At 45.2% G+C, this 71,499-nt stretch overlaps 2 protein-coding genes across 2 annotated transcripts in view; both read left to right on the top strand.

The window, feature by feature from the left end:
• The window catches only part of RSAD2 (radical S-adenosyl methionine domain containing 2), a 10,554-nt gene extending 881 nt beyond the window's left edge, over positions 1 to 9,673 (top strand). The window contains exons 2-6 of the mRNA XM_083431786.1: positions 1,198 to 1,359; positions 4,267 to 4,496; positions 5,789 to 5,938; positions 7,013 to 7,045; positions 7,801 to 9,673. Of these exons, the coding sequence (XP_083287912.1) occupies positions 1,198 to 1,359; positions 4,267 to 4,496; positions 5,789 to 5,938; positions 7,013 to 7,045; positions 7,801 to 7,965 (740 nt within the window). The 3' untranslated portion in view covers positions 7,966 to 9,673. The remainder of the gene's footprint in view (positions 1 to 1,197; positions 1,360 to 4,266; positions 4,497 to 5,788; positions 5,939 to 7,012; positions 7,046 to 7,800) is intronic.
• Positions 9,674 to 14,299: 4,626 nt separating this feature from the next.
• Positions 14,300 to 69,878, top strand: RNF144A (ring finger protein 144A). Its single transcript, XM_083431805.1, has 8 exons — positions 14,300 to 14,702; positions 52,708 to 52,853; positions 62,051 to 62,155; positions 62,356 to 62,416; positions 63,170 to 63,377; positions 64,762 to 64,909; positions 66,740 to 66,829; positions 68,234 to 69,878. Exons 2-8 carry the CDS (start codon positions 52,719 to 52,721, stop codon positions 68,363 to 68,365), a joined length of 879 nt encoding a protein of 292 aa, XP_083287931.1. The 5' UTR covers positions 14,300 to 14,702; positions 52,708 to 52,718; the 3' UTR covers positions 68,366 to 69,878.
• Positions 69,879 to 71,499: the final 1,621 nt, after the last annotated feature.

Genomic DNA, 71,499 nt, shown 5'->3' with positions numbered 1-71,499 from the left:
TTTGAATAACAATGCCCATCAACTTTGGGCAGGGTGGGTGGGTGAGCCGACATCTCAAATATTTTATGGGGGACTGGAAGGGGCCTCAGCCCCTAGGAGTTGGCTCCTGTACTAGCTAGATATCTGGTGCTTTTCCTCCAGGAGGGAGTCCTGCTGTTTGTTGTTTAGGCAGACAGTAGTTCAACCGTGCAAAGGGGCGGCGGTGATGGGACCTCTTGATGTTTGTCTCCCTCACAAGTTCAAGTGGATTTATCCCGGTGTGAATATGCATAAGATTGCAGCCTAGATTAATTGCACATGGCTTTTTGTTTGCAATAATTAAGACAATACGATTGTATTCCAAGACTCCAAAGTCTTCTTTTGTATATAATTTTATTAAGCTATCTGTTTTACAATTTAAAATACTCATTTTACATCCTCAAGATATCACTGACTTCCATTGTTCTCTTTCCATGGTTCATTTTACATATCATAAAGTAAAGGAAAAGGGACCCCTGACCACTAGGTCCAGTTGCGAATGACTCTAGGGTTGCATCGCTCATCTCGCTTTATTGGCCGAGGGAGACGGTGTACAGCTTCCAGGTCATGTGGCCAGCATGACTAAGCCGCAAACCAGAGCAGTGCACAGAAATGCTGTTTACCTTCCCACCGGAGCGGTACCTATTTATCTACTTGCACTTTGAGGTGCTTTTGAACTGCTAGGTTGGCAGGAGCAGGGACTGAGCAACAGGAACTCACCCCATCACGGGGATTTGAACCACTGACCTTCTGATCGGCAAGTCCTAGGCTCTGTGGTTTAACCCGCAGCGCCACCCACATCCTTGGCATATCATAAATCCCTTCCTATTTTACACAAAAATACTGTACCATTGAGTACAGTCTTCCATTATTGCATCCATCAAAACCATTTTATACTGATGAATTTGTCTTAATGCTGCTGGCATGTTCAGCTGTACACAATTATTTTCCATATATTCAGTAAACTTTAAACATATGTTCTTCTTGTTCTCTTATTCTATATGTTAAGTCTGTGAGTTGTGCATAAGCACGACTCTGGCCTCTTCTTGACCTGCAGGGGCCCGGCACTTCCTGTCAGCCCTCGTGACAATACACACAAACACATACACGCTGCATGTGCAATTGTCAGAATATGCTTTCGACTTACTCTCCCCCCCCCCACCTACTTCTGCATCCTAGGCATGGAGAAAATAAACTTTTCAGGAGGGGAGCCGTTTCTGCACGAGAGAGGAGAATTTGTTGGGAAGCTGGTCCAGTTCTGTAAGGAAGACCTTCAGCTGCCGAGCGTTAGCATCGTGAGCAACGGAAGTATGATCAAGGAAAGATGGTTCAGATGCTATGGTAAGAGAGAGCGCAGGAGAATCATAGAGTTGGAAGGGGCTGTGAGGGTCATCTAGACCAACCCTCCCTGCTGGGCAGGAAGCTTCCTCCTAATGTAGGGCTCAAACCCACGACCCTGAGATCAAGAGTCTTGTGCTGTACCTACTGAGCTAGCTGGGCATAGGTACTTTACTTTACAAGTGAAAGAAATAATCTCCCATTTACCACAGAAGGATAAACACTAATACAGTAGTACCTCGGGTTACAGATGCTTCAGGTTACAGACGCTTCAGGGTACAGACGCTTCAGGGTACAGACTCCGCTAACCCAGAAATAGTACCTTGGGTTAAGTACTTTGCTTCAGGAGGAGAACAGAAATTGTGCTCCAGCGGCGCAACAGCAGCAGGAGGCCCTCATTAGCTAAAGTGGTGCTTCAGGTTAAGAATGGACCTCTGGAACGAATTAAGTTCCTAACCCGAGGTACCACTGTACTAATAGGGACCCTGTTCTCTGAATGTAAATGGAGCCAACGGAGACAGTCTATCCATGCACAACAGGACAATGACTATATCCCTACAACAGCTTTGGGACGCGGGTGGCACTGTGGGTTAAACCACAGAGCCTATGACTTGCTGATCAGAAGGTTGGTGGTTCGAATCCCTACGACGGGGTGAGCTCCCGTTGCTTGGTCCCTGTTCCTGCTAACCTAGCAGTTCAAAAGCATGTCAAAGTGCAAGTAGATAAATAGGTACCGCTCCAGCGGGAAGGTAAACGGCATTTCCGTGCACTGCTCTGGTTTGCCGGGAGAGGCTTAGTCATGCTGGCCACATGACCCGGAAGCTGTACACCGGCTCCCTCGGCCAATAAAGCAAGATGAGCGCCGCAACCCCAGAGTCGTCCACGACTGGACCTAATGGTCAGGGGTCCCTTTACCTTTTACGCTTGTCTGCTTTTGCTCAATAGCATTTGATGCTGAATGCACGACTACTCACATAAATTGAATTTTTAGTGCAGCCTTTTCGTGTGCGTTTTGGTTTTTTGTGTGCATTTTGGTAGTCAATACATTAATTGGTAGTTCCTGGAAAAATGAGCTCGTTTATTCACTTGCTTTGATGCTGTGCTTATCTGTGGACCTTAGGTTGCTGGGCTCTTGGCCCAGAGAGGGAAACTTATCTGTAAGCTCTGGATAGTTGCCACCTATGGCCTCACTAGGCAGGTGAATGGGTGGGAGGGTCTGGCATGCTGCTTTGTGTATAAGGAATGTGTTAAAGTTTGCTTGGGTGCGGACAAGTCACGGTGACCTCCCACATTTGTGGTGTTTGTCCCGTTTCTCCAAAGGCAGTGGAGCTCCAAAGGCTGGGCTGTAAGTTCACTCTTTCCTATAATAAAGCACTAGAATTGACCACACTGGCATTTTTGACATACTCCTTTGGTATCTCTGCACCAAACCACTCCAATGAGCTGGTGGATCAGGACAGCCGTTCCTCAAGAGGCGTGAACAGCTCAAGGCTGCCGCTCCAGACATTCTGAAACCTTGAACAGGAATCTTTCTCTAGGGTAGCAGAGATAAATGATGTTTTGTTTTACGGCCCATTCTTTTTCATCTGTTCGAAAATGTGTTATTAGTCCTTTATCCTGCTTAACCTTCATCTAGTGGCTGGGGGCAAAAAAATAATAATCACATTGTTGATTTGGGGGGGTGTTTTTCTGCTCCGGTGAGATTTCCAGGGTTTTCTCTCACACCAGGGATGCTCTGAAAAGGGTTAGGGATGAGAAAATCTGGATTGAGGGGTGGGGAAGTATGAGGAGGATGTGTGAACTGTGGAGAATTAATGGAGGCACCAAAGCTTGTTGTCTGCATTACCCAGCAGTATGGATGAGCCCTGGGACGCGGGTGGCGCTGTGGGTAAAAGCCTCAGCGCCTAGGGCTTGCCGATCGAAAGGTCGGCGGTTCGAATCCCCGCGGCGGGGTGCGCTCCCGTCGCTCGGTCCCAGCGCCTGCCAGCGCCTGCCAACCTAGCAGTTCGAAAGCACCCCCGGGTGCAAGTAGATAAATAGGGACCGCTTTCTAGCGGGAAGGTAAACGGAGTTTCCGTGTGCGGCTCTGGCTCGCCAGATGCAGCGATGTCATGCTGGCCACGTGACCCGGAAGTGTCTCCGGACAGCGCTGGCCCTCGGCCTCTTAAGTGAGATGGGCGCACAACCCTAGAGTCTGTCAAGACTGGCCCGTACGGGCAGGTGTACCTTTACCTTTACCTTTTATGGATGAGCCCTAATTTATTTCTGCTTGTTTTTGGCCTCAGCTATAAGTTGCTCTGTTTGGGCGATTGGATACCTGTTCAATTAATTAATTAAAAGCATCTAGGTTTATTACTATTTTAGTAAAACTCCCATAAGTTTGCCTCTTCCAGGGCAACCAGCAAGAGGGGCAGTAATGCATTAGAATTGTTGAATGAATTAATTCATGGTTGTCAAAATAATGTTGAGCTCGATTGACGCTTTGGTAAGGAATTTATAGATAAATGGAAGAACAGTTCATTACAATCCAAAAGCACATTGTGTGTTATTTTCTGGTCCAGCCTATGAAAATAACTTGGGATTGAATAGGATACGAATCATTGGCCCATAGTGTGGATCAAGGCTGGCCCAAGACATTTTGCCACCTGAGGCAGACCCCAAAGTAGCCCCAAGAAACAAGGGGTGAGGAAAGATCTACATCATGAACAAGGAGGGAAGAAAGATCAACATCAGGAACTGCTGCCCTGGTGTATCCTGCTGCCTGAGGCAGTCACCTCACCTTGCCTCATGGGTGGGCCGGCCCTGAAGAAAGATCTGCATTGGGATCTTCTGCCCCTGGGGCTCTTTCTACCTGGGGCTCCTGCCTCACCTTGCCTCATGGTGTTCATGGGTGAACGTTGTCTCTTTCAGGGAAATACCTAGACATACTTGCAGTGTCGTGTGACAGCTTCTGCGAGGAGGTCAATGTTTTGATTGGCCGTGGGCAAGGGAGGAAAAGCCATGTTGAGAATCTCCAAAAATTGAAGAAGTGGTGCCAAGATTATGGCGTGGCTTTCAAAATAAACTCCGTGATTAACAGATTCAACATGGAAGAGGATATGAACGAGCACATTAAAGCTCTAAACCCTGTCCGTTGGAAGGTAAGAACCTCTTCTTTTTTCAGCAAAATGCTTTCATTTCGTTATAAGATTTCTTACTTGCCCTTCACCGTGAGGCCCCAGGACACATTAGAACATAACGGCTGTGTTCTACCTCCACTGTTTGAGGCAGCATATTCCTAAATACCAGCTGCTGTGAATCGATTCAGCAGGAGCAAAAAATACATGGTATATACAGACCAAAAGTAGAGTAAGAAGAAAGGATAATGTGCTCAGCGGCAGGTTTATATCTCCCTGTCTCTGAGCACCGCTCTTGAGTTCTCACATGGCTCACAGGAGAAAAACACCAGCTGCGGTCATGTTTGACTAGAAAGTACAATAATGTTCTCGTGAATCCAGGAAGATTCTTCACCAATAAAACTCCATCCCTGACAGAGGATTGCTGCAATGCACTCAGGTTCTGCTTACAAGCTTCCTATGAGCATCTGGCTGACGACTAAGAACAGAGTTCTGGACTAAATGAAAGTTTGGCCCTAGTAAAATAGAACTGGTTGTGTGGCTCCTCCCAGTTCTCAATTGGGCCAGGAGTGTCCATTCATAAAGCAGACTCGTTGCTTCAGAATTTACGCCCGACACAGTGGTGAGGATGAGGCTAGACATACAGCCGCACAGCCCCTTTCATCACATTCCTCCTCTTCACACGCATAACGCCTGAAGAGACTGGTGATTCTGTTGCTGCTCTAGGAGGATAATGGACCTACTGGCTGGTGTGGGTGGCAAAATGCTGTGGGTGTGTTTTCTCATAGGTGACAGTAAGTGAGCCTCCAGTCACTATCGTATAGTTTAAAGGTAAAGGGACCCTGACCATTAGGTCCAGTCGTGACCGACTCTGGGGTTGCGGCGCTCATCTTGCTTTATTGGCCAAGGGAGCCAGCGTACAGCTTCCGGGTCATGTGGCCAGCATGACTAAGCCACTTCTGGCGAACCAGAGCAGCGCACGGAAATGCCGTTTACCTTCCCGCTGGAGCGATACCTATTTATCTACTTGCACTTTGACGTGCTTTCGAACTGCTAGGTTGGCAGGAGCAGGGACTGAGCAACGGGAGCTCACCCCATCACGGGGATTTGAACCGCCAACCTTCTGATCAGCAAGCCCTAGGCTCTGCGGTTTAACCCACAGCACCACCCGTGTCCCTTATCGTATAGCTTACCCGTGGTCTATTACTGTGTAAAAAGAGACTGCCGAGAGTCTCTCCATCAGATCATTGTTTTGCCACGGTGTTTGTGTGACCGACAAACATCCTCTCTTAATCATACGCTTGGCTATCTCACAGGTATTTCAGTGCCTGCTCATCGAAGGAGAAAATACAGGGGAAGAGGCTCTGAGAGAAGCGGAGAGATTTGTCATCAGCGACGAAGATTTTGAACGATTCCTGCATCGCCATAAAGATGTCTCGTGCTTGGTGCCCGAATCTAATCAAAAGGTAAAGTTCTTCTAATGCGGACTATTCATCAACTCTGAGAAAAGACCTTTTTATCTTGAAAACTAGAAATGCTAATGGTTTGGTTTTGTATTTTGAAAGGAGCTTGCTAGCAGAAAAACGCAGGCACAAAGTTTATTGCTTTTTCCCCTGCTGGAAACGTCGGCTAGAATTCTTATAAGCTTGCAGTGCTGTATGATTAGCACTCCAGATGGGTAGGGCTTGGACGGATAGGTCTATCAGTGGAAAATATTAAGCCTTCATAATATCCTGGCATTGCAGCAGTGTAAAAGCAGCTTCTGATACAGTCTGTTTCATCAGGGAGGGTAAAAGGTAAAGGAACCCTGGACGGTTAAGTCCAGTTGAATTCGACTATGGGGTGCGGTGCTCATCTTGGCTTTCAGGGAGCTGGCATTTGTCCACAGATAGCTTTTCCAGGTCATGTGGCCAGCATGACTAAACCGCTTCTGGCGCACGGAGCCCTGTGACGAGTGCCAGAGCACATGGAAACACAATTTAACTTCCTGCTGCAGCGGTACCTATTTATCTACTTGCGCTGGTGTGCTTTCGAACTGCTGGGTTGGCAGAGAGGGTAGCTTTGTTGGTTTACTCACTTCTTAAACATTAGCTCATTTTTTTCAAAATAGTTAAGAGGACAAAATTGCGGTAGTAATAGAGCTGTTGTTGATAAATGCTGTCATGTATTATTTTATAACTGTGAGGTATAAGAGAAGAAACTGGGATTAGGTATAGAATTCAGCATTCTGAAAATCTTAGGGGGTTCCCCCCTCATTTAATGTTTGAAGATAAACCATCCCCTTTATGTTTTCTCTGTGTTGAATTTTAGATTGAAAGCACTTTAAGACAGAGAGCGATCCCCTTATACCCAATGAAGTTGTTTTTGTCTTAAAGCATAGATCAGTTCTATGCAATTTATATACAGGTTTAAGTTATTAGAAAAACAGCAATCCTATAGCTTAGGTAAAATCTGTCATTATTACTGCTCACCAATCTTCAAACCTACAGATATGTTTTATTATTATTATTATTTTCTCCATCCCCCTTTTTATTTAACAGATGAGAGATTCATACTTAATTCTGGATGAATATGTAAGTTGTTTTCTTTTGTTGTCTTATTTACCCCCCACCACCACCACAACTTGAAATGTTCATTCCATCTATGGGGCAAAATATCAGCCTTTGCCCTACACTTACTTGGCTGGACAAGTCTCACTTAAATCAGTGGGGATTGTTCTTTCACAGCCCCATCTTTACCTGTCCCACATTTGATTTCACATATGAAATCTGCGGTGTGGTCTGGGGGAAACTGCCTCACAGGCCAAATTAGGAGACCCACCTTGCCACTGTTCAAGATTAACCACATTTTCGGGTTTGAACTAGGGTTACCAGATGTCCCCGGATTTGCAAATCTGTCCCCGGACAAATTCCATTCCTAGAATGTCCCCAGATTTGCAAATCTGTCCCTGGGAAACGTGGCAGCGGCAGTCTCAGCAGCCTAGAGCCAGCCTAGTAGCACAATTGGCTCTGGCTGGCTTCAGGAACTGCCCGCTGCCGTGGTGCCCGCCATTTTTCCTCACCGGAAGTCCCCATATGATGTGTCTTGTGCACATATGATATGTCTTGTGCAATCTCCTGCCCCCTTCCCCCTTTGTTTTGACTGATGCATTTATTTAAAATGTTCCTCTGTGGATCTTCACTGCGTACTTCTTTACATACATTTGGAGTAAGGCACCAGGGGTGTCCCAGCAACTTTAATCTCAAGTGACTGGGATGTGGGTATTTGTTTTGTGGGATCTGCTATATATGTTCTTAATTCTCCTCTCTGTCCGCCCCCCTCCACCCAGATGCGTTTTCTAAACTGTGCAAATGGCCGGAAAGAGCCTTCCCGATCTATCCTGGATGTAGGTGTAGAAGACGCCATAAAATTCAGTGGATTTGATGAAAATATGTTTTTCAAGCGAGGAGGAAAATACGTCTGGAGCAAAGCAGATATGGCACTAGAATGGTGACCAAACCTGTCTGTTTACCACACGTGCACTGAAACCATGAACAGTATCCATTTCTTCCACCCTCGAGAGAGAACGATATGTATTTTAGCTTCTTTGGGTGTGCGGTAGGATTCTCATGACTGTGGACTGCTGCAAGCAAAATAGGTGTACATTTCTCCACAAGTGGGAATCAGCTTTCAGTCACTGTATATTTAAATAATGGCTTGCACCAGCAACAAAAGCAGCACGGTTTATACATCGGCTTGGATAAAACATCTCCCCAAAGACTCAAACACAGAAGAAGATTTGAACTGCCACACCAAGTCTTTGGGTTTGTAAAGGATGACTACATATTAACCAGCAATACCTAACGTCAGTGAGGCTTAAATGTATAAAGAGGAAGGCCCACGGTGTCAAGGACACAAGCGCTCAGATACTTATTTACCTGCACGGAGGCAGCTGTCATCAACACTTTCAGATAAATGCTGTTAAGTCGAAGATATAGCCGGGCATCAAGCAGACACAGACATTACTGGAGCATTACTAAATTACCAAGAGTGAAAAGATTGTCTTTGGCGAAGACTTTAGCAATACATAGGAAACTAAATGTGCTACCGCCAAAAAATGGGGGAACTCTCAAACAGACTAATGGCCCAGCAGTGGCTAATGGAACACAGCAGAACAAATAAAATGGCACAAGCTTTTAAAATATATATATATAGCTGTGATCGCCATTTATTCCATACACCAGCAATGATCTGTTAACTCTGGCTGGACACACGTAGCATTATTATTTTGTAAAAGGAAACTATAATTCATAGAATTGTAGAGTTGGAAAGGAGCCTGAGGACTGTCTCGTTCAACCCCCTGCAAATGCAGGAATAGGCAGCTGTCCCATGCAGGGATCGAACCTGCCACGTTGGTGTTATCACCGCAGTACTGAGCTATCTGGTAACTTCCAGATTATGTGCTGTGTCACACCTGAAGCTTCAGCTATTGAGAATGCAGCAGCTAGAATACTGATGGGGGCAGAGAGGGCTGGCAGTGTGTGACCACTCTGCTAGATCACCTGCACTGGCTGCCTAGGTTCAAGTGTCTTGTATTAATATACAAAGCCTTTGAACTACTTGTGCCCAGGATACCTTAAAGGCTGCCTGAGTCCTTATATCCCAGCTCCATCAATGAGATCATGTGGATAAGCAGGATTTGTCCCCCGTGTTTCAGAGGTCCAACTGGCCTCGGCTAGAAGTCAGGTGTTTAGCGATGCTAAATGTGTGGGATTTTTTTTGGGGGGGGGGCTATTGGGTTGTTGTTTTTATTTTTATTATGTATTTTGTGGTTTTATATCTTGATTTTATTCTGTGTACCGCCCTGAGACCCCCGGGTATAGGGCGGTATATAGATTCAATAAATAACAAGAATAAATGCTATGGAAAAGACGTGCCTATTTGGTTTAAGTTTTATTAAGATTAGGCAGGCATCTTGAAGATTGTTTTGTATTGTTTCGTTCTGTATATATTGCTGTACACCAACTTGATGTTTCTGATGTGACAGATAAATACTTTTGTAAACTAATATAGGCGAACGGTCATAAAACTGGAAAACCCGTTGCTTGTTTCTAGTGATTATGTATTTTTTGTGTTTTTATATTGTGATTTTATGTTGAAACCACCCTGAGAACTGTGGGTATAGGGAAGTATAAAAATGTAATAAATAAAAAACAAACAAACAGTAGTGTTTTGTTTTTTTAATAAGATGGGGGATTACATGCGCTTGTGTGTTTGTGTGAGGGATGGAAGTAAAAGCATAAATAAAAATGGCTGTTAGAAGAGAATGTGGCGCAACATATTATTTTCTCCCTCTCACCCCAACGCCCCTAAACCAAGGAAGGAGAGTCCACCACAGAACAGATGCCAAGTACCTCCACACTCATGCTTAGAAACATGGGGTGCAGGAAGGTTCCTTATACCGAGACAAACCATTGGTCCACTTAGTTCAGTATTCCTTACATTGGATAGCAGTGGCTCTCCAGGGTTCCAGGTAGGGACATCTCCCATCCCTACCTGGAGATGTTGGGCGGACTGAACCTGGGACCTTCTGCATGCAAAGCTGATGTTGTACCATTGAGCTACAGCCATTCTCTCCTCCCCGCCAATGCCCCATGTCTCTCTACTTCCATAACCCTTGGCGAACTAGCTTGGAAACAGGACTTTGCCAAAATGATGAAGCAGATGGTAGCCCCAATTCATCTGGGTGGGAAAACTGGATGCCTATAAGACCAGGGACTCGAGGGACACTGGGAGGCTGATGCTCCCCTGCACTATTTCTACCTAAGAACTAGGGCTGGGAGATATCTGGTTTTCAACATCGCAATATGTATCACCAGTTAAACATTGCAATATTGAGGAGATTTCACCCCTCCCATATCCAAGAATCTCCTGAGGAGTCTGCTGATTCTGCAGAGAGGAGGAGGCGTGTTCTGCTCTCTACTTTTTCTGCTCCAGCACCACATCAAAGAGTGGTCAGTGAGTCGGTCAGTGAGTGAGTCGGTCAGTGAGTCAGTGTGTCAGAGAGAGAGACTGAGTGTTAGAGATCGTGTGTATAGATAAGCTTGCTGCTAAGAGCAGCTGCAGACACTCAGTGCGGTTTAGCATTCATTTATGCTTAGGCTCATTTAGCTTTGTATATAGTTGTATAATAGTTGTAGATAGAATAAAGAAGATATTCTACAGAGCTGCTCTCCGAGTTGTTTATATACTCTGCTGAACTCTGCTGTACTCTGCTGTGCGACGACTGTCTACTTGTGGAAGTGAATCCGGTGCTCACAACTCTAAGCTGTGAGTCCACAGCACTTTGACCTGTTCCTGTGCTGAAGGTGGTCTCTGGAAGTGCTACCCAGCTCGCCTAGCCCAGTCGGGGCTGAAGTGGATGAGTCCAGTTAGTGGCACTGGTTCAAGGGCGATGCTGACAAATATACCCAAAATAACACAATGTCCAAAATAAGAATGGAGCTGATTTTCAACATTGTTGTCTATCGCCAGCCAAACATCACAATATACTGATACACAATGTCTGAAACAAGGATGGAGCTATGGAACGGCATCTGCTGGCTTCACAGTTTTCCCCACATTGTTATTTTTGCATAGCACACACACACACACACACACACACACCATGAATGTAATATATTGCCAGGTCAAAAATTATGAAAGCAACATCATGGTATGGACTTCAAACCAGTTTTGGATGATATATCGCCCAGCCCTAAAACATATCCTGATTCACGATAAATGGCCAGGTCAAAAACAATGAAACGGATATCACAATATGGACTTCAAATTGATTATTTTGAACGATATATTGATAGAGCGCCCAGTCCTATCCAGGACAAACATCATGACATGGGGGAGACCAGCTTGGCCCTCATCCATTAATCAGTGAAGGAGCCGCTGTAGGGAGCTTGCTCCCCTCCTCTCCCACCACCAGAAAGAACATTGGACTCTCCTTCCTGGAGATTCCTGCATTGCAGGGGGCTGGACTAGATGACCCTCAGAGGTCCCTTCCCAGTCTACAAGTCTATGATTCTATGGATAGCAACTGCCAGAGACCGTGAGATTGCAGGCCCCAAGCACGGAGCATGCTCTGACCATCAACAGGGCTGCTGGCCTGCATGTGAGTTTTGAGCTTGTTTTTGCTGCTGTCAACAACTTGTAGGCTGCCGTGCGAATAAGTGCATTTCAAAGACAGGCCTAAAATCCTCAAAATTAATGAAGAAATAATAAATTTTCTGAATGACAATGAACCTGGGCAGGTACTGTAATGCACTGTTATGCTACAACCCCTTCCATTTGAGAGGGATTTTATTTTGTCCCTTTAACCACACAGCCTAGTAATATTTCGAAAGATGAATTTTAAGCTGGTTTCGATGACCCGTGTTACATTGGCAAGACACCAATTTAGACCAAAGCCACAGGCTCTATATAAAGATGTATCATTTGCTGCCGGGACAAAATAAATATGTAAAAAAAGAACTTCTTGAATGGTAATTCTCTGAATCACTATTTTTATTGCCATAACCATAATCATATACAACAAAGTGTGTCCAGAAATTCTCCCATCCTTATTATTTCTTTTATGTAAGCCTTTGACATTAGTTTTTCCCCTCCTTCAAAATATGTAAGAAGAAATTATGGGGCTTGATTCCACAGCAGTTTAGCCAAATCTGCCCTCTCTTCAGATGGAATCTTGCCTAAATAAAGTTTGCAAGTCTACACCCAAACCACATATATTTCATTATGGATTGCATCGAGCCTTAAAACCTCAAAGCCACCAGCACACATGTTGCAAGAAGCGTGATGGCGTCTGTTCCAGCTTTACTAGCAGTGCTACTCTGCCATTACAACCGCTGCCTGCTGTTCATCCAGAATACAGTGGTACCTCGGGTTAAGAACTTAATTCATTCCGGAGGTCTGTTCTTAACCTGAAACTGTTCTTAACCTGAAGCACCACTTTAGCTTATCGGGCCTCCTGCTGCCGGAGCACGATTTCTGTTCTCATCCTGAAGCAAAGTTCTTAACCTGAGGTACTATTTCTGGGTTAGCGGAGTCTGTAGCCTGAAGCATCTGTAACCCAAGGTACCACAGCTGAATGTATTACAGCCTGTAGAACCGAAATCTCCTAGTTCAGTTAGCCAGCAATATAGTTTTCCTGGGCAATTCTGCACGGAGATTATTCCTGATGCCCCAGAGAACGATCTAGTTAGCGTGTTGATCTTGCTCATAATTAGTAAAAAAATTTTTTTTTAAAAAAATGCTATACGCTTTGAAATTGCCAGGCTTCCGTTTGCAACTGGCATTAATTGTTATGAACAGATAACCCATTCAGATCATCACCAGACAGTTAAAAAATGCTGCCCACTTGATTGTGCTTGATGGGAGTGTGAGGGGAGAGTTAGTACCTCTGGTGGGGGAGACATGTTGTGGTCCTCCTGGAGTAGTTTGCTCACTTTGGGTCCCTCCTCCCCCCCCCCCTTGCACTCAGCTCTCACCTGTGGCTCCTATAAGCTGTCAGAATGTGACAGCAGCCATACCCGGGGAATGGCTTCAACTGGCTGGCTAAACCAAGCAAGGGCAGCCGATAGGTATCAAAACCGAAGGCAGGCTCTGGAGGATTGAGCAGACAGAACAATAGTGGGTCCAACAGCCGAGAAGGCAGTTTCTGCACATGCTGTAGAGCTGGCATCCCCAATCTGCAGCCCTCCAGATGTTTTGGTCTACAACTCCCATGATTCCTAGCTAACAGATCGGGGTGATGGGAATTGTAGTACAAAACATCTGGAGGGCCAAAGGTTGGGGGTGCCTGCTGTAGAGGGAAGTGAGGAGCACATATGGGTCATCAACTTGGGAAGGTAGCCCATCTAGAAGAAACGACCGTAAACCTAAACTGCCTTGTGGGATATCTTCAGGAGAAGAAAAGTCTACACAAATCCCTAAGGCGGTTGGATGGCACCTTGTACACCTCCTTCCGGCAACTCCAGCAGCCAAACTGGTGCCAAACGTATTGCTCTGCTTTCCTTTGGACCACATCAGCGAGGCTTGTTATCCGGGCAGCCCAGGTGCTCCATACACACTGCCCAGGGGAAACAAAGAATGTGCCTATTAACTTTCTCCATCTCGGGTTTCCAGATGTTGTACTACAAACCCCAACCATCCCTCAGTGGCGTAGCGTGGGGGGTGCAGGGGGGGCCGGCCGCACCGGGCGCAACATCTGGGGGGTAGGGTTAGGGGACGCAAATCCACGGCATAGGGGGCGCAAATCCACGGGTTAGTGGGCGCAAATTACTTGCCTTGCCCCGGGTGCTGACAACCCACGCTACGCCACTGGTTGGACTACAAACCCCAACCATCCCTAGCCAGCAGGGACCAGCACTCAGAGATGAGGGGAGTTGTAGTCCAACCCCACCTGTGTACTTACAGCAGGCTAGTTTCTACTCACACTCATCCTACCTATATTGGCCAGGGAGGACACAATCTCTCCTCGCTTTCTGTCACGGGTCGACGGCAGGCATTCGCACTGCCGCACAACCCACCCAGAGGCGCTTTTTCGCAACGGGTGAAGAAACCGCGCTTCTGGAGCGCCATCCGGAGGCCTATCCCGACCACGGGGCGCTGTGAGGGGCTGCTACCCCCCAGCCTCCGGGGGCTGCTACCCCCTCTTCTCCGGGGGCGCTTCTCCTTCCCAAGCCGGAGAAAGGAGACCCCCACCACGCCAAGCCTCCGCCCCGTCTGAGCGAGGCGCGAACTGGGGAGTCCGGCAGGGGGCGCGTCCTCCCCGCGCGCGCGCCGCGCCCCGACTTGAGCGGCGCGCTTCAAAGCCCAGCCGCCGCGGCTGCAAAGCCGCCGGAGCTTAATGGCGTCCTTGCGCTCAGATTAGCTGCTCCCTTTTCCTTCCTTCCTCCCTCCTCCTCCCCTTCCTTCGGGGAGGCGGGCAGCGGGCAGGAGGAGAAGAAGAAAAGGAGCGGCGGGAGAGGGAGAGGCAGAAGCGCCCAGGCGCGCGGGCAAGACTTCGCCGGGAAGGCAGCCGCACACAATGCGCCAAGAGGCAACACCCGGGCAAGGCAGCGCGGGAGACTGAGGCGCGGCGGTCCAGGCGAGCGGCAGGAGGAGAAGCAGCAGCAGCAGCAGCAGAGCAGGAGGGAAGAGGCAGCGGCGGCCCCAGTCCCCCCCTTCTTCCCTCGCGGCGGCGGCGGCGGCAGGAGGGTAAGGCGGCGCGGCGCGCTCGGCTTTGTGTCTGCTTGCATCCGACGGGGATGGCGCGCTCGCTAGGCCGCTCGCTCGGGGATTGGCGAGGCGGCTCCTTCTCCGAGGCGTCCGCACCGACACGCGCCTTTGTGTTTCCTTCCCGGTGACGAAGATGCGGGCATAGGAGCCCCTTCTTAGGGCCGAGGTCTCCCTTCGCCCCCCTCCCCCAAATAAAATATTGGAGGGGGCTCCCCCCCCCACAGTTTATGGACATTGCCGTTCAAATGGCTTGTGCGCACCGCCACGTCTTGTGATGGATTACGCGGGGCGGAGCTTACCTGGTCCCCCATCCCCAATATTTGGTTCAAGTTGGTACCCCTGTGCAGGGTTAGATTTTAGCCCCCGCTCCCCCAAGAGGTTGAGGTGGCGCCTTGGAGAAGTTCACTTTGCCCCCCAGGGCAGCTGGGAATGTGGATTCCAGCTTCTCGCCTCTCCCTCTGGCTGGGTCGGTGGGTGTGCCTCTTGGGTGGTGGGCATCCTTGGCTATTCTACTCGTTTTTCTCCACCAGGCAAATGAGCGTAGGAAGTTGGATCAGGCACCTCTTAACGCTTCTTGATTTATAAAGCGCTGTATAGGTAGCATTTCCCTGAAACAAAAAAAAAAAAAAATCCACGCAAGTCGTTGATCGCCAAGAGGCGCAAATTGCTTTTGTGTTGGTTATTTATCTCTCTTGGAATTGGTTTTCACGTCGGTTATTTATTTCCCTTAGCTGGCCTGCACACTGGCCAATAAATGACGGTATATGGGGGAAGACCTGCTTGATTGGCACCCGTGGCAGGTACAGATGGCTGTGGAAGTACTTTATTAGATAGCTGTGTGGCATCTTGTGGCACAATGGGTCATTGCATCTGGCTGTTGACCCTGAAGCCTGGTGGTCCGAGCCCACCAAGGCACAGCTGTGGGCAGGATTCCAGGGGGTTGGACTAGATGACCCTTGGGGTCCCTTCCGACTCTATGATTCTTTGTACACACGCAATTTAATATAATCATAGGCTTCTCTCCTGCTGTCCTCCTGCCGCATTTGGCATCCATCCTGACATGACCCTCCATTACAAAACCCTCTGCGCCCATGGGACACTTTTTGTTTTTTTGCTTAGTTTCCCCCACCCTGCCCTAGCCAAGGTAGAAGCAGGTTTGTAGAGACAGTACAAAAAGGCAGGGGAATGCAACCAGCACCCACAGCCTCCACTGACATTAATACTCAGGCAGCCTTGGAATCCCTTCAGATGGAGAAGCAGCAGCAGGGAGAGCAATCTCCCAACCTAATCCTTTCCACTGGCAGATTTTCTGCAGGGGGAAAAAGGGCGAGATCTGACAACCTTTGGCCGCACTTGAAGGTCTGAGTATGTGGGGAGGGCTGCCAGAACAGAGGGGAAAGCGTTGGGAGAGTATTTAAGAAGCTTTCAGAGGATTTAGGCCTGGGATGGTGCTATGTGTGTATGGATGGATGGATGTGATTATAACGCCCAGATTCCCCTTTGCTGGTTCTCTGATTTGTTGAGACATATTATATCCCCCGAAGGGACACGGGTGGCGCTGTGGGTTAAACCACAGAGCCTAGGACTTGCCAATCAGAAGGTCAGCGGTTCGAATCCCCGCGACGGGGTGAGCTCCCGTTGCCCGGTCCCTGCTCCTGCCAACCTAGCAGTTTGAAAGCACGTCAAAGTGCAAGTAGATAAATAGGCACTGCTCCGGTGGGAAGGTAAACGGTGTTTGCATGTGCTGCTCTGGTTTGCCAGAAGCGGCTTAGTCATGCTGGCCACATGACCCAGAAGCTGTACGCCGGCTCCCTCGGCCAATAAAGCGAGATGAGCGCAGCAACCCCAGAGTCAGTCATGACTGGACCTAATGGTCAGGGGTCCCTTTACCTTTACCTATTATGTCCTCCTGGAAGGTCAAGGCTGTAAGGCTGCGATGGGGAACCTGTGGGTCCCCTAGATGGTTTTTTTTAGGACTCCTAATTCCCATCATTTGAGAGCATTGGCCATTCTGCCTGGGGCTGATGGGAGTTGGATTCCAACAGCATCTGGAAGGCGGTATGTTCCCCATCCCTGCTGTTGGGTAATTGACTTCCTTTATTCTTATACCTGTGGACATTTTCAGATGAGCTGTCTCTTCAGAATACATTGTTGGGGAGCAGCTGCACCTGTAGTCATTTCATCCACCTCACGCTTATTGGTTCTGCCTTGAGTTGCAAGAGTGCTATCCAGCCATGTCCATCCCCTGTTGGAAAGCCATTTGATCCAGTGGAGTCTTCCATTAGAGCAGGGTTTCCCACACTTGGCTCTCCACCTGCTTTTGGACTACACTTCCCATTATCCCTGACTAGTGGTCCTGCTAGCTAGGGATGATGGGAGTGGTAGTCCAAAAGCAGCTGGAGACACCCAAGTTTGGGAAGCACTGGTTTGCACACACTGGTGAGGTGCTTCCACCCCTTTCCTGAACCCATTGGGCTCACCACTTCTTGTTATGGAGATCTTCTGTGTGAAATCCCTGCAATCACTCCGGCTAGAAAAGCACTGGCATTGCTGCTGGCTATTGCCGCCTCAAGTCATTGTGGTTGTCTGTGCAACCCTATAACCAGGGAGGCCTTGGGCGAGGCCACTTGAGAGATGGGTGGGGAAGAGAAAGTGGCCGGCTCGCATGTGTGAACCAGTCCCTTGTGATCATAAGGAACCAGATGGTAGAGCTTGCCTGGACCAATTAATGGACTACATAAGGGGGCAAGCTGGTTTATGGAGTACCTGGTTCACAATCTGGGAATGCTTTGTACCTCCTGTTCATATGTTTAGCAAGAGTCCTGATATAATAACAACAACAACAACAACAACAACAACAACAACAACAACAACTTTGCAACACATTCTTTGGGCACTTCACAAGTGGGTTTTTCAAAATGCAAGTGTGGAAGTGTTGAGGCTTAGAGTGCAAGCACCTTTCTCCCATTCCCTCCGTCCGCTGGAGGAGCCAGAGTTGCGTGAATGTCAAGTCCCTCTCTCTCTTATGTTGCTACTGGCAGATGCCTTGCTCTTGGAAGTTCAGATCTGCTAAAATGGCTTAAAGATTGTGTGTGCCTAAAATTAGCCTCAGGAGAAGTAGCAGAATTGTGCAAATAGCAAGTGTTGTTGTTGTTTAGTCGTTTAGTCGTGTCCGACTCTTTGTGATCCCATGGACCAGAGCACGCCAGGCACTCCTGTTTTCCACTGCCTCCCGCAGTTTGGTCAAACTCATGCTGGTAGCTTTGAGAACACTATCCAACCATCTCGTCCTCTGTCGTCTCCTTCTCCTTGTGCCCTCCATCTTTCCCAACATCAGGGTCTTTTCCAGGGAGTCTTCTCTTCTCATGAGGTGGCCAAAGTATTGGAGCCTCAGCTTCAGGATCTGTCCTTTCAGTGAGCACTCAGGGCTGATTTCCTTAAGAATGGATAGGTTTGATCTTCTTGCAGTCCATGGGACTCTCAAGAGTCTCCTCCAGCACCATAATTCAAAAGCATCAATTCTTCGGCGATTAGCCTTCTTTATGGTCCAGCCCTCACTTCCATACATCACTACTGGGAAAACCATAGCTTTAACTATATGGACCTTTGTTGGCAAGGTGATGTCTCTGCTTTTCAAGGTGCTGTCTAGGTTTGTCATTGCTTTTCTCCCAAGAAGCAGGCGTCTTTTAATTTCATGACTGCTGTCACGATCTGCAGTGATCATGGAGGCCAAAAAAGTAAAATCTCTCTGCCTCCATTTCTTTCCCTTCTATTTGCCAGGAGGTGATGGGACCAGTGACCATGATCTTCGTTTTTTTGATGTTGAGCTTCAAACCATATTTTGCGCTCTCCTCTTTCACCCTCATTAAGAGGTACTTTAATTCCTCCTCACTTTCTGCCATCAGTGTTGTGTCATCTGCATATCTGAGGTTGTTGATATTTCTTCCGGCAATCTTAATCTTAAAAATACCAAGTGTAGGAGGAACTATATGTTGCACTTCGAGACCGCAGAACTGCACAGAGGCCCCCTTACATGTTCTCTAAAGGAGCTCCGGTCATCTCATCCATAGGCTGGCCTGGCGAATATTCCACTCCCTCCAACTCTGCTGCCTGGAGAGGCTCATGTGCTATTCTTGGTATGTTTTTTAAAGCGAGCCTTGCTGAAGCCGCTGGCAGGAAACCCACACAAATTGACTCAGGATACTCATCATTTGCTGCAGGGAAACATAAAGGAGATAGATGGGGGCAGGGAGGGAGAATAGTACCCTCAAGAATGCTGTCAACGCAGCGTCGCTGGGCATTTATCCATAACCTTGCTTCACGTAAAGAGGCTAAGAGGGAGATCGAAGTGTAAGAAATAGAACACGGAGAAAGAAAGGCAATAAGTATTGTTTGGCCGAGTTGTCGTTCAGAATTGCTGTATGCAAGCTTTCAGGTGACGCAGGTTTCATCCCTCTGTAAATCAAAATTTAGGAATATATGTGTATGTGTTGCATCGTGTCTGGGCTGTACTTATTTACTTATAAACTTATTTATAAGCTGTCTTTATGGGCATAGTCCTTACAAGGCGGCTTACCTATCATAAAAACACAATACCATTTAAAGCCAAACTAGACCGTTTTAAATGCTAGCAGCACAAAATTACCCGAAACATAGACCAGTTAAAAATAAATGGAACAGCAGCATGAATTCCAGAAGCTAAAAAAGCTATGCATTCCAAAAGAGCTATTTAATTTTAGCTCCTAAAATTAAGGCCTAAATTTAAGAACTGGTTGGGGTTTTTTAAGCCTGTAGATTTTAATTTGCAAAGTTGAAGCCACCTGCAGTTGGGGATGAAATCTGGAATTTTAATTTTTGAGTAACTGCAACGGATGAATTAACTGGGTGGCTTATCATAAGGGATTCCATCCTTTGCTAACTAAACACTGACAGCATGAGAACTTCTCAGCTGTTGCTGTTTCGCCTGCATTTTTCATAATTCAATGGAGTTCTCTGCGTCCTTTCCATCTTGGCTTATATTTTGGGGCAGATTTCATTAATGTCATGAGTCATCCCAGGCTATTTCGAATCTAGTTACATCATAGGAATCTTATTTTATTCCAGCAGGTCTTCCGGTCTAATTATATGAGCCTCCCTCGCTGACCTTTGACCTCTTCACATCCTTCAGAATTCTTGTTCTCTTCTGCTCCCCGGCCATTTCTTCTCTGTAGCAGCACGCCAAGCCTTTATGGGGAGTTATGAGGATCCTATGGTTTCTGTTCAAGAGATCTCTCCATCCTCTTACCTTTTTTGCTTGTCAGTTTAAACATGAATATCTACTGAGGGTTTCCTTATTATCTATAAGAGGGGAAATCATCATCATCATCATCATCATCATCATCTGGCTGGGTTTCCCCAGAAACAGTAAGGGGGGGGGGGAGTTGAGTGAGATGGAAGGAACATTGCTGTAAATATTTACAGCACCATGGAGTTAAATCTGCAAGAGATGGAGCCCTTACAAAGGCTTGCTCTTGGCCTGTTGTGCAAAATTATCTGCAGTTTCTCAGCACAACGGTGGAATAGCTATACCTTTCAGCACAGGGGTCGAAACAGCTCTTTTATAGAGAGGAAAAATAATGAGAGAGAGAGAGAGAGAGAGAGCGCGCGCGCATCCTGTAGTGTAAGCTGATTGAAAATAAAGGCTAACAACTTTCTCTTCTTCTTTTGCCCTGGCAAGTTCCTTTGCCTATTTACAGCTGCCTGACAGGCAGAAATATAGCAGATGAAGCTTTTCCTGCCATGAACATGAATGGATGGCTAAAGCTGCACCTGCTACATTTCTGCATGCCAGGTAGGTGTTAAAGACCCAGGAGTCCTGCCAGGAAACATTTGGCAACCTTAGCTGGGGTGGGGGTGGGAATAGTACTAGTTGTGCTGCTTACTCGCTAATTGCTTATGCTGGTGTGATCTCAATGTCTTCTTTTCTTTCTTTTAATGGGGCACCAGTGTTTGGTTAATTGTACCCTTAGGTCAGGGGTCAGCAAACGTTTTCAGCAGGGGGCCGGTCCAATGTCCCTCAGACCTTGTGGGGGGCTGGACTATATTTGGGGGGGGGGGAATGAATTCCTATGCCCCACAAATAACCCAGAGATGCATTTTAAATAAAAGCACACATTCTACTCATGTAAAATCACGCTGATTCCTGGATCGTCCGTAGGCCAGATTTAGAAGGCGATTGGGCCGGATCTGGCCCCCGGGCCTTAGTTTGCATACCCATGCCTTAGGTATAGTGTCCATTTCATCAGCAGCCCTCAACTTCACACTGTACTTCTGAATCACAAAGGAGAAACTGGCTATTTTGAGGGGGGTGGGAATAGTGTTAGAAACTCAGATATATAAGCTAGGCGCCAAATGGCTCCTTAAACCAGGGTTGCAGTCGCCAAAACAGAATGTCCATTTGCCATTTTGGGGCAAGACAGCTCTAAAGTCTTATTTTTCAAATGATGTACTGACTCTGATTATCAGTTAAACATGTGGCTAGTGCAGAAGACAACCTTGAGCTTGGTTACGAACTTTGAGAAGAAAAGTCACTTGATCCACATAGATATTGGCCTATTCCTGCCTCTTTTTCTTCATGGTGACACGGACCATTCATAACACAAGAATATTCTGCACAACTGTGAGCAGGGCAGTGGGGTAGGGTAAGGGGAGACAAGCTACAACAATTAGCTATAACGTTGTTCCCTGCACAGAAAAAGCCAAGTTTGGTTCCTGAAATTCGTTCCGATTCTGAAGGTAAAATATAACTGATAGAATTCTGCAGGATGTGAAATTAGTGTGTGGAAACAGTCAAGATCCAATGATCCCCAGGCATGCACCTCCAGATGGTGTAGATGTCAGGCGCCATCTTGGCACCCAGGAATCTTCACTTGGTCGCAAGTGGCCAATAAAGGTAAAGGTAAATTCTCGTGTGGTTCAGGAATCGATTAAAGAAAGCAAAGAATCCATGTGACATTTTAACAAATAGCAAGTTTACTGTGTCATTAGCTTTCATGGACTGAAGTCTACTTCATCAGATAGGTGAACGGGTTATCTTAAGAGGCGCATTTATACATGGGTGGAAGAAACAGTGGGGGTCAGATGGCAGCGGAATGTATAGTGAAAGGCAATTTAATTATGTGGAGTAAGTTAAGGGAGGGATTCACAACAACAGTAGCTAGTGAAAACTAAATAATCTTAGATTTTCTAGGTTGCTTGGCACTAAATTTGTAAGCTTTTGAACTCAGGATATCTGGGCCTCAGGGATCTATCCATTCTTAAAAATGCCTGGAAGTTAAATGTTTTGAGAATGCTTGGCCACATGTTTCTGTCCAGGGTAACTCCAACAGCAGAGGTGTCAGCGGATGATATCGGTCGTGTGGCTATCCCTCCAAATATTTAGGGAAATGTTTTAGGGGACCGTCATCTGACACATTTCCCCAGTTGGTGCAGATGATGACTTCTTGCTGTTGGTGTCTGTTGGTGTTGCAGAATGTGTGGAACTTTCAGTGCAATTCATTTCCCCCCCGCATAGCTCTGAGGCATAGTTTGTGGAAATGTTTCGGCAGTGCGTTTAAAGGGCTGTTTGTTCAGAGTTCCACTCAGCACCAATGGCCTGTGCCCCCACCCTCAATTTAAGGAAGGTGGAAAGTTGTTTCAGCCTAACTGAGTTGTCCTTTGATGCCGTCACTCGCCGACACGCCTCAGGTTATTTTACGAGCAGATTGCCATCCTGTGTAATATAGAACATCCATCCATCTTTGTTTTGGCTGCTCGTACTTCTGGACTGCCCGCTAAATGCAGAGGCCAGCTTCTCCAGCATAGTTTGGTTCAGGAAAAAGACTGACCTACGCCTCTGAGAACACCTGAGTAGTGTTTCAGAAATGCTGCTTTATTGCATGAGCTGAAGTAAACTGCTTTTTATGGAAGGTATGTGGCATTTTTGCTTTGCAGTACTTTGGGGGGAAATGTTCAAGTGCCACCAATTAAATAGGACTATTCTTGGATTTTCCAAAATTAACTGGTTTGAAAATTCTATCTGTTTACTAGAACTTACAGTACAGTATCATTCCTAGATTTTTATAGGGAGGTAAAAGGAAGCTGCAGTCAGAGTTCTTTTTATCTATTTAGGTCTTTCGGCGCATTATGTTCCAGACATTTAAAAAACAATTGCAACCATAAATGGCTCAGTTGCTCCCTCGAAAGCCTCTAGATAATGTCTCATTCAGGAGCTGCCCATGTAATCCGCTCTTACTGTCTTCTCCAGAAGGATGTGAAAGAGGAAGAAATAAAGCAGCATATTAGCAGGATATCTCCAAACTCCAGTACACTAAAGCAGAACACTAGGTCTTTTTGGGTCCAGACTTTTGAGAAATAGGAACTCCAGCCCAGGTAGACATTTAGCTAATATTTTGAAAGGGTAGCTTTTGGAGGTATGAGCTTTCAACAGAAAACGGCACTCAAAATAATATCCTTTAAATTCTGCTCCAATTTCTAGATAGCTTTCCGCCGCTCCTGTGGGAATTCTTTGAACCTGAGGTGCAAAACTCTCATCTGAGGCGTGTTTCACGCATGAGTCACAAGCATCCCTTGATCTTTCTGTCAGCTCTCATTTGATTGACTGTTAAATGTCTCAGCTACTAAAAAGCCCTCTGTTTGTGATGGCAACTCTTTGCTGCCTGTGGTGATGGTCCATTATGAAGTTTGACAGTCATGAAGAAGGGCATGCATGTATGTATGGATCAGCCTGGAGATAGGTGTGACTCCAGCTAGATATCCAACTTTTAGAAAATACTTCCGTCTCAGCTACTTAGCTCCTGGCTGTCACATATGTCTATGGGTTAGACCCAATCTAGTTCTCTCTGCGCAGTGACTCTGTGTCAGGAGCAACTCAAACCGTGGCTTGGAGTATCTTCCCACAGCCATGGTTGTACTGCTCTAGCACATTTTTGTTTGCTCGAAGGTTTGCACTCCTGGCTTAAGTGTCTCCCTCATCCCACTAAAAAACACCCCCCCAGTTGACCACTGTCTCATTCCATGACCCAACTACTGACCTCTGGTTCCCATCTCCTGATTTCCCTCTGACAGCTGGTTGTGGCTTAGCTCTGATACAGAGCTGGGTACAGTGTGGTGGTTCTTAACACACACACACAGAACTATTTCCAGAGCCATACTTGACCTTGGATAAGCTGGCAGCACAAATGAACATTGAATTGGGTACCACATAGCAAGGGGCTCTTGGGCAAGCTGTGTACAGCAGCTTGCAAGTGATGTGCAGGTGTCCTGGCACGTGCTTTTCCTACCAATAAAGGCTTTCCAGTGTGGAGAGCCAGTGTGGTGTAGTGGTTAAGAGTGGTGGACTCGTAATATGGGGAACCGGGTTCGCGCCTCTGCTCCTCCACATGCAGCTGCTGGGTGACCTTGGGCCAGTCACACTTCTTTGAAGTCTCTCAGCCCCACTCACCTCACAGAGTGTTTGTTGTGGGGGAGGAAGGGAAAGGAGAATGTTAGCTGCTTTGCGACTCCTTCGGGTAGTGATAAAGCGGGATATCAAATCCAAACTCCTCTTCTTCCCTGGGCTGGACAGGCAAGAAGTTATTTGTAGCCCATTTGAGGTGCCAGCCTCCCAGCGAAGCCATGGAACTCCGCACCCAAGAAGCACTTGTGAGAGGTACATCCAAGCCAAAGTAGCTGCCTTGGTAGGAGCAGAGGTGAAGTACCACCAAAATCTTCTTCCCGTCTGGAGAGAACTGTGGCTGCTGGGAGCTGCTACTAGACTGCATCTGTGCCCCCCGAGGCACCATGAGATGTGCTGGCAGGGTGATCCTTACCCTGGATCTCTAAACCTTTGTTCATGGGCACCTAATCCTAGCCATAAGGGCCCACTTTGGGTATTCCCAGTGCTGCTGACAACTGAATGTTCTTCAAGCTGAGAGCAAAACAACAATCCCGTTGGGATGGTGTGAACTAGTCACCGTCTCCTCCAGCGATTCGGTAGGGGAGGGAGCAGGAGGCAAAGGAAACAAACACATCAGCCTAGAAAAAGAAAGCATCGTTTATTATTTAGAGGGACTCGATATGTTTGGAGATGCTGAGAATTGCTACAAAAGTGACTTGCACTTTCTGATGCTGCACTTCCTCAGTGCATCCAAACTGGAACTTTTGCATCTTTCCCCACACTAAGATGCTCAAGAAGATACCTTTCTATTCTGTGGGGAGATTGATCACCCTGAATCTTTGTGTTATCTAAAGGTGATTTCTTTAAATGTTTTTTAAAATTAGGATTTATAAAGAAAAATACAAAGATTATTATCAAATAGCTTTTTTTTGGTCCAAACTAAAACAATAATCTAAAGGGGGGGGGGGAGAGAGAGAGGAAAGAGGGTAAAGGAAAAAAGAAAGAAAGAGGAAAAGATAGAGAAAAAGGAATAGAAAAAGATTTCAAAGAGAGAAGTAAAGAAGCTGAAGAACTTTTGATTCTTCGTCTGACTTCTATATATAATTATTTACTTCATCCATTCCAGTATAATTTCAGTTTTTCCCTCGTTCCGTTCTGTTTGAAATCCATAGCCCAATTCAGTCATTTGATTTCTTTCCCCATTTCCATGTGTGCTGGATACATTTGAGGAGGACGGATCGTGCCCAATAGCTCTGTCTTCCAAACTTTTTGTGTTCAGTGCAAACATGGAAAGGGGTTTTTCTGCGTGTATACAGCTGTATGTACATTGGCTTCTCCAAATGGTTGGACACCCAGATTTCATGAAGAACCTTTTTTAGCTTCCAGATGTTCCTAAGTACAACTTGCATCATCCGTGGCCATTGGCCATGCTTGTTGGGGCTGATGGAAGCTGTAGTTCAGCAACATCTGGAGCGCCAAAGGTTGTCCCCTCTGGCAAGGCACACAGATCTGCTTTCAACTTGCACAGAACCATGGAAATCTGATAGATACATATAGTTTGTGAGAGAACGAGTGAAGCACTAATACTTTCTGTCAGTGATATCCTGTTGGAACAGATGAGACTTCCCATCTGAAGAAGTCTGAAGCTCATTATGTGTGGTGCCTCCTGTACTGGAAAAGGAAGAGCATTTCAGAGGGTGGGTAATACCGCAGAAGAGACCCACATCTGAGAAATTGTTAAACAACAGTTTGCCAGTGGTGGTATGGTTAGCAATGCCCCCTCTGAAGATTTTATGGTTCAGCTGGGTATACAACAGAGTGGTCGTGCTTTGTAACTTCTGAGAAACCTCTGTTGTGTTTTTCTTTCTTGTATCTCCCTTTTAATTTTGCGTTAACAAACTTTTATGGCCCCGGATCATCTGCTCAGTCCACTAAGTATTACATACGTAGTATTTTGAAACACAGGGGGAATTTGAAGTAAAGGGCATTTTGACAGGTGTGGTCTCATTTTATCTAGTAGTGCACTTCTTGTGGTTTTCATTATGCTCAAGATGAGATGAATGGGATACTGTTTTAATGTGCCTTGGAACATTATTTCTGAACTGTCACAGCCTTGGATGGACGCAGACCAAAGTTGGTGTGTGTGTGTGTGTGTACAGGAAGCTTTCCAGTACGAATGATTCAGTGCCAAACTGCTCTACACAGGGTTTTAAAAGTGATTTGACTTCAGTGAATTGATAAAATCTCAAGAACGTTTTGAGCACCTACATCATGAACGGGAACTCTGTGGCCCTCCGGATTTTGATGAGCTAGAGCTCATCATCAGCTCTGACCATTGACCATGCTGCTTGAGGCTGATGGGAGCTGGAATACATTAACATAAGAGGACCACAGGTTCCCTGTCCTACGCATGCACACTAATTTTACACATATGCTGGTGGCTTCTGTGAATTGGTGTGGCCAGCCCCACTTAGACAACACATAGTGGATTTCGAAATAAATCTAATCCGAGACAGGTGGAATTCCAGACTGTTAGAGCCACACCCCATAGCTGAACATTTGGTGGGGGGGGGGGTCATTCACAAGCAGGTTGAAGTCAACTCACTTCTGCATATAGTAACTGCCCTGTTATTGGAAGAATCATCACAAAGTTACTTCTCATGGGGTGAATATTTCATTTTAATATGCCTGTTTATGATTCAGAGCAGATATTTGCACCATGGGGGGGAAGCAACGAAAATTAATTTGCCCTGATAGGTAAGTGCCAACCTTTGCCAACAAACAGGGCATACAAACAAAATAACCCCAAATATGGTAAAATTGCCTTATGTTGACCTTTCTGTATCAAAAACAATGGGTGGAACTGGGCGTTGTTTTAAGACCATTGAGAAAAATGAAGAGTCCATCATTCCTCCAGGGGTTGTTGATCCTCTCCTGATTTCATCCTCTAATTTTAGTAAAAGAGCTAAAAGCATGCATGTACGAAAAAATGAATAGCAAATCATGAAATCAGAAATACATACGTTGCTGATAAGGAGAGGAGCTGCTATTTGGCAAACTGTAAAACACCAGGTAAATAAAAAGGTTTTCAACTGGTGCCTGAAACCTAACCTTGACACACCTGAGTCAAGGCCACATCACAGAGAAGGCTGCCCTGTGTATCCCCTCACCCTGAATCTTGGCAGGGTCTGCAAGCAGATTTAGTTGTCTGATGTTGCTGAGATTTGGGTCCCAAGCTGTTTAGGACTTGTATCCGTCACTAGCGCTTTAAATCAGATCTTGAATCTGAAGCCTTGAATCGAGGTTAGAATAATATACATGCAACCGTTGCCTCAGCAGCTCAAGGAAATCGGCATTTGCTACAGCCAGCTAATCTTCTCTGTCCTGCTGTTCCCCGGAATCATTTTTTATTACTAAGGAAAACAACTGGCTTAAATTTGGCACAGTTCCTCCATCCCCACCAACAGTGCACGAGGCATTTCCTCAGATTAATCCTGCTACAACAGAACCTCAGCTTCCCTCTCTGGTTTCTAGCAAACCTTTTATTGATTATAACGAAAGCTGTGCAGCGGAATAGTACGGTGGTATAGGATCTGCTTAGTTTTCAGTAGAGATAGTAGGAGAAATGGCCGAGTCTGCTACCTAGTCTGGAATGTCCTTGGATCTTTGTTGACTGAGGAACAATGAACATGCTGCACTGCTGAACATTGGAGTATTAGGCCTTCCATCTTGTAACGTTCCCTCCCTTCGGTCTGACAATTTCCCAGCATTTAAAGGTGAGACAGGCTTGTTTTTACCAGCCCACAAGACATTTACAACAGAATTATACTTCACTTTTCCTCTGAGGAGGTTAAGGTCAGGTACATAGTTCAGAGCAGCCCCTATGAAGCTGAGAGATGGTGACTTGCCCAGGGTCACCCAGTGAGCATATCCTCGCCCATTTATGTTACCTAATTACCTGTGGCATATTGATGACTTGAAAGGGAGGGGGAACTGTTTTTATTCATCACATACAACCAGAATAGTAGCTCTTAATAAGCCTGAAGAGAGAAGTGGATTTTGATATGGAATACTATTGCAGAAAAGAGGCAAGGAATTTTAAAGCCTCGACACCCCATTATGGGGTCCATTTGTCCAGGAGATGTTGTTTCCTGGCAGAGGGGTTGTTTAGTTGTTGTTTTGCCATTACTGTGATAACAAGTGGCTATCAAGTGAGATTCTGATTTCAGAAGCTGGCAAATCTAAAACCAGCCAGGGCAAGTTTAGGACAGTTGTATCTCGAGGTGGTGATCTGTTTGGGTTAAGATCTGTGTTTTCTCACTTGACATCCAGTCTAATAACAACACATTTTCAAACTGCCCAGTTCTAATCTGCTTTGAACTTTCACAGTACCGTATTTTTCGCCCTATAGGACGCACCAGGCGTGGGGCTGGGGCGGTGGAAGCCCGAGCTTCCCCCGACCCCATCCCCCAGAACGGGTCCCAGAGCGATGCCGAAGCTGCGGGCAGCTTCGCCATCGCTCTGGGAGCTTGCGCGGCTGGGGGAGGGGGAAGCCCTCCGCCAGCCTCCAAACCACGTCGGGAGACAGTGGGATGGCGCGCTGCGCCTCCCCGCTGTCCCCCGAGCTTGTGGGGCTGGAGGTGGGGCTCTCCTGAGGCCTGGAGAGCGAGAGGGGTCGGTGCGCACCGACCCCTCTCACTCTCCAGGCTTCAGCGAAAGCCTGCATTCGCCCCATAGGACGCACTCACATTTCCCCTTCATTTTTGGAGGGGAAAAAGTGCGCCCTATAGGGCGAAAAATACGGTAGCCTCTAAAATAGACTTTTGTTCTTTCTTTCTTTCTTTCTTTCTTTCTTTCTGGCATGTATTGCATCTTCCCGAGGTAGCTGTCAATTGGATAAGGAAACTACCAGTGTTCAAAGCCTTTCTCTCACATTTTTAACTTCTCACCATATTAAGTCATCAGCATGGTTTCTGCCTTCTGTAGATAGGTTTTGGCAAGAGATTCTGCATTTTTTAAAAAAAATAATAATCTTGGGATATAGTTTACTTGCCTGAGTCACCACATCTTTCTTGCCAAAACTAAAACTGCCATCTTGGGGACGGACGGCACGTTCTGCCTCAGCCTCATGTCTTCAACACCCTGCTACCGTTTCTCCTCTGCAAGTTGGGGTGGTGGTGCCAGAAGGTGTTGATACACGTATTGAGGAGGCGGAGAAGTGGGCAGAGGGGGCTTAACCCACCAACCCACCCCCAGCTGCTTCCTTCTGCAGCCCAGATTACAGGCCCATGTTTCTGTGTCAAAGGCAGGTTGTGGCAGGATTAAAGTCTCTTTGCTTGCCTGCCCACGTATCACACCTTCTGAATTCCCCCGCACCCCTACTTTCAGATGAGAATGGGAGCTGAGTGTGGAAGATATGAATGTGCAATTCCCCTTCCCCATGGCAGTTTTAATTTTGGAAGGAAAAATGGAGGAGGGGCCCCCATGGAAGAAAACCAGTGAGCAGGAGAAGGGTTAAATATTTCTCCCACTTATTGCTCCCCCCCCATGCAAATTAAGCCCTTCTAGCAGAGGGGAAGGTAAAGGTAAAGGGACCCCTGACCATTAGGTCCAGTCGTGACCAACTCTGGGGTTGCGGCACTCATCTTGCTTTATTGGCCGAGGGAGCCAGCGTTTGTCCACAGAAAGCTACTGGGTCATGTGGCCAGCATGACTAAGCCACTTCTGGTGAACCAGAGCAGCTCATGGAAACGCTTCGCCCCGGAGTGGTACCTACTTGCACTTTGAGGTGCTTTTGAACTGCTAGGTTGGCAGGAGCAGGGACCGAGCAACGGGAGCTCACCCCATCGTGGGGATTCAAACCGCCGACCTTCTGATCGGCAAGTCCTAGGCTTTGTGGTTTAACCCACAGCGCCACCCGTGTCCCATTGCAGAGGGGAAGCAATGGCCAAAACACATTGACTAGACTAGGGTGAAACAGAAGGCAGTTCCTCCCTTGGAAAGTTAACGTTGTTCTTCCTGCCCTTTGTTCGTTTTAGACTAGCTACATTTTTGTTGTTTTTGAAGTTAGATTAGGTACATTTTTGTTGTTTTTGAAGTTATTTATTTGTTAATTTATTCCATAAACTTTATACAATTCTTTATTGCAGCTAGCTACATTTTTGTAAAGGTTTTCCTTATTCTTAGTAACAATGGGGGTCCTCTTAGGACTGCCACGTTTTGTTCCAGCGTGGTTCTTGTGCTTTTAATTTCAGTGTAACAGTCTGAAATCCAACAGACACACATACAGTCGTACCTTGGTTGTCGAACTTAATCCGCTCGACTCCCGAAAGGGTTCGAAAACCAAGGTACCGCTTCCAGTTGGCTGCAGGAGCTTCCTGCACTCAGTTGGAAGCAGCAGAAGCCTCGTCGGACATTCAGCTTCTGAAAAAAATTCACAAACCAGAACACTAACTTCCGGGTTTGCAGTGTTCAGAAACCAAAACGCCCCAAGTACCAAGGCGTTTGACAACCAAGGTACAGTACGACTGTACAGTGCAAGAGAAATTCCCCATTACGATGAGGTTTTTTTTAATGAGAATGCAACTGTTAAAGGTACTGGAACCCACTTAGTTTTACTTTTACAGACAACCATAGGTATTATAAAAGGGCTGCAGAACAGGATCTAGCAACACTCCTTCACAGGCTTAGGCTGAATCCTGCACACCTTTACCTGGAATTCACCTTGAACTCAAGTGTGACTTACTTCTGAGTAGACACGGGATTGTGCTGTTAGTGGATGGACCTCATGTCTCAAAAGTCTTCATTTCATATAAATTCTTCTGATGTGTATTTTTTGAAGTTGAAATAGCTTTAAGAAAAATAAATGGCTAAAAATGAATAAATTGCTAACAGCTTAAAAAGTGCTAGCTGGCAAGTTGACGCCAGCTGTTTGCCAAGTTTGGAAAGAAGAGCTATATATGCAGAAGTTCATTCATCAGTAATGCAAAGATAGAGCTTGGTATTTTTGTCATTTATTTTAACCTTGCACCTGCAACACACAAGTGCTTCTGGGCTGAGAGAATAGAGTTACAAATAATACAAGTACAAATAGGTACAAATAATAACGTTGCTGTTGTTGTTTATTGATGATGTTATCATCTCAAGTCCAATAAAACAACAGCCTAGCTGATAAAATACAACAGATAAAGATTTTTAAAACTGTGTCAACTCGGAGGTAGGGATGGCGGACAAATTAGATTTAATTCACATTGAAAGGCAATACACAAACTAAAATTCAGGCATTGTTTGAATTCACACTTCAGATTTTTCTTTGCAGTTCTCTAGCCAAGCAGTGTTCACTAACACACATATGCTAGGTCCAGGTGCTCATACAAATGTATTTATTAGTGGAAGCAACATTGGAAAGGCATTGAATTAGGGAAAATTGCTTTATAAAAATGTGTAGATTATGCAAAACTGCATAAAAAGCCTATGTAGTCGTATAAATTTGCTGATGAATTTTCACGAGGACTTAAAAATAATAATCACAAACTTATGTGGGATTGTGGAGAACTGAACTAAACATTAGAAAAATGGGAAACTGAGTTCGACCAAATTGCCAGTCCCTACTCAGAAATCAGGGACGGGGGTGGCGCTGTGGTATAAACCACTGAGCCTTGGGCTTGCCGATCGGAAGGTTGGCGGTTTGAATCCCTGCGACGGGGTGAGCTCCCGTTGCTCGGTCCCTGCTCCTGCCAACCTAGCAGTTTGAAAGCACGTCAGAGTGCAAGTAGATAAATAGGTACCGCTCCGGCAGGAAGGTAAACGGCGTTTCCGTGCGCTGCTCTGGTTCACCAGAAGTCACTTATTCATGCTGGCCGCATAACCCGCAAACTGTACGCTGGCTCCCTTAGCCAGTAAAGCGAGATGAGCACCGCAACCCCAGAGTCATCCGCGACTGGACCTAACAGTCAGGGATCCCTTTACCTTTACCTTACTCAGGCCAGTAGGTATACATTTGCAGCTTATATTTCAGGCAGAGATTTTTGTGCCCCCTCCAACTTTTCTCCAGCAGGTCCCTCATCACCTGGCTGCTATGGGGTAAAACCCAGAGTCCTGCCTGCTTCAACAAGCCAAAGGGGACTGTCATCGAGGACCAGCTTTTCAGTCTGCCCCTGCAGCTATGCCTTTTAATAGCTGCACAAAAGGCAAGCCAGCAAAACATTTCTCCTGTACAGAGATGAACATTATCACATGCAAATTGCAACAGATCACACTGTTGGTGCTTTGTTTTTTAAAGACATCGTTATAGGTGCGAGTTGCAAAGTTGGCAGCCTTAGACAGCCAGGATCTGGCAACCCTACAGCTGGGTTTCATGACTGTAAGTGATGATTTGCAGCCACTTTATAAAAATTGAGGCTTTTTATTTATCCAGGTTTATAACAGGCTCATAATTGCTGCCCTTTGCTGGGTTAGGATTTTATTTATTTTTTTGCCATTCAGAAGCAGGATACTGAGGTTTGCAGAGATTATTATTATTATTATTCCAGGGATCTAGAACATGGATGTTGGGCAGGGAAGGACAAAGGAGAAGAGACTGACTTGCAGTCTTGGGATGGGGCTGTGTTAGGTGTTCCCTCTCTTGCCTTTATGTTACTTCAACTTGTTTGATCTAATTTTTAACTACATGCACCAGGTTGCACAAACAGGGTCGTTTGTCATTTTTGTTGGCTGTTTTCATGCACTGCTAATTGTTCCTTAAAACCAAGGAATCTTCGCTGTTTTTACACACCCACACACAGACACACTCCTCTGCTAGAGTTGCCAGTCCTTTCCCTGGCAGACATTCCATGCCTTTAAATAGCGCTTTGGCTTTTAGAAATTTAGCAGGGGAAGCTTTTTCCCATGACTTCTTCTCCAGGCCTAGAAAAGTTTCCTCTGCGGAAATGCTGCACATCAGGCAGTTCTCCCTTAAAGGCAGAGGATCACTGCCACACATGTAGAACTCGGTGCTCCTTCCCTCTTTCCTGCCCAAACAAATGCCATAGATTTATTCCTACAATTTGTCTTCTTTTCCTTGCAGGTGTCTTTTTTAAAAAAACAACAGAACAATACTTTATTTAGAATTCAACAATAACAAAGGGAAAACAGTAGTCGTTACCGTATCTTTCGCTCTATAAGACACACTTTTTTCCTCCTAAAAAGTAAGGGGAAATGTGAGTGCGTCTTATGGAGCGAATGGCGCAGCGCTGAGAGGTAGAGCTGTGCAGCGCCCCTTCAGCGAAGCGGGAGGAGAAATTTAGCCCCTTCTGTTCCTCCTCCCGCTTCGCTGAAGGGGCGCTGCGCAGCTCTCCCTCTCTGCGCAGCGCCTGTCCTGCGAAGCCGGAGGAGGAACAGAAGAGACTCCTTCTGTTCCTCCTCCCGCTTCCGCTTCAGCAACGCGCCTGTCCTGGCTTCTGCCTTAGCCGTGCGCAGCCTCTTTGGGCAGGGGGAGCATTCATCCCACTGCCCTGAAGAGGCTTGGTGTGGTTATCCCAGAAGCCAGAACAGCCACACGGTATCCCAGAAGCCAGATCCCTCTTGCTGTTCTGGCTTCTGGGATTCAGAATAATTTTTTCTTGTTTTCCTCCTCCCAAAACTAGGTACGCCTTATGGTCTGGTGTGTCTTATGGAGCGAAAAATATGGTACATCAAATCATTACAATTAACCAATTACACGACATCACTTTTAACTTACTGAGGTTTTCCTATTACACTTTTGTCTCTTTATCTTTTTCTTAACATATCAAAAGGAGAAAGAAGAAAGAAAGAAGACACAAGAAAGAAGACACAAAAAGGAAAAGAGAAGAGAAAGAAGAAGGAGGGGAGGAGTGAAGGGAAGGGGGGGAGGAAAAAGAAAACAAAGCAAAACAAACACATTTGGCTTCCGATTAGACTCATTGTATTATTATTTCTACAGTTTTTTCACACACAGTTCCAAGTTATTGTATTTCTTTCTTTGTTTTCGTCAGATATCAAAAAACATATTTGTTGCTTTCCTTGCAGGTGTCAGGTGCCTTGAGAAATGCATGGCAAGCAAGGTTTCAGCTAATGCAGCTTTTCCAGATTAGAGGAGCAGCGATAGCAGAAAGTTTTGCTTCCTGCACACATGCCAGCCATGCGGCTGCAGGCATTGGAGTGCTTTCAGAAAACATGGTTGCAAGCAGGGCCTTTGTTGCGTTGATTGGTGGGAGCACTTGCAGTTTCCTTGTCTCCATATCCTATCATATCAGGCATCCCCAACCTGCGGTCCTCCAGATGTTTTGGCCTACAACTCCCATGATCCCTAGCTAAGAGGACCAGTGGTCAGGGATGGTGGGAATTGTAGTCTGAAACATCTGGAGGGCCGAAGGTTGGGGGTTCCTGTCCTATATGTTGCTACGGGTTTTCTCTACCTGTGTTGTAACACATCTAATACAGAAATGTGTAACATCCCGCCTCCCTATATATATGCACTTACATTTAATGCCTTATTTGTAAATAAATTGCAGTTCCACACAAATTATGTTTCCATTGCCTCATCTGTGTGTACAGGCAACCCCTGATTTGTGTGTGGGTCACCTGCCTGGTCATCGTGTGTGATGGCCACTTCCGAGTCATCGCGATGCCTGTGGGGGCGTCAATTGGACGTGCATAAATCTGTCATTGCCTCTATGGAAAAAGGGAGGCAGCACAATACCTACTCAAAGTCTGTCAGCAAAATCAGGCTGCTTGGCGCAGTTTCTTCCCGTTTAACCTCCGTCTTTTGTTTCAAGATGGGAGCTCCATTTTAGAACTCCCAATGTGGAAGACAGATTTCACAGGGAAGAGAAAAATTAATTTTAACTGCAGTTTGTGTTAGAGGTTTATCTTGAAACGAGGCTTTGACAAAATACCTCAAAGACTTGCAGAATCAAAGCACTTGGATGTCTCTTTGCAGACTGTCAGCTGGTGCTAAAATATTTTCACCAGCCATTTCACATTTCATTTAAATCATCAAACAGCTCCAGTTCACAGTTGTACATAAAGCCTAACACTTCCCTCTTGTTCCTTACTTTTGATCATGTATTAGCCCTGGTTGTATTGTCACGCAAAGTTTTCACCCGGTGTTGCTGTTGTTTTTTAATTGCCTGTCTCTCTAACTACCAGACAGTTGCTCTTTTGAAATAGCGCAGGCTGCTCTTCCTTCCATTCATCTGCCCTGTTCTTTGCTAAGGCTGTTTGTGCTGAACAATTCACTTCGATTTTGCAAAGTGTTCCAATATGTTTTAGCTCCTATTATTGCTGAGAGATAACCCTAAGGATTGTCATGAGTTTGAGAGTGGGGAGGAAGCAAGCTGTATTTGAGATCCTTCTAACCTCTGGATCCAGCAAATTCCAAAGAAAGAATACAATTACAAGATAATAAATGAATAATCATAGAAAGTTTTAAAAAGAATGAGTGGCGTAAAATATATTCCATATTGAAATACAGTGGTACCTCAGGTTAAGTACTTAATTCGTTCTGGAGGTCCATACTTAACCTGAAACTGTTCTTAACCTGAAGCACCATTTTAGCTAATGGGGCCTCCTGCTGCTGCCGCGCCGCCGGAGCATGATTTCTGTTCTCATCCTGAAGCAAAGTTCTTAACCTGAAGCACTATTTCTGGGTTAGCAAAGTCTGTAACCTGAAGCGTATGTAACCTGAAGTGCATGTAACCTGAGGTACCACTGTACACAGTTTATATTTGTACCAAATATTCATGAATGTTGTCAAATAGACTCAAAGGTACCCCTGCCCGTACGGGCCAGTCTTGACAGACTCTAGGGTTGTGCGCTCATCTCACTCTAGAGGCCAGAAGCCAGCGCTTCCGCAGACACCTCCGGGTCACGTGGCCAGCGTGATGAAGCTGCTCTGGCGAGCCAGCACCAGCGCAGCACACGGAAATGCCGTTTACCTTCCCGCTATAAAGCGGTACCTATTTATCTACTTGCACTTAGGGGTGCTTTCAAACTGCTAGGTGGGCAGGAGCTGGGACCGAACGACAGGAGCTCACCCCGCCGCGGGGATTCGAACTGCCGACCATGCGATCGGCAAGTCCTAGGCGCTGAGGTTTTACCCACAGCGCCACCCGCTTCCCAAATATTCATGAATGTTGTCAAATAGACTCACATTTAGTGGTAATGTGCCAAGCCAAACTCTATTTTAAAGGCTTTCCTCCCCTCTGCCAGGCTTAGGTCAGCTCAGCCAGAACTTGTGATGTAGCAGAGTTTGTCTCTTCTGAAAATGCATCACATATGCAGGGGGCATAAATGCGAAAAGGAACGGCTTCAGGGTAATCTCTCTCAAGGCACAGAGGAATGATGGCAAGCCATGCATGCAGAGAACCCATGTTCCTTATCAAAGTCACAAGGATTTGACAGACATATAAATAGAAACCCCCTTTAAAAAAAAAAAAGACTTGCAGAAAGCAAAAAATGCTGAATGACAGGCAGGCTGTGACTTTTGATAGGTAATCTTTCTCTCTCTCAATGCATGGCACCAGAGGGCATCCAGCATTGCTTGTGGTGAGAGCCGATTCCTACAAAATTGCTTTTAGATGCTTTGTTTATATGCTAGAACTCAGCATAACCTGCTTTGGCAAATCCAGGAGGTATGTGGGAGAAGACATCAATGTGTTCAACCATATCAGCTTGAATGGACACTGCTAGCATTCCTGGGGAAGGCATGTGTTTCTTGAATTTATTTGGTAATACAAAATACAGTGGTGCCTCGCAAGACGAAAAGAATCCGTTCCTCGAGTCTTTTCGTCTTGCGGTTTTTTCGTCTTGCGAAGCAAGCCCATTGACGGATTAGCGCTATTAGCGCTATTGACAATTTAAGGGCTAAAAACGGCTTTTTAAGGCTTAAGGGATTAACGGTTTTGCTGCTAAAATGCTTTTAGCAGCTTAACGTTTCAGAAAAAGGGGTTTTGGAGCGGAAAAAAAATTCAAAATTTTTCGCCAATTTTCGTCTTGCGAAGCAACCCCATAGGGAAATTCGTCTTGCGAAGCGCCTCTGCAAACGGAAAACCCTTTCGTCTTGCGGGTTTTCCATCTTGCGAGGCATTCGTCTTGCGAGGCACCACTGTACCTGCGTTTTTAAAAATTGAAATATTGAAAGTATATTCACTAATAGTTAAATGGTGGTACGTTGCTCCGTTATGGGGAGAAGGGAAGTGTGTGTGTCTCTTTTTCTAAGTACAGTGGTACCTCAGGTTAAGTACTTAATTCATTCCGGATGTCCATACTTAACCTGAAACTGTTCTTAACCTGAAGCACCACTTTAGCTAATGGGACCTCCCGCTGCTGCCGCACTGCCGGAGCACAATTTCTGTTCTCATCCTGAAGCAAAGTTCTTAACCTGTAGCACTATTTCTGGGTTAGCGGAGTCTGTAACTTGAAGCGTATGTAACCTGAGGTACCACTGTATACTTGCAAAGTGATGTAAAAATTCAGCTCTTTAAGAAATGAAGCTTTTTCCCCAATGGGAAAAAAGTGGTGGTACGTTATGAAAATGGAAATAACAACACGGTAAATTTTGTCCACAGGGGCATCTGATAACTTCGGCCTGGTTTCAACAAGCCTCAGATCATGTGATAAAAGCTGTTCCTGGCTCTGTTATTTGGACTAGCAGAAGAGGATTTGCATGTTTGAATGTTTGAGGGGGGGGGGGAATAGTGTGCCAGAGTGAATGCTAGGGGGATTGGACACTATGACCCTCGTGGTCCCTTCTAACTCTTATGATTCTGTTATCTGTGGAGAAGGTACTGCCCATGTGATTTGCTCTTTGCCCACGTGACCTGTCATCAGCACTGTGTTCGCCAGTTAGGGCCAAACCGAGATGTAGCTGCAGCATATCCAGATGTTTTAAAGCCTGGATTTGCCCAAACTGCATATAAAGGGGTGGAGGGAATATGGTTTTTAAAAGCGAAAGTGTTACGTAGGCAGAGACCACTGAAGGTGGCAGTGCATCTTCCCGCATTCAGTCCCCCCCCCCTTCTTTACTTGAGCTGTGCAACGGAAAGCTTTTGAGCAAATGCGTCTAAGAACAGCAGTGGGGAGCAGCAAGAAAGCAAGCCTTTTCAGCAGGGGGCCGGTCCATTGTCCCTCAGACCTTGCGGGGGGCCGGACTATATTTTGAAGGGAAAAAAATGAACGAATTCCTATGCCCCACAACTAACCCAGAGATGCATTTTAAATGAAAGCACACATTCTACTCATGTAAAAACACGCTGATTCCCGGACTGTCCGCAGGCTGGATTTAGAAGGCGATTGGGCTGGATCCAGCCTCCAGGCTTAGTTTGCCTACCTATGACCTATGGCAACAGAGACGGTGTACGTAACCAGCAACACGGGAAAATGTTGCACCGTTTGCCAACACCAGCAATATGAACAAGTAATTGAATCATAGACCATGAGAATCATCTGGTTCAATTCCCATCACCCTTGACCATCACTAGCTAGGGATGATGGGAATTGTAGTCCAGAAACAGCTGGAGGACCAATTTTGGGAAGCCCTGATTTAGTCCAACCCTTCAATGCAAGAATATGCAGCTGTCCCATACAGGGATCGAACCTGCGACCTTCGCATTATGAGTACCACACTCTAACCAGCCGAGCTATTTCCTCAGTCCTCAAAGGTATGAATTGAGGGCTGAGGTGGGCAGAGAACAGCGATAGCTTCTGAAGTTCAGATTATGCCCAGGGGGGCAGATCCAGAGCCTTGAGGTTTCAGCGTTAAGAGTTAAATTTGGGTCTTTCCCGAAAGCAGCGTGCACAGCCTAGTTCCATTTCCACCTAATGTATTCAGTGGCAGCGGACAGTTGCCCTTTCTTCCCATTCAAAAGCGGCTCGCTATTCAGAAAACCTGCGACAGCTCATTTAGCTCTTTAGTTACCAGCCTCATAAAGCCCGAGGTATAAAAGAGTGACCCTTCAGACACGAATAATGGTGGTTCCATGACTCGGCGCTTTTTGTGCCTCTGTTTTAGTTTAGTAATCTAGATAAGGTTTGGTCCTCCAACTAGTTCCTCTGTTAGATATTTGGCTCACAGTATTCTAACGTTCCCCCTGCTGCCCTTCTCGTGGGATAGGCAGTGCAGACAAAAGAGACATTGTTGTGCTGGACTTTGCATTAGCTGTCTTGACAACAGTTGGCCTCTGCACACAGTTTTCACTTTTTATCCTTTTATTGTCGTCCGGTGCCAAGAAGAACATGGATTTTACTTTGCTTAAAAATAAAAAAAATATTATGGCAAGTTGCTTTAAACGAATCTGAGATCCAGTACAACTTTCTATTTATATATTCCCCTCATACCAACCATGGAAATTCAATTGCTTTTTTAAAAAAAGAACCCGAAAGATATATGTGATAAAATGAGTGCTCATTACTAAACTCTTGGCAACAAATTTCAGCGCAAAGGAAAGGACAGAGCTGACAAGATTTTTGGCAGTGTGCTAAACAGGACCAGGGTAAATTGCTTTTTAAAGTGATTTTGGGTGGCTTTTTTGTCATTTTAGCTGGAATCCCTCCCCTCCCCTGTGTAAAATACTTAGCTTGATGTACTTTATCAGTTTAATATATTATTTTAGTGTTGCATGAGAAATGCATATTCAGTTTTAAATACAGCTAGAATGGCTGCTATCCAAATAATGAATTAGTGAAGCAAAATGCCAAATTTCCTTTCATACTGGAGAAGCTCTGTGCATTATATCATTAAAAGAGAATCCTATATTGCAGTGATTCCGTTAGCTAAGGAAGGCAGACCCCCTGTTTCCCAAAAGCCAAAGCATGGACCTCCTACTTTGGAAAATTTTGATATCTCTGTGGTAATTTTTGTTATTTGAATGGTGCCACAGACCCCCTGGGTGGGTTACATGGAGCTTCTCTGGTCTGTGGACCACCAGTAGGGAACCACTGCTGGTATGCTTATGACTTAAAGCAACATGGCTTTTGTGAACTGCTGTTTTTTTTTCTGGCGGTATGGCCACCACTTGGGATGATTCCTAAACCGCTTCCAGATTAAAACTCAACTCCTTCAGCACTCCAATTCAGCTGTACTGTATACTTTGAGCAAGAGAATAAATCTGTAGGGTCAACTAGTGTGCTCCTTCGTTCTACAGTGGTGCCCCGCAAGACGAATGCCTCGCAAGACGGAAAACCCGCTAGACGAAAGGGTTTTCCGTTTTGGAGGTGCTTCGCAGGACGAATTTCTCTATGGGCTTGCTTCGCAAGACGAAAATGTCTTGCGATTCCTGGGGGTTTTTTTCCGCTCCCCACCCCCTTTTTCTAAGGCACTAAGCTGCTAATAGCCTTTTAGCAGCTAATCCGCTAATCCCTTAAGCCTTTAATAGCCGCTAATAGCCACTAAACCGCTAATAGCGCTAATCCGCTAATCCGCTAATGGGCTTGCTTTGCAAGACGAAAAAACCGCTAGACGAAGAGACTCACGGAACGGATTCTTTTCGTCTTGCGAGGCACCACTGTACATACAAAGTAGACCTTAGTTGTGCTGCTGTGCCAGAGATAAGTAAATGTCCTTTCTGGGAGCTTCATATTTAGCCACAGTATGTTTTAGGTCTGTTAAGGGAAGAAACAATGATGTCCAGGGTTGTAAAGACTGTGGAGAGAATAATTGGGTGCACTCTTCCCACCTTGGATCAAATCTATGAACATGGGCAGATAAACACAGGTTGAGTTATTAAGGGGCATGTGCTAAATCAGTAGCCAAGTGTTATAATCCATTAGAGCAGCTTAGAAAGCTAATTTCCTGGATTCTGAATCACAAAAGGAGACTCTGTGAGTACAGGGTGCTCCTAACTTCAGAAGTTCACCACCCAGTTTGCGGAGCAGGGTAGTGACAGAGCGGAACGTTCTCCCTCTCAAGATGGTACTCGTGTAGCGGGCTGTAACGCCTGTGGAGGCCTAATCAAATCACCCGGTGCCAAAACTCAGATGCCCTTGACCTAAACACTTGTGACCAACCCCACTTAGTAGAAGAAGAGTTTGGATTTGATATCCCGCCTTTCACTCCCTTTAAGGAGTCTCAAAGCGGCTAACATTCTCCTTTCCCTTCCTCCCCCACAACAAACACTCTGTGGGGTGAGTGGGGCTGAGAGACTTCAAAGAAGTGTGACTTGCCCAAGGTCACCCAGCAGCTGCATGTGGAAGAGCGGAGACGCGAACCCAGTTCACCAGATTAGGAGTCTACCGCTCTTAACCACTACACCACACTGGACTTAGTGTCACATGAATTGGCCACAACTCCCTCTTGTTTCACCTTTTGAGCTTTCCTTCATAGTTAGATTTGGCCAGTGTCGGAAGCAACTGCATAAGTCATTCCTTCCACCCAAACGGACTCGCGCTTCCAAAACCTCAGCCTTCCCCGCCATCCCATGACTGTGCCAAATGGCTTTTAAAAATGAGCGAAGCTTCAAAAGCAATTTATGATATCGCCCAGACGGAGGTTGCTCTAAGTATGACTGACAACTAAACAGTAGCTTCTTGGATCCTGGTCATTTCACGTGCTCTCCCTTTTCTGCTCACATTTCTGGAGCAATTGTGATGAATGTGGCACTTGTTGCTACTTTGTCATAGTTAGACGGAGCCATTTCTTTTAACGCAGAGAGGGCCGCTATAACAATAGTTTTCTATGAGGGCAAGCGTAACCTTGCCTACACAGGTCAAGCGGTTGTTTGTTTTCTTTAAACTGCCTCTAAAGGGAAGGAAGAGCTCTATCATAGGAATGTGGTGAAAGCTAAAGTACATTTTAATTGTGTTCTGTGGTCGGGAATGGGCAAATTTAGAACTGTACGCAGCAGGTCTCCCACTGATAAAAAAACCCCGGGACTTGGATGGGTGGTATCGGAACAATGCACAGCTAACTTCATTTCCGATTATGCAAGGTCTTTTGAGAACCATCAGTCCTTTGGTTTTGTTTGTTAGGAAGCTTGACTAATCATGGCGGCATGTTGCCGCAGCCGCAGCCACTTCCTGAAAGTTGTATTGAAATAGTATGGTCTTAAAAGTAAAGGTAAAGGGACCCCTGACCATTAGGTCCAGTCGTGACCGACTCTGGGGTTGTGGCGCTCATCTCGCTTTATTGGCCGAGGGAACTGGCATACAGCTTCTGGGTCATGTGGCCAGCATAACTAAGCCGCTTCTGGCGAACCAGAGCAGCGCACGGAAACGCCGTTTACCTTCCCGCTGGAGCGGTACCTATTTATCTACTTGCACTTTGACATGCTTTCAAACTGTTAGGTTGGCAGGAGTAGTATGGACTTAATTTCTAGTAATTATTTCTGTTTGGGTGTCAAGCAAATACTAACGTGGGACGTTGCTACTCATGGCTTTGAAAGTCCTGACCTGTAAAACCCTAAAAATTGCCAGATGCATTGAGAAGAATAGATCACATTGCTGATTTGATCCTCGTTTGGAAGGTTTCGTCAAGTCACGGTTCACAGGTTTAGACGTAAACCTGTTTCCGTTGTTTTATTCTTTGTGTAAACTGTCCTGGGAATACAACTGAAGGATGGTAACAGAAATACTTACAATGCATAACACAGTATACGAAGCTGAAAGCAGAGAGGGAATGTGGAGACGCAGGGCTTGTTCCAGATCGCCCAAACCAGGACATCTGAATCTCACCAATGGGACTTAAGCCAACTTGCAACTGAGATTGGTTCCATTGATTTTGGTGAGACTTTATAGCTCAGTGCCAGCCATGTTTGCACAGTGGACATAAGTCCTATTGAATTCATTTGGACTTACTCCCAGGTCAGTAGGGTTAGAACTGCAGCCTTAGTCATGACTGACGACTTTTGATGTGTTGGTGACTCACACTCATGTTTTTGCATCAAGAAACCCTGTGCAAGTACTTCTGCCTGCACAGCAAGGACCGCCCCCCTCCATATTGGCTCAAGGGGCCGTCAGGAGAACCCCAGAACAGCAGGGGGAGGGGGTATTATTATTATTATTATTATTATTTACATCTGACAAGCTGGAATGCTTGCACAAGTAGAACCGTTGGAAAAGCGCAATGTTGAATTCCACCCAGAACCACTTTTTCTACAAGGCTCCTCTTCAAGGCTGAGATGTGCTATTCCAAAATGTTTGATCCCAGCGAGCAACTAGCCCAGCCCAGCCCAGCTAGATAATATAACACAGGGGTCAGCAACCTTTTCCAGCTGTGGGCCGGTCCACCGTCCCTCAGACCATGTGGTGGGCCAGACTATATTTTGAAAATAATAATAAAAATGAACGAATTCCTATGCCCCACAAATAACCCGGAGATGCATTTTAAACAAAAGGACACATTCTACTCATGTAAAAACATGCTGATTCCAGGACCATTCGTGGGCTGGATTTAGAAGGCAATTGGGCCGCATTCAGCCCACAGGCCTTAGGTTGCCTACCCGTGGTATAACAGTCCAAGGGTGTGGGGCTGTTCCTTCGGAGGCCTACATTTCAGTTCACTATTTGCAGTTACAGTGGTACCTCGGGTTAAGTACTTAATTCATTCTGGAGGTCCGTTCTTAACCTGAAACTGTTTTTAACCTGAAGCACCACTTTAGCTAATGGGGCCTCCCGCTGCCACCGCACCGCTGCTGCATGATTTCTATTCTCATCCTGAAGCAAAGTTCTTAACCCGAGGTACTATTTCTGGGTTAGTGGAGTCTGTAACCTGAAGCGCCTGTAACCTGAAGTGTATGTAACCCGAGGTACCACTGTATTCCTATTCTCCCCACCTCGACCTCCACCAAAGGCATGGATTGCCCTCTTAAGTATTTTCTGCTTTCATTTTCTTACCATCTGAGGACTGCATTTGGTTAGTACAAGTGTTGTCATAGAATCATAGGACTGTAGAGTTGGGAGGATCATCTAACCAGTCCAACCTCCTGCAATGTAGGGGATTGAACCTGCAACCTTGGTATTATCGGCACCGAGCTCTAACCCACTGAGCTATCCAAGCTCTGGAAATATACATTCTGCTCAAGCGCAGACCTCTTTGGTACGCATTTGCAGTAGCATGTGAAACAACAACAAAAACAACCTCCCCTGGAAAAAGGAGAAAGTTTATGACTTATTAAGATTTAATCTGTTACTGGAAATGTCCGAAAACAGCTTGGAAGTCCTAATTTAAGCATTCCGATGTAATTTAGGGTGTAGAGTTTTAAAATAGGAAAACCCGAGGTAGTGCCCTCTTAGAACCCAGATCCTATTTTTGTATCTGAGATGGTAATTCTGGACTATAAGGCTGCCCTTAAGGAAAGAGCGGTCATTAAAGTAAATAGGAAAGGACAATAATGAAAGAGACTGACCCAGAAAAAGATTCACTGTTGGAACAGTGGTATTGCTTTAAATAGACATGTATGTCCCAGGAGCTGATTTTCTTTTACCACATGACTCAACTGGGCTACTGTGGAGGGATCTTCATCTATGATCGTCCCAGAAGCTTGAACAGAGGGCAGGGCCCTGTGGGTTTTGGACTGGTTTGATCTCTGTCAGCAGAAGTTCAGTTTTGAGATTCCTACCTTCTAAAATATTCAGCAAACACTCTCTTTTGGAAACTTTAGAACAGGCTTCTTCCTCTTTAATCACAGTCTCTTTAATAATAACTTGATTTTTCCAGCGAAGCTTTTTATAAGAATTTATTTGAAGCGTTTACTTTATGGGCATGAGGAAAAAGCAGGTCTTCTAAGCGTATCCCAAGAACTCTTTGAGAGAACAGTTTGCAGAGCAAAGCCCGATTCAAGCATTCCTTTTGCTGTTTTTAACCACCATAGTTAAATGGATCATGTTACTGCAAGGATAAAGATTATTGCAAGAATACAAAATGCTTATTTATAAAAATGGTGTCAAGGGAAAGGGGGTGTCTGCACTTTTCATTTAATTTTAAATGTATATACTGTTTTTCATCATCACTGTACACAAGGCAGCTTTTCAATTGATAAATGAGTATGCATTAGATTTGTTTAGTATTCTGCAGGGCTGTATTCTGAATTGGCAAATCCCCCAAATTTTACCCAAGTCCTGCTTTGGGTATACAGTGGTACCTCGGGTTAAGTACTTAATTTGTTCTGGAGGTCCGTACTTAACCTGAAACTGTTCTTAACCTGAAGCACCACTTTAGCTAATGGGGCCTCCTGCTGCTGCTGCGCCGCCGGAGCACAATTTCTGTTCTCATCCTGAAGCAAAGTTCTTAACCCAAAGCACTATTTCTGGGTTAGCAGAGTCTGTAACCTGAAGCGTATGTAACCTGAAGCGTATGTAACCCGAGGTAGCACTGTACTTCAGTAGCAGTGATGTGCCTTTCTCCTACTTTCTTCTCCTTTCCTTGCCAGTTTCAGAGCCAAGTCACATGAGCCTTTGTGCACATGGCATGTGCTGGTGGTTGTCATTTCCTTCCTTCCTTCCTTCCTTTTGGCCAATTCAAGCTAATTTCAATCAACACTGCTCTATGCCAGAAGGGTCATGCAACTGCCACACACTGAAGTTGCACAGCTAGACTCATAGGACATATTCACACAACCCTGCTCCGTGCAGGCAAAGCCAATCCAAGCAGAATGAACAGTGCGGCTGTTGAGCACAGACGGATTTGTTAGAACGGGTCCCTTAATCCTGTGAGGAAGCTAAAGCCTTTCCTTCCCGGTTGCATTGTGTGGTTTTGCGCAGGTCGACTCTGTAGTACTGTACCTACTCCCCTACAATCCCTTTTGTGTCGTGTCTTTTAGATAGGGCAGGAACTACGTTTGTAAGCTGCTCCAGAAGCTCTCTTTAGCTGAAGGTTGAGATAGATTTCTTTTAAAAAGCTTTAAATAAGTCTTTAGTGCAGCTTGCACCTTGATAAGTGTGTTTAGGAGGATTGCAGTCTTATGGAGGAGTCCCATGCATGGTTACTCACAGGTAAAACTTATCCACACTTAATTTTTGCCCCGCCCTGTTCTTTTTTTGCCTCAAGCTTTCCTCGCAAAAACCTGCTCTTTAAAGCTGAATTGGTGCAAATGTCGGCTCGAGTTTCTCCGTGGATTGATGTTTGCTCCAATTGAGCTTTAAAGAGCAGGTTTTTGCAGGAAACGCAAAACAATAACCTCAGGCACTCAGACACGAGAGCTTTAAATTGGCAACTGTGCCAGGAAAGATCAGAGGAAAGGCAAGTGTTGAGCTGAACAGCCCCCTGTTGAGCTGAACGGGACTTAGTGCTATATAAATGTGGACAGAATTGGCTGGAATTTGTAGGCACTAAGCTTTTTACAGAGCAGGAAAAAGCACTGAAATCCTCAGCTTTGAAAGTTTGCAAGCAAACCGGAGGTTTGTTTTTGGTCTGGCTTTCCCCCCCAGCCCTTAATTCCTTGTTTCTTTCTTGCATGATGGAATCCTCACAAGGTAAAAGTAATAAAGCAGTTTCTCTCTTCTGATAACCACTCACGGCTAGCAGCTTCTCCTCAAGCAGGGACATGTTGGGTGTCACATCAGGACATGGCTGAAGGAGGATTTTGTTTGATGTTCTACCAAAACCACTTCACTGCTTGGAATGTGCAGTTCTGAGAGGCACAAGCAGATGCTTTGTAATGAGCACTAGGATTTATTCAAGACGCCTCTATGTTTGAGCCCTTCACGGAGCCCTGAATATTATTAACACCGACATAGGTAGGCTCGCAAAGGTAAAATAGCCCGAAAGGAAAATTCCTCCCAGAATAGTTTCCTGGCAGGACAACCCGTACTCCTTCGTGCAGTATGGTCAGCACAATATGGCATGTGTTGTCTGCTGCCTGGTGCATGCAGTCACAGATGCCAGCGGGCACACAATCCATTGGGAGGTTTTCCAGCAAAAGCCCCATTGTAGTGAATGGAAGCTGTGCAAGATTCCACGGCTGACAAAAAGATGGCAGGCATTATTTCTGGGTAAAGTGAAAGTCTGTAATAGCATTTTCACAGCTTCTGCCCATTCACCTGTAGGTAAGGTAAAAGGTAAAGGACACCTGGACGGTTAAGTCCAGTCAAAGGCAACTATGTGGTTGCGGCGCTCATCTCACTTTCAGGCCGAGGGAGCCGGTGTTTGCCCACAAACAGCATTCTGGGTCATGTGGCCAGCATGACTAAACCGCTTCTGGTGCAATGGAACACCGTGACAGAAACCGGAGTGCACGGAAACACCGTTTACATTCCTGCCACAGCAGTACCTGTTTATCTACTTGCACTGGTATGCTTTCAGGCTGCTAGGTTGGCAGGAGCTGGGACAGAGCAACGGGAGCTCACTCTGTTGCGGGGATTCGAACCGCTGACCTTCTGATTGGCAAGCCCAAGAGGCTCAGTGGTTTAGACCACATACTCTAACAATAACTCTTCCCCACCAAGGGAGAGGTGCTCCCTCTTCCCCCTCAACCTCCTATGGTTGGATGCCTGCGTTTACTTGGAGACAACCCAATCCCTCCCTCCCCCCCATGCACCTTATAACTTAGTCACAATCTGGAAGTTAAAAATAAAACTTGCAGTTCTGAGCATGCTTACTTGAAAATCAATTCCATCAAAATCAATAGGACTGGTGTTTTCAGAAGAATGTTTAGCATAGTATAAGAGAAGTGTATTATTATTTCTCTTTCTGAAATCTGATAGGAGGAAGGAAGCTTGTCCTGACCCTTAGCACTTTGCTTCTCTGTGCTGTCTCCCGCCACACAAGTTATTTGTGTTCTCATTGCTGGCCATGCCAGCCATCAGTTCCTTGACAAGTTGGGAGAGCCAAACCGTCATGGATCCCTGCGTGCCCAGCTTGATGTGGCATTGTAGTATCTACTTAGTTGGTTTATGCACTGGCCATATGGTACACGGTTGCATAGACAAGCAGGCTGCCCATAAATCGCCCCTCTTCAATTTGTGCAACTTCACTGGGAGCAGTGGCTTATGATGGGAAGCGTGGAAAGTATTGCTGGCTCTAGTATCTTGAGATACATTCAATTCTTCATTCAGTTTTTATGTCCAAGCTTTCAGGTTGTGAGTTATAGTACATGTTTATGCACACCATCCAACATTTCTCTGATCAAAATAGGGGTGTCCTATTCCATACCCTCCAACACTTCTCTGATGAACATAGGGATATCCTACCACACCCTCAAACATTTCTGCGATGAAAATAGGAAAAGCGGGACATTATGGGATCAAATCAGAAATCGGGACAACTTCTGTAAATCTGGGACTGTCTCTGGAAAATAGGGACACTTGGATTTATGTAAAAGGACAAATGTTTGGTGTCTTTTTGTGTATCTCACGCTTGCTGTCCGCCCACTCTGGGCCCAATTTCCACTCATTACCTTTGAAAACTCTTAATGGCTTTGGACCCTGGTACTTAGAGAACTGTCCCCAGGTGGTACAATCTTCATCAGAGACCCTGTTCTGTATCCTGTTGCCCTCTGGAGGTGGGTGGGTGGTGACCAGAGCGAAACTTTTAAGTAGTGTTGCTTGCTTAAGAAGCGCAGAACCATCTGTAAGGGGAACACAAATTTGTTTTAGCTCCAACTGAAACGGAAAGTTAATTTCTAAATCTGGCATTCCTCTTCCTTAATTTGCTTAGCTCGCTAGAATTGCTAAACCGCTTTCAGAGAAGCAGCTGAAACATGGAGGGAATTAATCAGTTTACTAACTCAGAAGTTAATTTTCGGTTTCTGCTTGAGACGGACATGTCAGCAATAACTATCTTCTAGTTATGATGCTTCTCTCACCCCCCCTTGCTTTTTAACATTTAGTTTTAAATAAGCAGACCATAAAAAATTCACGAAATGCTTCCTCAGTTACAAAGTACGTTGTAATTTTCATTGGTATATTAGTAACAGACGCGTTTTCGTATTTTTCGAGTAATTGCCAAAGGGCGCAGAAATTGCCTGGCCAAAATTAGAGTTTGCCTTGCAATTCTCACCTGTGGTACCAACAACCTTCCACCTGGAAGGAAGGTCCAACTCACATGCCTTTTGTCCCGAAGAAGGAAGACTCTTATGCGTTACAGCTGGGAGTATTTTTTTTTTCAGTGGCTCCCTCACATTGTCTGCCACACGGTAAAATGTTAAGGCTCTGCCATGTTTCATTGCTATTATGGGTGGACTTGGACATACTGGAACGATAATTTACCACAGTGAAATAGCCCTCAGGAAGCTTGTGGGATGTTTATGTTGCTTCCATCTTTTGTAATCTGTGCCTCATGATATTATTTTTATCGTTTCTCTGGGACGGTGCTCCTGTTCTTAACACAGGTTAACATTTTGCTGAATGGGACTCGCTCCCAGTTAAATTTGTCCAGCTATCCCACATGCACCCTCATTGGAGCAGCCTAGGTTGACTTGATTCAACACACACACACACTTCATAATCTTTCCCCTTCGGAACAATGTTTCTTCATTCAACCTCCCAAATAATATATATGCAGGCCTCTGTTGATCACCTGGCTTGGGGATTAATATGCGGCAGCTGCATATGACGGGACTCTTCAACATCATAAGGCTCTGAAACTACTCGGCCAATTTGCACAGTGTTACCAAACAGCATCATGTCTGGGTAAGGGTAGTCCATTGCTTTTGGACCTAGGACACTTCTAAGGCAGGTCCAAAAACTACAGCTCCCATCAGCCACAGCAGATGTGGCCAGTGGCCAGGGATGTTGGGAGTGTTAGTACAACCACATCCGAAGGGCCAGCGCTTCCCCACACTCACTCAAAGGCAATCCGGTGCCCCTCCAGATGTTTTGGATGCCAGCTCCTATTGGCTTAGCCAGCATAGCCAATGGGAGTTAGAAGAATAGAACTGGACCCTAGTTGGACTAGGGTCATCTGGTCCAACACCCTGCAATGTAGGAGTCTTTTGCCCCACGTGGGGCTCGTACCCACAACCCTGAGATTAAGAATCTTATGCTCACCTAACTGAACTATCCAGTGAGACTTCATAGTTGTATAGTCCAAAACATCTGGAGGGCACCAGATTGAGGAGGGCTGTTCTAAGGCACTCGGGTCCAATTAAAAAATCATTACAATGGAGCTGTGCTCCTTGCCCCTTTTGAAACATCTTTGGGAAGGGGAAGCTTGTAGCAAAAAAGGGGACAGAATGGGAAGAGGCTAGGGTTTTTCATTAATGGACTATTTTCTCTTGACACCATCCTAAGCTGTCTCCCCACTCCCCGCCCTGCAGGGTTCCCGACTCATATTTAACGAGGGTTCCTTTTCAAGGGAGAAACATTTACTGGACTGGCATTACTCATGATGTGTAGTTTTGCTCAGCGTGTGAGTTATTTGCAGTTGAGCTAATGGCAGCCAGAGTGCCTGTGATGTCATGCTGCTTTGCAGCCGCAGGTGACATCAGAGTAGATTGGCCAGTGTACCAAGAGGGCAGATAGCGAGGGCAGAGTTGGAGGATGAGGCTGGAAGAGAGATGAGGTCAGCAGAGAGAGAAGAGATCTTATGGGATGGTGGATAGTATATTTTTTTGGGTTTTTTAAATTACAATTAATTAATGGTACAAATCAATGTTGTCTTGCTTGCTTCTGCATGAGGCCCAGCCTCTTCGAAAGCTTCTCTCAGAGATGATGTCTCTCCTGTGTACCATCCCTGACAATAATAGAAGAGATGGACACCCTTTTCTTCCCTTCGCCTTTAACGGTTCCGTGGCCTGCACGCAGCCTGGCCCTATAGCACTTCCCAACAGGAAATAACACAACCCTGGATTTCAAAATATTAAGTGTTCTACTCCCACTTGGCTCCCGACAAGTAAACAGGCCTCTTTGTTCTCTGCTTCGCACCAACCAAGTGCCTGCGTTTTTCTCACCCACAGACAACAGACTTCCTCTCTAAGGGCAGCTTGTGTTGTGTTTTGTAATTGGATAGGGAGCAGAGCAAGTAGAAAACGCACTTGCCTCCACATCACTTGTGAGAGAGCACATATGTATAAACAACCACTTTCTCCTTTAAAATCCACAGGCTTGGCAACTGGGGAAGGCTCTTCTCTGCTACTTGTGTGTATCTTGAGAGGAAAATAGTACAGTTGAGCCACCCTGGCATATTGAAAACAGAGCAGCGCCTTGAGTAGTCACAGATGAAATGGCGTCTCTTGATGTTGTTGTTTTTGCAATGCAGCAGTAAGTGGTACACCCAATGCATCACAATGCTTAAAAATGTACTGGTAAGCAAATTTCATTCCCGCATAAACTCAGGTAGTTCAGTGCCTCTCAGTTTGGAAGCAAAAAATGGAACCATCTAAAAATAAAGTGGTTTCTACATATTCCAAGAAATCTGTAGAGACACATTTGTATGAACGTTTTTTAAAACCAGCCCTGGGTTGATTGGTGGGGGGGAGGGGAGTGAACCCCAATAAGCCAAAACCAACAAAAAGTGTGTTTTAATATACACACAAATATCTCTACCTTCCTCCTTCTGCCTGGTTCACATAGTCTTGCACACCCTTAGAACTTCACACAAGGAAAATAGTTTGTTCTGAGGTCCACTATATCTCTGTAACAACATGATTTAGAGCTAATATCCTGTTCAGTACCTTTTTCTATCCCCTCGCCGCGAGCAAAGTTCATGCTGTGGATTTTCAGAAGAAATTATCTGGGACGCCCACCCCAATATATGATTGCTTGATCTTTTCTTGCTTTTCTCTCTCTCATCCAGTTCTTGCCAGTTCAATGTTAGCTTTGCCCGATACTGCTTTGTGGCGAAGAACTGAAATATTTTGTTTGTTTGTTTGTTTCCTTGGAGACCTGAAGGCCAAACTGTAAAGCGATTTTTCGTAACCGTTGGAGGGCTTCAAGTCCGCAAATCGATAGTTACAGGAAAATGCAGCCTTTTGAGCTGAGATATGAATTACGAAAAAAGCTAAAACGGTAGCTCGATATAGGGGTGTATCTATGAAATTACATTGTTTGTTAGACTGGCTGGAGTGCGTGGGCTTTTATCCCTTTTAGTTTTAAGGTGCAGGTGTGTGTTTGGGCATTTAAAAGAATGGGGGAGTTATATGTTATGGATTATGTAGCCTGTGGCAGAAAGCTCATGCTCTGTTGCTCTGCTCCCCACCTCAGTAGAACAGAACTAAAAACACACCAAGGCTCAGGATTCCCTAGCATGGCACAGTCCGAAGCTTGGACTCATCTTACAGTACATTTGCCAGCAAGGCTGGCCATTGCTGAATATAAACATCCTCTTTGGCCTGTGCATATGAGTTATGTGATAACATAAAACCATTTCTCCTGAACAAGATTATGTCTTAAGCGTCCACTCTATGCATCATTACACTCTGCAGTTTGAAACGGGAATAGTGATTGAGCCCATTAGCGCTGTGATGGAAGTGACGAATAGCCTGATGCGATAAACTGACCTGTGGCGCGAACACTGTGGGCAGAACACCCAGTCAAGTAGGGTGGCCATGCCTGTCCCCTTTCTATGCACATTTCGGGAGGGAAAAATAAGGCTATGAACAGCTTTGCATCAAGGCCAGGTGACAGAAGATGGACCAGGTGTCTGATAAAGTTCTCTTTCTTTCTTTCTTTCACTGAAGCATCTCTTCTCTCTCATTTCAGATTATTCTGCAATGACTACAGCAAGATACAGACCTACTTGGGACTTGGTGCTCGATCCTCTTGTGTCGTGCAAACTCTGCCTTGGAGAATTTCCAGTGGAGCAGATGACAACAATCGCACAATGCCAGTGCATCTTCTGTACTTTGGTTAGTAAGCTTCAAACAATGTACGCGCTGTGGGATGTGAAACACAGGAGCAGTCAATTACAACATTCCTAGAGTGTACATGTTTAGACATGGGGAGGGATGTTTGTCCAGCCAGCAGGTAAACTTCCTGTTTTCCCTCTGAGCTGGGACAGGCTTCCTCCGCATGTGACCAGAGGTGGGTGTGGCCTCACCTGTGCAGGTAATGATAAAAGCACAGGGCAGGGGCAGCCATCTCTCTCTCTCTTTTCTCTTCCTTTGAAGAAGCAACATCCACTAAGCTAAAGATGCCCTCTTGGCTCCCAGCCAAGAGAGGAGAAAGGGACTATCTTCTTATAAGATAGAATCTAAATGTATATTACTTTATTAAGCTGTCTGCCTTCTGGGATCTGATTGTGAACAGAATGTGAGTAAACTCTTTTTATACTTTTGTAAAGGACTGTGTCGTGTCTTCTCTTTTAAGAGGGAATAAAGGGGAAATTACCAGAATAGTTATTATAGAGGTTCTAGCGAACCTGAGCACACGCTACCATTGCAAACTTAAAATAAAGGGGAATGTTTTACTCTGCTGATATTTTGGGAACTTGTTAACACAAGTTGGATAAGTATATAATCAGTCAGTATATCCTCTCCTGCATCCCTGAACATTCCCACAAGCACCTCAGCTCGAATCGGTTCTGTTGTCCACACCACACCCGCCAAGATCTGTGCAAAGCCAACAAGAGTTGTGCTTGAGGATTTGCGAGAATTTGCGCGCATGCGTACATAGTTAATGCAGGCGTGTGGGCATAGTCCCAGGGTTGTTGTGGTGCTTTTACACCTCGTGTTGTATTACCCTGGTGCTTAATACCACACATACAGACCTGTGGGAAAATTCTGGGCTGCTTCAGGGAAGGTGGAAGTGGTGAGGTTTATTGGACAGAAGCTCCCAAGATGCACCTTTCTGGTTCAGTCGCTGGCATTTGGCCTAATCTCACTTGCAGCGCCTGTGAGAGGATAAAATGGAGGTAATCCTTATAGGTGCCACTTTTGCAGAGGGATAAAACTATTATAATGATAATTATGTGCCCATTTATGGATGAGCGGGCACCTGGGGCTTATTCTGACCCATATTGTTATGATCCATTACCCGATTGTGAGGTTGTGTTTATTATGTTGTGTGCCTTTCTTCATAAAAAAGCACATCTGAAAGAAAGAGGGGAATGTAATGTGTGTGTTTGTGTGTGTGTGTGTGAGGAGGGTGTCTTTGTGCTACATCAGCGACATTTCAAACAGAGAAGCCAAAGAGCAATCTCCTAAACGGCTGTGTGGAGCTTTTGACGTCTGGGTTTTGAAAAGCAGCGTGCCACAGAAAAGAAAGAGCCATCTGGTTAAGGTCATAAGTGTATTGAGAATGGCATGGGCGGGAAGCGAGTGGGCGTCGAGCTTCATCCATCTCCAGTTAAAAACAAAAGCCTAAAGTAGCTTCAGTATGTATTTACACAGGGAGAACTTGGCCGGGTCGGGTCTAGAAGGGTAGCAAGGAAGAAGACTAGTTTCAGTCAAAGAACACCACCCACTTCTACAGGTTTTTCCCCTCCTTAAAAAAGAAATTAATAGGACTGAGTCTAAGCAACAGCCAAGCAGAAAATTCTTTGGAGATTCTGGGGGTGGGTAGAGGGTGCAAAACTCCTCCCTTGGCTTAAACAAAAAGTGCAACCTAAATGACTTTCAGCTTCATTCTTCTGCAGCTTCATTCTTCTTGCCCAGGTGATGGGGACTCTTGATTTCCTTCAGGCGCTGTACTTCGCAGCACAGGAAGGCTTAAGGGCAGCTCCGTGTTCCCTGGGCAGTGAGGTAGTTCCCTCACACTTGCATATACAGTAGTACCTCGGGTTAAGAACTTAATTCGTTCCAGAGGTCCATTCTTAACCTGAAACTGTTCTTAACCTGAGGCATCACTTTAGATAATGGGGCCTCCCGCTGCCGCCACGCGATTTCTGTTCTCATCCTGAAGCAAAGTTCTTAACCTGAGGTACTATTTCTGGGTTAGCGGAGTCTGTCACCTGAAGCGTCTGTAACCCAAGGTACCACCGTACAGTATTTCATTCACCCAAAAGCAACATTTTAGCACCAGAGCATCTAGCTCAATTATGCAAAGTTTTACAACCGCAGCAAAACCCTTAGCTTGCAGTTTTGTGCTCTCTACTGCTAGTTGCAGCAGGAATCTGTGCACGCATACAAATTGCTGGTGACAAGCAGCAATCATCCCTTATAGAGCAAGTAACTGGCAGAGTTTAACTATTTTGTGGACCTCCCCGCAATGTGCCTTTTCCTGCTTACCCACTTGGTTGTGGCTGCTTGAGGTACCTGTTCCAAGCTTTTCAAATCCGCGACTGGCAGCGTGACTTGCCCCACACTTCAGTTTTCAGCCTGAAAGACAGCACTGCCCACACAGTCCTTTTGCTAAAGCAAGGTTGGGGAATCTTTTTCAGTGCCATGTTCCGTTCTGAGTAACCTTCCAAGGGGCAGGGGAGGGAGCAAACGAGAGCAGAGCAGCAACTGTTAATTGACTCACGCAGTGCTCTCTTGGCAAGCAAGGCCTATTCTCAGTTCACGGACACATTCTAGCTCCAGGAGGAGGCGAAGCGGGGTTGGTGAGCGGTGTGGCCTGGAGACAAGAGGTGGCTGCAGAGAGTTCTGAAATCCAGTCAGAGAGGCCTGGAGCGCTGCCCTGCTCAGGTTTCCCAGTGCCTGATTTTTAACTATCCTGATAGTCAACAATTCTGCGGCTACACTCATTCCACATTTGGCTGTTTTTGAGGTTCTCTTCCCTCCCACTTTCTCTGAAGCTTGCATTGTACTTCCATTAACCTCTGGGTTGCCCCAAGCTGGCTGACATCTCCCTTTTGTATGTGCATGGGAGCATTTTGGCTATGTAAACAATGGTACTGAAAGCCTGAATGTTGTAAATAAAGGGAATGATGGCAAGGGCCCTTTAAGGCAGGGTTCCTAGGAGCAATTGAGCCTAGGTACAAACTTGACTGTTCTAGACTCGTTGTTGTTGTTTGGCTTTACCTCAAACGTTTTTTATAGAATTGCAGCTCTGAGCAGCTCCCTTAAACTGGGGAGGACTAAATGCAGCTGTTCAGAGATCTGCCATTTATTACAGTTCAGTACGTTGGTAGGAACTGTTGGAAGATCTCTTTCATTTTTGTGGGTGGAAAAATGAATGGAAAAAGAGCCACACAGAGATCTTTCAGAACTACATAGTCGGAACGAAGTACACATCCTACGCCGTTTTAGTCTGCACTAGTAAAGGATCATTATGTAACTGAATAGCCCTCACTACATTGGCAACCCCTGAAGTGTTGCGGGAAAGGAGCTCATAAAGGATAATCTCCTTGACACATTAGCAGAATGTTGTCGGGGTTTTTTTTTGGGGGGGGGAGTAAATAGATTGGTCAGCTTAATTCTCAATGCTATATTTTGGAACAATTTCTATTACAAACCACCCCAATCACCTGTAAGCGATAGCAAGAGATTGGGTTGAACACTTAACCAGGGTTTGTGTTTCCTTGTTGTGTCCCACATCCATGTCTCTCCCTGATTGCTAATTATTTGAGGTTGAGTGGCTGTTGGGGAATCAAACCGTCTTTAAATTAAAACACAGTTCACGAGCTGAGAAGCACCTAAGAGTACTGCTAATTAATCCTTTCGGCAACAATTTCTGAAACTGCTTTCCTAGAATATATTCCAGTTTCTTGGCTATTAATCTCACCGTCTGCAGCCAGTCACTTCCCCTAGTCATGCTTGTCCCAGCTTCTTTTCATGGGTAGCCAGCGCTGTGCTCTCTCTCGGGGCAGCTTTGCGAGAGCATCTGCTGCCAGTGCCCTTTGACATGTTCTCCAGCAAACATGTAGCCCTGTGTCCTTTTTTAAGGAAGCATCCCTCTCAGCTCCATCTGAGGCCTTGTATAAGCCACAGCCGTGATTAAAAATGCACTGATGCTTTGCAGGGGAATTACTTGCCAGCCGAGCAGGATTAGCGCGGTACGAAGGTTGCAGAAACGGACCCGTTTCCTCAGCCCACGTTTCACCGCTGTGTGGGCGGGAAGAGCTTTCCAAGGTTGTCAAGCTGCCTGTTATCTTCTGGTGCAGAGGAAAAAAACCACAGACATAGTGCTGGCCCTGGCATAGTTGGCCAGCCTCGCTTGCAGAAGAAATGCAGTTGAAATGAGTTTGCAAAGAGGCAGGTAGAAGAGGGCAGGAGCTCCTGTTCACAGAAGGGCTGCAGCTCAGCAGTAGAACACCTGCTTTGCATGCAGAACGCCCTAGATTCAATCCCTGGCATCTCCAGGAAGGGCTAGAGAACCACTGCCAGTCATTGTAGACAATATGGCACTAGAGAGACCATTGCAGATAATATGGAACTAGAGAGACAAAGGTCTCTCTAGTATAAGGCAGCTTCCCATGAAAAAGACGAAGAAGAGGAGTTTGGATTTGATATCCCACTTTATCACTACCCTAAGGAGTCTCAAAGCGGCTAACATTCTCCTTTCCCTTCCTCCCCCACAACAAACACTCTGTGAGGTGAGTGGGGCTGAGAGACTTCAAAGAAGTGTGACTGGCCCAAGGTCACCCAGCAGCTGCATGTGGAGGAGCGGGGAATCGAGCCTGGTTCACCAGATTATGAGTCCACCTCTCTTAACCACTACACCACACTGGCTCCATGAATGAACTGGTCTCCTGCTCCCTTGCATTTGGAAGAGGTATGTGCAATGACACCCATGTATGGATGTTGTTGCTCTGTACTCAATTGGATGCACATCTCCAGGCAAGAGAATTATTATCGTCGTTATTGCTGCTGCTGCTGCTGCAGTTTATACACCACCCTTTATCAAAGGATCCCTGGCAGTGTACAACATTAAAAACACATTACAGAACATCAATGATAAAAACATAATAAAAAGCATACTGACAGACAGCCCAATAATAAAATAGTCATCATAATATCAGCCCCCCCCCCACTTTCACAGGCCATAGATTATTTAATAGCCATAGGCCTGGGTAAAGAGGCATGTTTTTGCCTGGCACCTAAAGACATGTAATGATGGCGTCAGGCGAGCCTCTCTGGGGAGAGCATTCCACAATCGGGGAGCCACCACAGAAAAGGCCCGCTCTCTTGTTGCCACCCTCCGAACCTCTCTGGGATGGGGGACATAGAGAAGGGCCTCAGATGACAAGCAGGCTGGGTTTGTATGGGGAGCGGTGATCCTTAAGGTATTGAGGTCCTGAGCTGTGTAAGGCTTTATAGTTCAACACCAGCACTTTGAAGTGGGCCCGGAAACTAATCAGCAGTTGCGCTGGGATTGGAGTTACATGCTCAAATGATGTCCGATTTACTTTGGCAATAGAGACAAGGGTGCCCTCTTTCCCTGCCCCAAGCAGAGAGGATTGGAAAAACGTCGGCACTAAGTGGACACCCCTCCCAAAAAAAGTGTAAAGGGGTGCTAAGCAATGTGAACATCTGCTGTGCAATATTCTGCGCAACAACACTAAAAGAGATGTTATTTGTGACAGAGATAAAACAGCCCTCAGCGACATCTATCATCTTTATATAAAAAATGCTTTAGCCCAAATGAATTATCAAGTAATTATTCTGATTATGATAGCTCATGAGTGGTGTGTTTCATCAGTGCAAAGCATGGGTTTTGCATTTCTTGTACTATATATTGCTAGCTTTGATGTATGGATATGTTGTACGCCGCCGTACAAGCATGCTACCTCTGGCTATTTATGTGTAGCAACAGCTCATTGTGTTATGCGTTGTGACACGGCTGCCATCCTTGCCCACTTAGCAGTTTATCTCTGCACTAAAAAAACAAACAAACCTGGTTATAGTGGGAATGAACCTGAGTTGTTGTTGTTATTTATTTGTTAAATTTGTATACCTACTTGTAGATCTCAGAATAATGCATGGGTAGACCTGTATTAACACAACTGGACTGCCTGCCATGTATCGCAGGGGGATCTTCTGTATCCTCTTTTGTTTGGAAGATGTTCGGAAAATAAAATAAAATTCCAGCTAACCTTGGTGGGAAGAAGCCCTTTTGTTTTAAATGAATCATTCACAAAGTATACTCATCTCTAGATGTGGCTCTCTGAGGGCTAAATGTTGTCATCAGATATGCACGCAGTCTCATTTTAATACACATTTCTCATGTGCAAGTGGGGTTGCATTCTCGATCGCACTTACAGCGCCGTGTCGGAAATCTCGCTGTCCCTGCCCAGCCGGGTCCCAGTACTGTGTGGTGTGTGGCTGATGATCATTAATGGTGCGCCTGTTGAAGAAAGATGTGCTTCTTTCTGTGATCTTCTGTGAGCGCACAGAGCTGTGATGTGCACAAAGTTCCCCTGCCCATATTTATTTTGCTGCAGAAGTCTGCTCTGCTTACACAAGGCAATTTGTGTATATATATATATATATATATATATATATATTTCTTTGTTCGTTCCGAATATTTATATCCCGCTGTTCAGCATGCAAGATGATCCTACAGTGGGTTGCCAGTAAAATACCTAACCCAACAACCCAACCCGCAGGGAACACATCAACAAACTCTAAAAATATAAAATAGCAGCAAGATAAATAAACTACACAGCAGCAGGCATAGAGGCCAATAAATCACCCACAGGGCTGCGCAAATAAATAAGTGTTTAATTGATGCCAACAACTTAAGAGTTGGCATTGTTTGGGTTTGCGAGGGAAGTTGAGGTGCCTGAGTGTTATGTACTGAAGTTCTCACCCTGGGCCAGCAGGGGGATACTGTAGATAGTTCAGGTCCACATATGCAAATAAGGGTTCGAAAGTGACGTTCAGTGATTGGATAGTTACAGAAAGTTGTTACAGTTACGTTGTACTGGAGCTCTATATAAGCAGGTTGGCTGAACCCTTCAGTTCAGTTCTGTTCTGATCTGTGAATAAACAAGAGCTGTTTGGAGAATCGCTGTGTCATCTGATATGTTCACCCACAACTTAACACTGAGAATACCCTTTCCCGGGTCACTGTATGTCTCATTGGAGGAAGAAGAGGGACCATCAAATGAGCAGCGCTTTCTGTGAAAGCGGATGGGAGAGCCTAGTCTCATTTAGTAATTTGTAATAGGACTGGAATCCCTCAGAGCAGATGCAGTCACCTGAACAGACTATGAAATAGGTCCGTTCTGCTTTAGGGTGTCTTGGGAGGAAAGATATCTACAACTTCCATCATCCCTATCTAATAGAACTCGTGGTCAGGGATGTTGGGAACTGTAGTCCAGAAACACCTAGAGGCACAAGTTTGAGAGACACTGCCTTAGTTCCCTCCCCTGAAGCCAAAGTGAAATTGAAATGACCACCTGCCTATCTGTGCCTCTCCTGCCTAGCTGTGCCTCTTATTACCACCACTCCATTCTCTTTAGAGTCTGCAGTTCTTAGCCATTGGGAACATGGGAGAAAGAGAAGGAAGTTGGCCTTAGAGGTACTATAAAAGGAAAAAGAGAGCACAGCACCAGGTTGCCACATGTGTACATATGTGTACAAGTTTTGCTTACAGTCCCATTCAGCGCACCCATTCCCTCCCATCGAGAGAGGCTGAGTGTGAGCAGAACACAAACCTATATGCTTTCCATTTTTTCTGCAACCATTAATCTCCCAAAACCTGGATTCTCACTTAAAACCTATTAAACGTCATATGAAAGAAAGCTATGGCAACTGGGGGGTGGGCGGGTATCTGCTGATGTGAATGGAGGCTGCCTGAGCATGCATATGTGTGTGTGTGTTTTAAAAAGCATGGGTTCGTTTATGTAAAGCATCGTGGGTGGAAACAGCTATATAAAGAAAACGATTATAGCAAAATGCTCTAGTGTTGTATCCTTGAAGATGGGAACGGCTTGGTAGTTGCTAAGAGCATTGTGGAGAGAGCTGTGGGAATCCACAGTTCATACCACGAAAGATGAAAACATGTTACCGGTCTTAGAAAACGAAGCTGCCGCAAACTTGGTTTTAAATGTAACTGTCAATAGGCCCTGCATGCTGGGAAGGGACCATAGAAGTGTACAAAGAGTTCCAAGGATTGTATGAATGAACTTAGTCCATAGCAGCCCCCACGCCACATTAATTTCTGGTCATGTGACAGGCTGCTGTTGAAAGGGAAAGAGTTCAACACATCCCACTGGGCGAGCTGAACTGTAGCCCTTGGGGCTATCCCAAAATAGCCCTTTGGATCCCTGGTGTCTGATTCTGTCACTCATCAACCTTCTCTTGAGTCTAGTCAAGTCTGAGTCTGGTTCAGTCATTCCTGTCAAACTATAGCTTGGTCATCAGGAACATCAGACTTGCATGCTGGGGGTGGGGGAAGAAAGACCATCATGCACTTTTAGCCTCATAAATTAATTTTAGGTTGACATGAGGTCTGAATCGGGTAACCAATCACCATTGTTTTCCCCAAAACCAGAAATGGAAAGCAGTTCAAACCATGGTTCTGATTCTGGTTTGGAAGCAAACTATAGCCAGTTACAACCATAGTTACTGGTATGTCATGAAGGTAACAGCAAACTGTGGTTTACCCTGAACCAAGGATGTGCAGGAGGGCATTATTACAGAATACTGCTTACTCTAATAGGCCAATGACTTGTTCACCAAATGAAGGTTGGCTTTCCTTTTAAGATGAAGGGTTGGCCAATCCTCACGTGGAAAACCAATTCTAAATAAACTATTCATAGTTTCCCAGCTGGTGTCCAGGAAGTTGGGAGTCTAACCAACCACATGATTGTTTACATCCAATATATTACCAGCCTGGTTAAAAAAGGTATGGACATGTGCAGAGGACATATGCATATGCATGATTTCCCCACTGCATGCTTGGCATCCAAACTGGGGGTCAGCCATAACATCTCATCTGGGCCATGGGTGGGATTTTGTAGGAGCCATCTGATGAGAACAAATAGGCATTCAAACCGGGGAGCAGAGGTGGGGGTCCTCTTTGGTGAGCAGCCAGGTATTGGAGAAGGAAGATTAATAGCGTGAAAAACGCTCAAGGAAGATCTGAAATAATGCTGCTCACGTGAGTAGACCCATCGGGATTTGCACCTTTGGGATGACAGACCAACTGTTATTGTTGAAGCATATATTTCAATGGTGAATAATATTGACAGCCACTGGGTCTGACTTTCTTACAGTGCCTGAAACAGTATGTGGAGATTTTGATCAAGGAAGGCTTAGAAACAGCCATTAGCTGCCCTGATGCCTCCTGCCCGAAGCGAGGTCATCTTCAAGAAAATGAAGTACGTTTCCTGACACGAATTTGTCTTACGTAAAAGTTCAGCTCAGTTGTTATTGCAGATATTTGTGCGTGTTGCCGTTATGTAACTTCTGCTCCAAGCTCATTGTCTATCTTTGCCTGTTATCCCTTTAGTTATCGCTATCATTAATCGGATGCTTGTATCTCTCTCTCTCTCTCGTTCTCTCTCTCTCTTTAAAACAGATTGAGTGTATGGTTGCATCAGAAATCATGCAGAAGTATAAGAAGCTACAGTTTGAAAGAGGTATACAGCAGACATCCCAGGTGGCCCCAAATTGGGGGTTGTAGCCAACTAAATTCCACTCACAGTAGACCCACTGAAAATAATGTGCCCATGTCCATTAACTTCAAAGGGTCATCTCTGAGCATGACTAACATTGGATTCAATCTCATGTGTGGAAAATACATTTCCAAACCATGAGGAAGAGGCGCTTTATTTTTATGTTTTTTTAACCATGCGGGATAACTCCCCACGGAAATTCGAAATGTGCTGTCAATATTGTATTTCCAACAGATGTTAAAAACTTACCTGTTCACCCAGGCATTTATTGATTTTGATTACATTCATTACCACCTATTGTAGACTCTGTTTTAATGAGGCTACGGATACTATTTAACAAGGTTCTTACTTATTTTTCTTATGTCTTCGTTATATGGTTGTACATCACTTGGAACATTTTATAAACAAATGGTATTTAAATTTATTTATTTATTAAACTTACTGCTTCCCGTTGATATTCCATAGCCATACCAAAGAATAAGATACTGGATATGATCAGGAATTGGCATTCCACTGTGTGTGGCTTGATTCAAGAAGAATTCTGCATCTTAAAAACTTTTGCCTTATGCTTGAGTCAAGCCATTGTCTTCCAAGGACAGGGATTTTCCAGCCCTACCTTGAGATGCTGTGGAATTGAACCCATGCAAAAGCATATTATATACACACTCCTTCACTGAACTGTGGCCTTTTCCCAACTGCAGTTTGTTTCCCCCACAGAAGTGCTTTTGGATCCTTGTCGGACTTGGTGCCCATCCTCTTCCTGCCAAGCGGTTTGTCAGCTTCAGGAATCAGGCCCCCAGAACCCACAGCTGGTACAATGCAAATCTTGCGACATAGAATTTTGCTCGGCGTGCAAATCCAATTGGCATCCGGGACAAGGCTGTCAAGAAAATATGCCAATCAGCTACCTTCCAGGGGAAACAAGGTATAGAACTGTACATTACCAATTGACGTTGGCATAATTCTTAACACCTTAACAGCTTCGCTCAGCAGTTTTGTTTTGTTTTTTGTTTTAAAAAAGACTGATTTTCATTGTGATGGCCTCAGGTGTCTCCTTATTCACCTGTTATTTGAAGCCGTTTCTCCCTCCCATCACAAGACTGAAGCAGAAAAAGCCCAACTCTGGCAGATAGATTGCCTTACTTCTGAAACCAGGTATATGCTAGGAATTCCTCAAGGTTCTGGAAGTTTTAGGATGTCACCTTGTCAATGTGGGTTACCTTTTGGACTGTGGCTCTATGCCCTGCTGTTTGGTAAGAAGTCCATGTTCTGATGGAAATATTCCACACCATGGCACACCTGTGTTACTCAGTTTCCCTATGGAATTCTAATGCTGCTGATCAGCAAGTAATGTTGGAAGGAGCCCATAATTGTGTGAACAACTTAGCTCCCCGCCCCCAATTTCTGGGTTTATACAAATCAATTTTATACAATCAATACAGGCAGACATATTGCTAGTCAACCTGACTTATTTGAGGTTTGTAGGCGCTATTAAGACTGAACGATGAAGCACGTGTAGCACGTGCCTTTGGTCTTGTGGCTGTGTGACAAATCCATGCAGCCATAGGAATAGCTACAGTCTGCGAAAGGGTCAGAGTGTTTTAAGAAATGCAGCTTTTAAAAACCAAGAGCATTTTCTCAAGTATGAGCCAGTTCCAAGCGAAGATTTGCAGCCAACTACAGAAAGCAGTCAGGGACAGAGAGGCTTAGATTAGTGGTGGCCAAATGCGGCCCTCCAGGTGTTTGTGGGATACAATTCCCATCATCCCTGACTGCTGGTCCTATTAACTAGGGGTGATGGGAGTTGTAGTCCAAAAACAGCTGGAGGGGCCGAGTTTGGCCACCACTGGCTTAGATTGTACTTAGGCTGGGCAAAGACTACAGCAGACAAGGGTAACACTTCCGGACATTGGAATGTCGGTTGCCAAGGGAACAACAGAGTGGGCTGGAACACAGCTAAAGCTCTCAGAAAGCTCAAACAGCCGCAAACAGAGACGGAAGCAGTCTGTCAGAACGGGAAGAGGTTGGAGCTGATCCAATCTCTCCTAAGAGTCGTCAAATGGGAGGGCTGCTAGACAGGAAACGAAATGAGACAAGGTATGAAAGTTCAGTATCTTCTGTAGAAACCGGAACGAGTCTTCAGAAGGGTCATCTTGATTGATGATGCTTTGTTAGAGCCGTCCGGAGCTATCTGTTTGTTTTTGCAATAAATCCTCCTTTTTAATTAACGCCGCTTAACGTGTTACCAAGCCGGGAACCTGGACTCACAACACATTTCTCCCATAAAATTTACAAAACATCTCTTCCAGCTCTGCTTATAAAATGGAAGAAGATGATGCACCCATCAAACGCTGCCCGAAATGCAAAGTTTACATTGAACGGGACGAAGGCTGTGCCCAAATGATGTGCAAAAACTGTAAACATGCCTTTTGCTGGTACTGTTTGGAATCACTTGACGTAAGTATACGTAGTTGAGTTTAAGATTGGAAGATGAAATTCCTTGATTCTATCCCTGTAATAAATTCCTGTTAATAAAGCATTCAAAATGTCCATTGATATAATATTCAAAAACTGTAAAGGGAAGCATTGAAATGTTACAAGTCCCAGAAAGTTAGGTTGCCTCTGTAGACATAAATACAGAGACATAAATACAGACTGCAGCAAACAATTAGCAAGATACCATTGCATGAACTAACATTGTTACAAAAAATTAGATTTTGTATATATTTATGGCATAAAAAGCCCCATCATCTGGGACAGAAGTGACATTTAGGTTAGAGTTACTTTGGCCATATCAGAGTTTAGGCTTTGGCTTAGCTGCTGTTGAAAGCAAATTTAGCTTTGTTTTAGAGATACATTTTTGTTGCTAAATTTAGGGCTGTTTCTGGGTGGTGGTGGTTTTGTGAATTCTTAATATGATGGGCTGTTTAATCTTAAGTTTTCATACTGAATGTTTCGATGCGGGATGTTAAATGTTGATTCTCTGCTGCTGTAAACTTCGTTGGTATAGTTTTTGTGCTTTTTTGTTTTTAAGCAATGAACTGTTTTGAAAAGTTAGGGTTACATTTTTTGTTACATAATATTGTTTTACTGTTACACCGATGATGGCACTTTGGGCATGGTTTAACTGCAGAAAAAGAGCACAAGAACAAACCCTGAAATGGGATAAACTGGGGAGGGGGTCTTATTTGTACTATCTCAGTTTGGGCATACAGTGGTACCTCTCGTTACGAACTTAATTCGTTCCGGAGTTCCATTCTTAACCTGAAACTGTTCTTAACTAGAGGCGTGCTTTTGCTAATTGGGTCTCTTGCTGCCACTGTACCGCCCGCACACGATTTCCATTCTCATCCTGGGGCAAAGTTCTCAACTCGAGGTAACTCTTCCAGGTTAGCGGAGTTTGTAACCTGAAGCATTTGTAACCTGAGGTGTTTGTAACCCGAGGTACCACTGTATTACCTTTTCCTTCTCTTGTCTTTCAGTTTTTTTGTTTTTGTCTTTTAAACTCCTCCTGGCATTAACTCACATCTCTGAAAGGGCTGCTGCCAATTTTGTAGATTGCACAATGGCCCACTTCGGCCTAAACCTGTGAAATATGCATTATTGGGTTCCACGGGGCCCTTTCTGCGGTTAATATTGACTTTGCGCTCTGTGCCATAGAGGTGAGCGGTCTGACTCATTTATGCTGGCTGTTAGCTGCTCCCTGTTCCAAAGGAGCCAACTCAGTGATGTCATTGCTCTTGGCACAGCAGCGGAATCCATAGCTTGTGACGTTGCCATTGCATTGTGAAATGTGACTGATGTGCCAAAAGTAGATAGGGGAAAAAATGAAAATTGACCTCTGCAGTTGGGGGCAGAAAAACAGGGAGAAGTACCATTCACTCCTCTTTCTCTCTAGCCTGTGGCAGGATCCTAGAACTGCAGTCCTCTGCACATTTACTTGGGAGTAAGCTCTGCTTGCTAAACCCAGTAGGACTTATTTCTGAGTACACAATTGTACTCCCAATCGAAGTTATTCAGCCCTCATCACAAATCAGGTTTATTATCAAAGTTTGCAGACTTTCAGCTGTTTGCTGAAAACAAGAAGCAATTGAAATAGCTCAACCCAACGGGTGTTTCAAGTAGTTTCTGAAAATTCAGCTGAAATTGCAACTGTACCTGCTAAGTGGAAAGGTTTTGTAACCAAAAGGTTTGGTAATCTTTTGACTGCTTGTCAAGAGTGAAGTTCTCAGCCACGGCTGAAATAATATACATATTTCCCCCTCTCCTTTTATTGACACTTTACAGGATGACTTCCTTCTTATACATTATGACAAGGGACCTTGCCGAAATAAGCTCGGTCATTCCAGGGCATCAGTCATTTGGCACAGAACGCAGGTAGGTGTCGATGTGACTTTGCGTATCTGCTGGTCCCCATCCCCCCCAATTTTCGTCTTATTCATTAAAAAAGTGAATGTGGGGAATTGTGAGTCAGAGGAGGGAAAATGGCATGAGGAAAATGGGAAGGTTTTAAAAAGCAATGTTAGCTGGTTTGCCTCACATACAAGTATTGCTGATGAAAGCTGATCTGAGGTGCAGAAACAATAGTTCCTCTTCAAGGTGGAGAGACTAGAGAGTCACGTTCCAGGAAAATAGAGGCAGTTACCCAACTTGCAGTGAGGTGGAGAGTAAGGTAAAATTGCGTCTCAGTCAGTTATTCTCTGTAGTTTCTGTGGGTCTGTAGCTGCTAGATTTCTGCTGGGCAGAAACAAAACACCCCTGAGAGCTGTTGCAGGATTTACAGACATCAGGATTTACAGACATCAGGTGGCCCACAAGACAGATTGATAGCCGTTAAAACCTACCATGTTTATTTTGACATAGAAGAACCTTGGAAGAATAATATTAAAAAGCAACTGAGCTTTTATTACTACAGCAGGCATGCTGTTGCAATGGGGAGCTATGTTGCTCGTGCCAAAATTACACTTCGCAGATGATGTATAGCAGGAGATTGCAGAGAGGGAAGCAGAAATATTTTTCAGGGGATTCGGGGGAAGCCCATGTTAAGCACAATAATAAATTCGCCACGCCACAAAAATATAAATATTGGAGGAATTATTGGGGGGTGGGAAGGGAAATGAAATGAAAACCTTCAAATATACTATTATATAATACAGTAAGTAATGCATCCCATTCCTTATTTTGAATGTTGTTCAACAGTACCACCTGCTGGCCAAAAACAAATTGACTTTTTCAGGACCAATAAAGAGAAAGTTAAGTAATCTGAATCTGAAGCAGAAAGAAAGAAAGAAAGATGGCTTTTTTCCCCTAAGAAAAACCCTCCATCCAAATCATCCCTGTTTAACTTAAGACAGTTATGCTATTGGATGTATTACATCAAATGCTAAAGGCTGCACCTGTTGTACTTTTCTGTAGCTGGACAATCATTGGAACCATACTTTTCAAGTGGGTCAGCAATTTGGAGATTTTGATCCTCCATGGAACTGAATCCTTAGATGCATACTGAACAATACCCTTCTGAATCCCATGCCTCCTCATAGGCTACCCTGGGGAGTGCGTAATTCCATGGATAAGCTCAGGGCCTTTCATGAGACAGGTGACAGGGGTGCAAAACAGTTGAAATTGCAGTTGCCAGCCCTTTATTTTGTGTGTGTGTGTGTGTGTTGCAACAGTGTGCAACCCCTTGCCACAGAACAGTTTGAAAGGGGGGCAGGGAAAACTCTCCCCCAGTCCCCCTTCAAGCAGATTATTGATCTTCTTTCTTTTTCTTTTTTTATCCAGGTCGTGGGGATCTTTGCAGGGTTTGGCCTGTTACTGTTAGTGGCCTCCCCTTTCCTTCTGCTTGCTACCCCATTCGTGCTTTGCTGCAAGTGCAAGTGTAGTAAAGGAGACGACGACCCCCTCCCGACTTAAGGGGGAGTGAAAGTGGGACTGGCTCATCATCGCAGTGCATTTCCTACTCACCCACCCTCTTCTTGCACTTGACATTGCGTTGGCCTTACTCGCCCTGATTCCCGACGTTGCAGGAGACAGGAGGCGCCACGATTCCCAGCGACCTTGCCCGCAAGTCGGTTTACAGAGTGCAAGGCATATCCCGGTGTGTTTTAGGGGGGCCAGCGTGAAGCAAGCTGGGACGTCGGAAACATCATGTGTCAGTAACACAAGGCTACGTTGGCCGATTTGGAACTGAGACGCTACGGTGTCAAAACAAAGCCCGTTCAGCATATCTATTTGCATCAAATTGAGGTGTTAGACATGTGTGTTTTAAGAATCGCTTACCATTAAAAAAAAAAAAATATCAGCCCATTTTAAAGTGTGACTTTAAATATCTTGTCTAATGAAACTGAAGTCTCTGTTAATATTTGCCCTGGGGAAATATTGGGCATCTATACACCCCTGAAGCTGTTTCCCATGCAATATTATAAGAACAATCTGGTCACGTACGTATAGGCCAGGAATGTTTGAGGGTGGGGGCTGATGCAGCCCTCCAAGCCAATGTTTCTGCATCCCTCAGGCCACCAAATTTGGTAGTGACACTAAAAAAGTGGACACAGCCTGGGGGACGGGGATTGAAACCTTTCTGCCCACCCCAGCACCAGCTAGGGATCCCCTTTTCCCCATAATGGGGAATTGGATAGGATTGAGCTGTAGCCCCTGCTTCTCAGCTGATCTGCATGCGTATGTGTGTTGTCCGTGAGCATGTGAGAGTATGGGGGGGGGGGCGAGCTGCACCCGCCGCTGGCATGGAGGGTTAGCAAAGTGTGAATGCATCTATTAAAAAAGGTTAGCCACCCCTGAGATACAGCATCCTATGCCTATATCTTTTCAATAGGATGCCTCCTAACATTTTGGGAAACGTGAACTATTTGTGTGGATGCACATTTGTTCTTTGGAACAGAAAAAGAAATTGCAAACCATTGAGGCTGAGATACACAACCCAGACCTGCTATTATTATCAAGGCTCTTTTTTTAAAAAAAGATGTTGGTATTCCTTTTCTTTGAAAGTCTGTCTGTCTGACATTCTTTTCTACATCTCTCTCACCCATTACGTGGCTACGTGTTGCATAAATAGGGCTACCTCTGGTCAGGTATCTTTTTATGTACCTATATGTCATTTAAAGCCAAATAGATCTTCTCCTGAATAGAATGAAGAGGGAAGAAGGAAAGAGTGTAGTATTGAGCCTTACATCCATCTCAGTGCATGAGATGTAAATTTATTTGTACAATCATTTCCACCCTATAGAGTATGCAGATTTTTAGGCTCTCTTGAGTTTGCTTTGTTTTCACTTTTCTTTAATTAATGCAAGCGCCCGCAGTTGTAATAATATAAGGAGTCTGTTGAGACTGATAGGTTTTCCAGTCCATTTTTAAAACTGTTATATCTCGTGCTGTATGATACTGTGACAACAAACATTTAGTTCTGTTTGTTTTTAAGCAGCCCTCTCTCCCCACCTTCATTTTTCTTTGTTCATCATTTTGCTGCTCTGTTTGTTGTCCCGGGTCTTGCCTGAATTGAGGTGCTGCCATTATCCTGAAGGAAAATGATGTGGACATCAACTTACTATATCGATAGGCTATTCTATGTGATTCTTCCGTGCTGCTTTGGGTGAGAACTGTAAACAAACTCTCCTAAAAGCACATAAGTTTCCATAGTAGGAAGAAGTATGAGTTGAAAATGTAGTATATAATCAAAATGAAACGTGATCCCGAAGACAATGGGAAATCTTTTGATGCCTGTGCAATGACAGTGAACAGGAACTAGGCCTACATCTCAGGTGGGTGACAACCAAAAATTTCCAGGCATTAAGTACACAGCAGTGGGGATTGGGCAGGTAGCTTGTGAATCTAATGTACACCTGGTTCATGCTGTTCCCCACATGCCAAATACCGTATTTTTTGCTCTATAAGACTCACTTTTTCCCTCCTAAAAAGTAAGGGGAAATGTGTGTGTGTCTTATGGAGCAAATGCAGGCTGCGCAGCTATCACAGAAGCCAGAACAGCAAGAGGGATTGCTGCTTTCACTGTGCAGTGATCCCTCTTGCTGTTCTGGCTTCTGAGATTCAGAATATTTTTTTTCTTGTTTTCCTCCTCCAAAAACTAGGTGCATCTTGTGGTCTGGTGCGTCTTATAGAGCAAAAAATACGGTAATCGATCCATTGATTGCAGGAGGGAAAGGAACCTGTTCTGTCTATCTTTGGACCTTGTTTTATATACTAATTCGCCCAACCAACAGCATCATACGTTGCTGTGAAGGTACCCCCTCAGACATCAAGTGAGGATGGTTTGCCTGCTCCTGTCCAGTTGCACAGGCTGTTATGTATGGAAACACTTAGTCCTCTGCTGTGTTTTCAGCTATTTAGCTTACGAAATCAACAAATTCACTGCCTGGCTCTCCCATTTCTCACCCTTTCAAATAACGATGGAGCTGAGGCAGTGAGCATCCGTGAAAAGTGGAAGAGACCTGCTAAGGTGGGCACTCGCTTTTGTTCCCTCTGGTTACCTCAGGTTGCTGACTGCGACTTTGTTTTGTGTGTGCTTGCATGTGGGTGAGTACAGAACCTCCAGAGGTTCAACCATCCATCTGATGCCGTCGGACAACAAAAAAATCCAAAGTTGCATCATACTAGAAGCAAAATGGTGTTAGAGGCATACTTCTTTACTTGCCTTCAGGTTACAGCCTCCGTCTTTGGAAGCCATGCTGTTCCTAACATATCACATCCTCAAAGAATACTTCGATGAGGGGGGGAAAACCTCCTTTAACATTAAACCAGACACTGAAATCGCTTTTGCAACCTGCATATCAGACACATCACACTGTGTTTTAAGTTTGGGTCCTTGCTTAGAATCAAGTAGTTGCCATTTGTTGGGAATCACATATTTTGACTGTCAGTATTTCTTTGAAATGGGTGTGTGTGAGTGATATAACATGAACTTATTTAAACTTTAAATTTCAAGCCTCTGTAGAGGAACATCAGATATTAGCATTTTTATTCTCATTCTAATGAAGGGTGGACCTCATCTCCTGGTATCACTTGTATTTTATTTC

Source organism: Podarcis tiliguerta (genome assembly GCF_965153285.1).
Source record: "Podarcis tiliguerta genome assembly, chromosome: 3".
Lineage (NCBI taxonomy): Eukaryota > Metazoa > Chordata > Lepidosauria > Squamata > Lacertidae > Podarcis > Podarcis tiliguerta.
Note: the sequence above shows the minus strand (reverse complement) of the source record. Positions and strands in the feature narration are given on the sequence as shown.

Excerpts from the sequence above, each read along its gene's own strand:
- RNF144A (XM_083431805.1), top strand. The coding sequence starts at position 52,719 with ATGACTACAGCAAGATACAGACCTACTTGGGACTTGGTGCTCGATCCT. Across the intron at positions 52,854-62,050 it reads AGTGCATCTTCTGTACTTTG|TGCCTGAAACAGTATGTGGA; the intron begins GTTAGTAAGCTT and ends ACTTTCTTACAG. Across the intron at positions 63,378-64,761 it reads TACCTTCCAGGGGAAACAAG|CTCTGCTTATAAAATGGAAG; the intron begins GTATAGAACTGT and ends CATCTCTTCCAG.